At 53.2% G+C, this 60,948-nt stretch overlaps 1 protein-coding gene and 1 pseudogene across 1 annotated transcript; both read right to left on the bottom strand.

Annotated features, from left to right (window-relative positions):
• Positions 1-7,301: 7,301 nt before the first annotated feature.
• On the bottom strand, positions 7,302-11,475 carry LOC144271992 (antigen-presenting glycoprotein CD1d-like). Its single transcript, XM_077829731.1, has 6 exons — positions 11,330-11,475; positions 10,574-10,852; positions 8,892-9,173; positions 8,266-8,562; positions 7,542-7,641; positions 7,302-7,461 (listed from the first exon to the last, which is right to left on the bottom strand). The coding sequence occupies exons 1-6, from the start codon at positions 11,376-11,378 to the stop codon at positions 7,422-7,424; spliced, it is 1,047 nt and encodes a 348-aa protein (XP_077685857.1). The 5' UTR covers positions 11,379-11,475; the 3' UTR covers positions 7,302-7,421.
• A 12,870-nt stretch (positions 11,476-24,345) lies between these two features.
• Positions 24,346-55,912, bottom strand: LOC144271890 (uncharacterized; annotated as a pseudogene).
• Positions 55,913-60,948: the final 5,036 nt, after the last annotated feature.

Genomic DNA, 60,948 nt, shown 5'->3' on the forward strand with positions numbered 1-60,948 from the left:
ACCCTGATATTCTATGATTCTATGACTGCCAGAAGTGGTGTAGGTGATCCAAAATAAGGATGTGTGCACACAAACCTTGTACCGATAGAACTCATGCCAGAGTAATGTCACTTCCAAAGAGGATTCATTAAAGAGGGATAAGACAGCAGATAAATAAATGGAGCTCAGCTGTTCTCAGTGGTGGCAGATGACAGAACAAGAAGCAATGTTCTCAAGTTGCAGTGGGGGAGGTCTAGGCTGGATATTAATGTAACCCTTCTGCCCATCAGAGTTGGCAGCAACAAGGGCTGGATTCAGTATCTAGGGGTTCCTTTTCAACAACACAATGCAAAAACAGCTCGAGCCCCGCCCAGTGATCTGGGACAATTACATACTACCCGCGTGGGTACCTTTAAGGGGCAATACTTCCCTTCTTGCAAGCACAGAGTCTCAGTGTAGCAAAAAACCTTTTAATGAAGGAAGGAAACAATTATGTTAGGGAAACACCACAAACAGAAATCATGAGCAAACAATTCCAGCAACACAAAAGTGCCATTAATGTACCTGTCCTTTCCCTGCACTTCACTCCCAGCTGCTGCCCTTGATGGTGCATACCCAGAGTTCAGAGGTGCATCCGCAGAGTTCACTTCCCAACCCCGGCAGAAGGGGCAAGGGAATAAGTAGACACTCACTGCCTGCACTGGTACCCAATTGCCACACCTCCCTACCAGCCTTGCTACTCCACTAGCGCTCCGCCAAGATGTCTTCAGGACCCCCACATATCACAGCTCTTAATGATTTCAGCTGCTAGTGAGGAATCATATACAGGGGGAAGTGCATCATAGACACTGTCCCAAACCAGTTCTAGTACTTAGACCTAAATATCCAGCAGCCCACTCTACAACATATAGCAAAACTTTCAGTTCTATCTATTAGCTGTGTTATTACACAGGGCTTTGGAACCCACATCCCATGCCTAGTGAGTGCTGTTCCATTGAGGGTGAGTCCCTCAATTGGACAATGCCAAGTACAGTTCTGTTGTCCTTCATTCATACAACCAGAATGATGACCATTTATTACCCCTGCCCCAATAACAAAAAGACTGGGGATCCCACACCAGCCAAAAGTGACCATTTAGGCCAGCACATCCTGTCATGCTGAGCACCTAGGCAGGGTGGGTGTGCCCATGCAAATGAGATCAGCCCCTGAAGTCCTTTTCCACAGCTCACCACTAGATGTCAGGGGAGAGCTCATTCAGACTCTGCTTACATTAGGAAACACTTTTTCACTAGGAGGGTGGTGATGCGCTGGAATGGGATCCCTAGGGAGCTGGTGGAATCTCCTTCCTTAGAGGTTTTTAAGGCCGGGCTTGATGAAGCCCTGGCTGGGATGATTTAGTTGGGGATTGGTCCTGCTTTGAGCAGGCGGTTGGACTAGATGACTTCCTGAGGTCCCTTCCAACCCTCATCTCCTATGATTCTATGATAACATTTCCTAAGCAAGCCTTCTTTATTCTTAAGTTAAAAAGCATTACAAAGAAAACATTGAAAACAACAAAAGAACCTACATGCATGCTAATAACCTTACCAGAGTTAGCCCCACTTCTAACATGGATTCTGGCTGCAACAGTTCTTCAGCCACCCTGGGACATTACCCGGGTACTATCTGGACTGATGGACATCCACATCCCCTCAATTCTCCAACCTGGGATGAGAGCAACCACTCCTGGTCTGTTCTCACAGAGCCTCCAGCATGGAAATCACCCCAGATATACTGTATGTGTGCTCTTCGCCAGCCACTACTGAATTCTATTAGAGAGAGACTCGAGCAAATTCCCAGTCCCAGACTTGGCCCCAGAAATGTGTGTCACACCCTTCTGGACAATACAAGCCCATAGAAAGTCCACTGTTTTATTAATAGAGAATGTGAGGTCAGGGGTCAGCAGCCTTCGGCACATGGCCCATCAGGAGCTGTGAGGAGCAGCGGCCAGCATGTCCCTGCAGCCCGCACCACTTCCAGCAGCTCCCATTGGCTGGGAGCAGTGAACTGCGGCCACTGGGATCTGTGGGGGGGCCGTGCCGCGGACGGTCCACATAAACAAAGTGTCTTGCAGCCCGCCAGCAGGGTTACACTGATGGGCCACGTGACAAAGGTTGCCAACCCCTGTGCTAGGCACAGTCCCTGTTATCTCAAATGGAAGTTCCCAGACACTTCGATCCAAAGACACTGTCTGAGAAAATAAAGCAAGTTTATGAAGTCGTGGTTAGTTCTGGGAGCCAGGATCCCCTACTGAACTTGCCTGTGCCCTCTGGGTAGGCCCCGTCTCCCCACCAGGCCCAGAGCTACATTGAATCCCTGCCCTGGGAGCCCTGTGCCAGGGAGCTGTGTGATCTGGGTCATCGGTTATAACACAAATCATGGGTTCCAGCTCCCCCTGGGGAGGGGAACCTGACCCCCTCAGTCCCCCCCAGGGGGACTCCTACAACCATTTCTTCTATGAGGTCCACTCCCTGTCTCTATTCAAGCCTAAGTTAATTGTATCCAGTTTGATACAGACAGCCCCCCAACCTGAAGCAAATACTCACCAGCAACCACACACCACAGAACAGAACCACTCACCCAGGAACCTATCCTTGCAACAAAGCCTGTTGCCAACTGTGCCCACATATCTATTCAGGGGACACCATCATAGGGCCTAATCACATCAGTCACACTATCAGAGGCTCGTTCACCTGCACATCTACCAATGTGATATATGCCATCATGTGCCAGCAATGCCCCTCTGCCATGTACATTGGCCAAACCGGACAGTCTCTACGTAAAAGAATAAATGGACACAAATCAGATGTCAAGAATTATAACATTCAAAAACCAGTCGGAGAACACTTCAGTCTCTTTGGTCACTCGATTATAGACCTAAAAGTGGCAATTCTTCAACACAAAAACTTCAAAAACAGACTCCAACGAGAGACTGCTGAATTGGAATTAATTTGCAAACTGGATACAATTATCTTAGGCTTGAATAGAGACTGTGAGTGGATGGGTCATTACACAAAGTAAAACTATTCCCCCATGTTTATTCCCCCCCCCCCACGCACTGTTCCTCAGACGTTCCTGTCAACTGCTGGAAATGGCCCACCTTGATCATCACTACAAAAGGTTCTGCCCCCCTCCCCCGCCCCCGCTCTCCTGCTGGTAATAGCTCACCTTAAGTGATCACTCTTGTTACAGTGTGTATGCCCCCTGTATTTTCCACTGCATGCATCCGATGAAGTGAGCTGTAGTTCAAGAAAGCTTATGCTCAAATAAATTTATTAGTCTCTAAGGTGCCACAAGTCCTCCTTTACTTGATGAAGGAATCCATCAGCAATTGCATCCAGGAACATCTGAGCCCTATTATTATTACTAGCACTTGTCCTCCAGTCTATATCTGGGAAGTTAAAGTCTCCCATGATCACGCAGTTCTCATTAGTATTTACTTCATTAGAAACATTAAAGAGGTCTCTATCCATATCCAGATTAGATCCCGGTGGTTTATAGCACACTCCAAGCACTATCCCAGGGGAGGCTCGAGTAGTTTTCTTCCCCAATGTGATTTTTGCCCAGACGGACTCTGTCTTAACCATTCCATCGCTTCTTATTGCTTTACATTCTATCTCATCATTGATAGACAGTGCTACTCCACCACCTTTGCCTTTATTTCTGTCTTTCCTAAACAGCACAGACCCTTCAACATCTGTAGTCCAGTCATGACGACTGTTCCACCCTGTTTCTGTTCTCCCTAGAATATCTGGTTTCACTTCCTGCACCAGTAGCTCTAGTTCCTGCATTTTGTTACCTAGCCTCCTCGCATTAGTGTACAAACATCTTCATTTTTGCTGTTTGGCCTCGCTCGCGTTCTGTACCCAATGAGGCATGGTCGTTCTACAGCCAGTAGAACCTATTAGACTGGTATCCACACTGCCCTTCCTCCTTATAGCCATTCTCCTACCCACGGCTGTATCCTTTCTTACTTTGTTTTCTTCCCTGTCAATGTTAAAATCCGGCGTGGAGATTACCTGGACATCTCCCAACCATCTCCCCCAAATTCCTAGTTTAAAGCTCTCTTAATCAGTTGTGCCAGTCTCCACCCTAGAAGTCTATTTCCTTCCCTACTCAGATGAAGTCCATCCCAAGAGAACTGTCCTCTGTCCAGGAATGCCTCCCAGTGGCCATACATCCCAAAGCCCTCCTTATAGCACCACTGCCTGAGCCATCTGTTGATAGTCATAATCTTGTCACACCTTTGATGCCCTTCTCTAGGAACAGGCAGAATCCCACTACAGATCACCTGAGCCTCGATTTCCTTAAGCATCTTCTCCAGCCTGGCATAGTCTCCCTCGATACGTTCCAGCGAGAATCTAGCCGTATCATTTGTTCCCACATGAGGGATGATCAGTGGATTCTTTTCTGCTCCCCTTAGGATCCTCTTCAGCCTCAGGGCCACATCCCGTATCTTAGCACCAGGCAGACAGCTCACCCTTCTGTTCTCTGGATCAGCTCTGGTGCCAGGCCCATCTGTTCTTCTCAGATGGTGCTCCGCATGATGGGACTGCTGGCCTAAATGGTCACTTTTGGCTGGTGTGGGATCCCCAGTCTTTAAGGTGCCACCGGACTCCTTATCGTGTTTGCGGATACAGACTAACACGGCTACCCCTCTGATACCGGTCTCTTTGTTATTGGGGCAGGGGTAATAAAGAGTTTTTATCCTGGTTGTGTGAATCAAGGACAGCAGAACTGTACTTGGCATTTTTTCCTTGAGCGACTCACCCCCAACTCAATGGCAGTTGCTAGGTAGGGGACACGGGTTCCAAAGAGCGATCAGTTGGAAAGGCGGGTAGGTGGTGTTGGCTGTCTTGTGACTAGTCTGCTCTCACTTCTGTAATAACAAAGCTAATTGATATTCAACTGAGAGTCTTGTTACAAGCTGCAGCCCCTGCTACCTAGGGCTAAGTATTAGGCCAGCTTTTGGACATGGTTTCTGATGCAAGAGGCTGCCTAATCTACCACTGTTTGCTGTACACCAGCAGTGAGGCTCCCCTCCAATCGCTGTAGTCACTGACAGCTGAATCGGTAGGTGGCTGGTAGAGAGGTGTGGTTGGTGAGTGAGTGGGTGGCTGGTGGGGAGGCCTAGCTGGGGGGAGGGGGGCAAAGCAGAACCCCACAGAGAAGGGTGGCAAGTGAGGGCCTGAGCAGCAGAGCGAGTAAACTGCCTCCTTACCACCCCCTTGCCCCCTCCCACCTCCCCCAGCATGGGAGGTGACCTCTGCAGATGCACCTCTGAACTCTGGGTCGGCACTGTCCAAGGATAGCAACAGTGAGTGGGGTGCAGAGGGGAAAAGGACACTGCTTTGGTGGTGGATTTTTGGCTCATGGTTTATGTTTTTTATAAACCCTGTTTGTGGTGTTTCCCCAGATTAATGCCGCATTATTTTCCTCCTTCCATTAAGTTTTTTTTTGCTAAACTCAGACTCTGTGCTTCTCAAGAGGGGAAGTATTGCCTCTTCCAGGCACCCAGGGGGATGGTGTGTAATTCTCCCAGGTAGGATTGCCAGCTGTCCCGGGACCGGACACCATTTTGCAGTGCCGGTGTCCCCATGTGTGTCAAAGGCATTCCTAGTCCCAGGTCACTGGGTGGGGGCTCGAGCCAGTTCTGTGTTGTACTGTTGAAAGGAAACCCCTAGGTACTGAACCTGGCCCTTGATGCTGCTGGATTACCACAGGGTCGAGGAACCCCAGTCGTGCCCAGGACCCCCTAGTGCTCAGTTTCGCACAAATGCAGAACAAAATGGGGGGTGGGGGGAAGAGGGATAGCTCAGTGGTTTGAGCATTGCCCTGCTAAACCCAGTTCAATGAGGGATCTGGGGCAAAAACTGGGGATTGGTCCTGCTTTGAGCAGGGGGTTGGACTAGATGACCGCCTGAGGTCCCTTCCGACCCTGATAGTCTATGATTCTATGAAAAGGACAGAAGCTATCCTCAGAGAGCCCATGGTGCCCCATACCCAGCTCTGGAGATGGGCCCTGCACCCAGGACCTCTCAGCCCAGCCAGCGAGTTGGAGCGGCCGCCCTGGTGCCCCATGGGCCATAGTGTCATCAGGGCTCCTTGCAGGTAGCTGGGCCTATGTCCCAGGGCCAATCCGCTTGCTTCCCGGCCATCCCAGCTCAGCCCGAATGCCCTGCCAGGACCCTCCTGGTTCCCATGTTGTACTTAAAGTTCTGTACAGGATTTTTTCAGGGAGGATAAGGCAAAGTGCCACATTTATTGGTAATCCATATATCAATCAACACTGTATCATAGGCACATGATCTATATTATACTCATGGACTCACACACACACACACACGTATACCCCATCTTGTTGCTGTTACCACCTAGTCGCTCCCCTTAACTTCACCGGCCAGGTGAGTTAGATGGGGGAGGGGGTGGAGCCGAGCTTCTGTCGATCCTGATTGATGCTCCAATGTTCACAAGACGAGACCCGGGGTCCTCTGCAAGACACCTCACATTTATAGCAGCTTCCCTCTCATGCAAATCTACCCCAGATGCAAAATCTGTGTCTGTGCCCATTGGTCACCCGTGGCACTTCCTTCTGGGTGTGGTCTTAATGCTGCCACATTTATTTTCAAAGAAGAGGGTGTTTTCAAAAGAAGGTGTCAATATGTCTGCTCTTCTTTAGTGAGCCCACTTGACAAGTTTTATTGTTCTTGGATCTGGCTTCCATCCCCCCTCCAAAGGTTGCAGCTGTCTGGAGGTGCTTGCCTTCCACGCCTTACTCATTCACACCTCATTCATTCAACAGGGCAATTGATTAAAACGGGGGAGATCTTATGCTACTCCTAGTGAAAAGACATTTTTCTTCTACCTTAACCATCCTTAGGGGCTATAACATTATACCAAGGCTCAATACAAAGTTTTTATACAAGGATTTGATACAAAGTTCCTATATCAAATACAAGGTTATATGAAGAGGCATAATACAAAGTCATACAGAGTTATGCAAAGATGCTTAATGCAGAGATTTATCGACACCCATGACCCCCACCTGTACCCTCTCCCTTTGTGTATGTAGCCGGGTCTGCACCCTGCCCCCAGGCCCTGGCTCCTGCAGTCCCCAGAGGGGCCCGCTGGGCAGAGCCTCCCTGCAGGGTTTACTGAGTGGCACAGGCTTGTGCTGGCTCCATGTGGATCCTGGATCCCACCACACCCTCACATGTCCAACATGCCCCAAATGTCCCAGAGGGAGAAGAATCCCACCTCCCACCCCGTGCCCCGATCTCCCAGTGCCCCGACCCAGACGGGGCCTCAGGGCCCTCTGCTCTGGAGCTGGGGGCAGATTCAGCCCCAAGGTCCATGGCCCCAAGTGGGGGGCTGATCCCCACGTCTAAGCCGGTGCTGCCCCCTCAGGCTCTGGGTTCTCCTGGTCTGATGTCCCGGTGGCCCCTGGATGGAGAGAGCAGAGGGGATGGGTTATGGGGTGTAACGGCCTCCCCACCCCCACCCCAGAGAGGGAGAGGACTCACCTGCGTATTCTCCACCACAGCACCACGGCCATGGCGGCTACGGCCAGAGCCCCCAGTGTGATGCCCACGGCCAGGCCGGGGCCCCAGGGCCTGCTGTGCCCTGTAACACACAGGGGGTGATGTGCTGGGAACAGGCACAGCAATATGGACCCTGTTCCCTCAGCTTCCTCCATAGTCCCCCCTGCTCCCCCCACCCTGACCCACTGCCTTCAGCCCCCCAACCCCAGCCCTGTTCTCTCTGCCTTCCTCACTGTCCCACCCCACTGCCCTCAGACACCGCTACGCTAACCCTGTTCCCTCATTGTCCCCCATCGTCCCACCCCCCACTGCTCCCCCCACATTCCCAGCCCCTCAGCCTTCCCGCATGCCAGTCGTAGTCCCCTCTGTCCGATCGCCTCTGGACTCCTGCCTCTCTCCCCAACCCCACCAGCCCTCCCTATCTCTGCCCCATTGTCTCCCCTTTGCCACACTCCATACAGCTCTCCCCACCCCATCCCATTACTTCTCCTCTCAGCCCCCACCCGGCTCCACCCATCCCAGTCCTGTCCCATTCCCTGCAGCTCCTCCACCCAGCTCCCCCGATCCATCCCCACACACCCCACACACCTCTTCTGTCTCCCTTCACCCCAGTCTCACTGCCAGGACCCTGCCCTGCTTGAGATGTGCAGGAAAAGCCCCCAGAGACCATGACTGCAGCCCCCACCCCCCGGGGACATGCACCTACCCCAGGGGATCAGCAGGCTCTGGCCCCCCAGGCTGCTGTGCTCCACCCGGCAGGCGTAGCTGTGCCCGTCGCCCGGCCCCACGGCCAGGGAGCTGCGCAGCTGGTAGGTCAGGTCCGCGTTGGGCAGGATCCCGCTGGAGTTCAGCCGCCAGCCCGGCCCCACCTCCTCCCCGTCCTGCAGCCAGGCCACGCGGATGGGCCGGGGGTAGAAACCGGTGACCCGGCAAACCAGCAGTAACGGCTCAGGGGTCCCGGCTGGGGGAGGCGCTCGAGCAAACACCACGGCGACGGGCCGCTCTGAGACAGGGGGAGAGAGACGGGGTGGGGGAGAGGGGACGATTCAGCCTGAGCCTCAGGGACTCACTAGCCAAGCCCAGCTCCATCCCCCGGGGTCCGGCGTTGGCCCCGCTGTCCTGGCCAGACCCCAGTTCTGCAGTTAGCATTGTTGACGGAATCCCCCTTCACGTCCTGTCTTAAAGTGCTGTGCAGTGTGGCTATGAAATCGCGACTGCGCTCCACCCCAGCTATAGCTGCACTGGTACATGACACCTGTTTAAACAGCCCCCCCGCACCCCACCCCAGAAGTGGCTGCATCTCAGTGAGCAGGGAGTGGTGTCCAGCCTCACCTTGTCTCGCCAGAGACTCTTTCCCGTACTGGCCAAAGCTCTGGAGTTCACTGACACACGTTGTTCTCAGGAGGAACTGAGCTGTGGCAGACGTGCTCTTATCCTTGTTAAGAAAGTCCAGTGGCTTGAGGACCAACTTATCCCTGCGCTGAGTGACCCAGGTGCCCGAGTCCATGTTGAAGCTGATGAAATCCTCGCCGTTCACCGCAGAGTCACAGAATTGCCGTGAGGTGCCGTTGAGGTGGAGCTCGCAACCGGCGGAGGCCTGAATAACAAAGGGGTCTGGCACAGAAAGGGCAGGGGCAATGAGGACGGGTCATTAGGAGGTCACCGGGGGGCAGGGGCAGGGGGCAGAAATAGAAAGATGGGGGAATAAAGACATCATGTCAGGAGCAATGAGGATGTTAAGCCACAAGATGGGGCCAGGGTTGTGGGGCAGCCCTGGATGGAGTTAAGGGCACATTGCTGTTTCTGTTTAAAGCTGATGTTTTCAAAGTGCTCTGAGGTCCACACACATAGTCAGATTGGCTTGAAAATCGCTGCTCTCCATCAGGGCCTTAGAGTTTGTGGTGCAAATTTGGAGGTCCCTTGCTTATGGTTTTGTGAGATACAGATCCCCTATCCAAATCACCAGACTTTTAAATGTTAATTTTTTAAAAAGTGATTTGTGATGCTCTAGAGAAAATTATGACCCTGAGCCTCAATAAACTTACAACCCTGGGCTCCCCTGAGCTCAGCTCTGCACTGGTAGCAAGGACAAGTCTGGCTTCCCAGCATTACAAAAGTCTCTGGGCCTTGGTTCTGTCTCTGGTGCGTACGCCGGGCGGTGACAGGCACCTGTGCCCACAGACAGTTCACACCTCTGCCAGCAATTGTCTCCTCAGCAGCGCCTCAGGGCATGACACACCGAGAGTCTCACACTCCATCAGCCAGAGAGGCAGAAACCTCTGAGCCCCAGGAGCATCTGTCTGAGCCCCGTCACCGAGAGGTTCCTGCGGCTGTGAGCTGTGATCACAGGGCCGGCTGTTGCTCTGTCATGAAATGCACATGCCCAGGCAGGTTGCCATGAAACTAGCTCTGCCCCAGCAAGGTGCAAGGGAGACTTTGTGGTGCAAATTTGGGGGCAGGGTGGTTAAGGGGTTCCTGACAGAAAGTCTCTCCTGAGGACCTTCTTTGAGTGCTCCAGCACCAGACACCCAGTGCAGACACTGGGCTGAGCAGCTGAGAAGAGGCGTGCTGGATCTGTCCCATGCCCTGGGGCCGCGCTGGTTGTGGGGCGGGATTTGCTTAGCTCTGCATTTCCTGCCCTTCCAAGTCGTGTGTTGAAGGTGTCAGTTCTCAGTGTTCAGGCTGGCCAGGTCCCGGTAGCATGAACAAGGGCCTTTGGTTGGGCACCTGGCTGTGAAAAACCATTTGCCACTGCTCAGGGGACAGGACACGGGGCTTTTCCCCTCCAGGGTGCACAGGCTGCAATCTGGCCGCAGAGCTCGGGGACTGGCTCAGCGGGGTGGAGAATGGAAAATGGGGCTATTTCCTTCTAGGGCACCCTGGCTGCATTCAGTCTAAGGGCCGGGAACTGGCTGTCTTGACCCCCATCCACCCTGTCAGGACACACGCAGTTACTACAGTGAGTGTGTCAGTTCTCAGCTCCCTGCTGGTTGTGGGGACCGCTCCATACTCACAGTGCTCTCCTTCATCCTTAACCCCTTTGTTAATAAGAAGGATAAATTTGGACAGGTAGCGATGGAGCATTGTCTCCAGGTCCTGCCACTGCCTCGGGGTCAAGCCCTGGTGGGCCCAAGGTTGCAGGAAGCGGATCCTGCAGGTGCTGCAATCTATGGAGTGGGTCTCCAGGTCTCCGAGCAGGGCCATCCCCTCCACGTTGCTAGAACTGGCGTTGTGGAAGACGGTGGTTTTGAGCAGCCGGAGGGTGAGAGACCCTGGGGGGACAGGAGGGGAGGCTGAAGGAGGGAGGGGAGAGGAAACAAGTGGAGGACAAAGTGGGTGAGGAGAGAGATTAAGGCATCTCAGTCTCGCTAATGCTCCCCAGCTCCAGGGTTTTCCTGCTGAACCCTAACCTGCCTCCCCCCTCCTCTTGCACCCCAGCAAGGGTCACTAGTGCTGGATAAGTTCCTGGAGGACAGGTCCATCAATAGCTATTAGCCAGGATGGGCAGGGATGGTGTCCCTAGCCCCTGTTTGCCAGAAGCTGGGAATGGGCGACAGGAAATGGATCACTGCATGATTCCTGTCTGTTCATTCCCTCTGGGGCCCCTGGCCCGGGCCCCTGGCAGAAGACAGGATACTGGGCTAGATGGACCTTTGGTCTGACCCAGTCCGGCCGTTCTTATGTGGTACTGCCCCACCCTGGCCCTGGCATTATATCATGCGCAACCTCCCCCAGCAGCAAAAAGGGCAGGGAGGGGGGCCCCCACTTACCGGCCAGGGCCCCCCAAGCCCAGGGGAGGAGCAGCAGAGGGAGCAGCATCCTGGCAGGGGAAGGGGATCCGGGCTCTGGCCGGTGTCAGTGTGGTGGGACGAGGGGCCCAGGTCGCCCACAGGCTGTCGGTTCCTCCCCAGGCCACAAGCCTCGTCACCAACTTCTCCCTTTGTGTGTCTCTGCTCGGCTCTGTGCCCGCAGCTGCCAGCCCCGAGCCAATCAGGGCAGAGGGAGTCGGGGAGCGGAGGCCGCGCGGGAGGGGGATCCCTGGCGGCAAGGTCAGAACTAGGGCCAGGTCCGCGCCTAGGCAAACTAGGCCGGTATGCAGGGCTCGCCTTGGTGGCCAGCGTCCTGCTCCTCACCCTGCCCAGGGGCAGCCCACAGCTGCACCCTCTGCCCTGGCACTGCAGCCAAACCTGGCCTAGCGTGGAGGGGAGGTTTGGGGGCCTGGAGAGGGAGTCCGCCCCACTCATGCTGCAGTGACAGGCCTGCCCTGTGGGGCTGGGCGTGACTGCCCCAAGTGATGGGGGAGATCAGGGTGAAGAGTCAGAGTGGAAGGGAGGGCAGAGCCCCCCACCATCTGCCCTCCCTCCCAGTGGCCCCTCCCTCTCAATAGCCCCTCCCTCTCCCCGCCGACCCCTCCCTCTCCCCATATTCATCCTCAGCAGCCAGGCTCATCTCTAAACCCCTTTGATGGGGTGAGGGCAGGTCTGGGGGTTGAGCCTGTCGCCCACCGAGTCCTATTTCCGCCAGCGCAGAATGAGCACACAATTGCTGCCCCCCAGCAGGGGGCGCCGGCCCCCAGGGTGAGCCCCCCGCCCCCCGAACTGCGTGACGGCGGGCAGGAGGCCAGGGCAGTCGTAGCCCCAGACAGACCCCCACGTCCTGCCGAAGGCAGCCAGGCGCCCTCACGGTACCCGCCCTGGGGCAGGGGCAGCGGGGCCCTGCGCTGCGAGACAGCAGGAGCTACGAGGGAGCAGCCGCCCGGCCCCTGGACGCGCAGCGCGGGGCGTGCCGGGCTGGTTGTGCCGTGGGTGCTCTGCAGTGCCGAGGCCGGGGCTTGTCGGCGTTTGCAGCCGGGAGCTTTGTTGATTTGTGCCTTTTAGGGTCGACATTTGAGCCCCGAGGCAGCACACGAGTGACCGTCCTTGACACACCCGCGCGTCCAGTCCCTGGGCTGGTACGAGTGGAAGTACCAGGGCCCAGGCCGGTTTATCGCTGCCAGGCCACGTGTTCGCACCAGGGCGGTGCAGACCGTGGTTTCTCTCCATTTCCTTCTGTGGTTTCAGGTTTGCTCTGACAGTTAACACACCAGCCAAACAAGGAAATACCATTAACCCCTGTTCCAGAGAGAAGCAAATGGGGAGATGACGTGACCTGCCCGAGGTAACACAGTGAACTGCAGCAGAGCTGGAAACAGAACCCAGGTGTCCTGACTCCGGTGTGGTGTGGTAGCTGCCCGACTGTCCTGGCCTCGCCCTGCTGTGGAGACTCTGACGGCCTTTCACTGCATGCCCCTGCCGTACAAATGCCACCCTTCTGCCGGGGGCAGTCGGCAGCAACCAGGGCCGGGTTCAGCATCGAGGGGTTCCTCATAACAATTCAGCACAGAACCCGCTTGAGTCCCCACCCGTAATTTGGGAAAATTAACCACCACCCCCGGCGCCTCTGAGAGCCAATGCTTCCCCCTCACTGAGTCGTGTATAGCAAAGAAAACCTTTAATAGAAAGAGGAAAGGAGCCCGGCACTATCGTGGTAAAACACCATCACCACTAGTCATCAGCATATGACCGTGAGCCAAACGCCCACCCCCCGAGTACGTTGGGCAGTGTCCTTTGCCTCAGCTCCTCACCTTGCGTTGGGAAAGTCCAACAAACAAAGGCTCCTTTACCCCCCATGCCCCCCACCGCCCCTCTCACGGTTGCTGTCCTTGGCCAGCAAAGACCCGGCGTTCAGAGCTGCATTCACGGGGCGGGAGTTCACGTCCCACCCCGGTTACAATGAGGGACACCTCAGCTGCTATTGGGGCCATGACTGCAAGTGGCTCCCAGGTGCCACCGTTCACCCTGTGCGCCGCTGTGCGGCTGTGTCTCCACCCCGTTGGCCACGGGCCTTCTCCGGCTCTGCTGCCACCTGTTTTTATTGCCACCTGGGCGATGCCACATCCTGAGCTCCCCCGGCTCAGCCCAGCTCTGGGGGGCTCCAGCAGCTAGCGGCTGGGCCTCACCTCGGGCAGGCGGAGCAGCTGCTTTCAGCTGTCTCAGAGCCGGTCTCAGGCTTAGCACTCAGGCCTGGTGATCCGGGATTTGAGCTCTGGCAGGCAGTTAACAGAAGTCTCATCCGCGCTGTCTTTCAGTGCTAGACAGCAGAAGGGTGAAATGGTGTGTGGCCCTTACACAGAAACACCCCCCGCCCCCGGGAGAGACACCTCTCCCGCCCGTTCCCCCTCCACTGGGATCTGGCACCCCTGCCGCCTGCAGAGCAATGCTGTGCCAGGGACTGACATGCCAACGCGCCCCAATTCATCGCCAGAGATGCGATTTCTAAGTCAAATGAAGCCTTACTTCTGTTCCGGGGCTAGAACTCTCAGATGTCACCGATATATTTTTGTAGCTGAGTTCTCTCCCCAGGACATTGCTGTGGGAGAGAGGCTCCCGCTGTCAGCCCCCGGCAGGCTGATCTCCTGCCAGCCTGGGAAGTGGGAGAGAGGGGACCCCAGGGCAGGCCCCAGGCCTGGGGAGGGTGAAGAACCCAGAGGAGCAGAATTGAGGGTGGGAGGGCTAAACTATGGCCTGGGGACCGCAGGGGGGCTGTGTTACCAGCACACAATTCTCTGTTAGTCGCACACTCCTTTAGGGGCACCCACCTTTACCCTGGCCCTAGGGCTCAAGGCGTAACCCTCTTAATGTAGGCACCCGCCCTTTCCCCATGCCAAGGGCTCAGGCGGAGCCTGACACTGCGGGTTTGGGGGTGTCTTACCAGTGACAGAGCCTTTCACAGTAATATCCTACTTACCCTCTCGTCAGCAACAGTTATTACCCAAAAATGCATACATTAATCCTAAAATGCTCACTACTCCCAGTCCCAAAAAGGCAGATAATTTTTCCCTGCTGGACAGTCAGGATCAGGTCATCTGGGGAGGCTGGTTGTTGAGGTCTGGCAGCTCTGACCTTGGAGCTGTGTCCTGGAGTTGGTTCCCAAGAACTTCCTTTTGGACCCCACTTTAGATAGTGAAACTTGAGCCTTGCTTAGCTGTACTGTAACCAATCATTGTACTAAAATGTTACAAACCAATCCTAACATAGTGTAACAAAATTCTCTAACCAATCCTACCACCTTAATTAATTCACCACCTTAATTAATTCACACCTCGCAAAATGAGCCATGTCACAGACAAAAACAATCAAAGAACCAGACAGAGACCAGAGAGAAAACAATAGAGAAGTGGGGACCATAAAGACAAAACCATAAAGAAATGGGGATTTTACACCCACAACTATTTATAAGTGATTGCCTGCCAGACAGAATGCGTCAAACTAAGTTTTCTTTAACTGCCTTAAGATCTGTTCCTTTATCTGGTCCTTTATCTGGTGATGGTGGGTGCCATTAGGACAGGAGTCTTCCTAACAGCCCGATATTACCCTGTTTTAATGTAGTTTAGATGGGATGCGAGGATGTAATAGTTCATGGCTGCTGCTCTCCTAATCTGGCTGCAGACAAAGTCCTCAGGCTTCATAGAATCATAGCACATCAGAGTTGGAAGAGACCTCAGGAGGTCATCTAGTCCAACCCCCTGCTCAAAGCAGGACCAAGCCCCAACTAAATCATCCCAGCCAGGGCTTTGTCAAGCAGGGCTTTAAAAACCTCCAAGGATGGAGATTCCACCACCTCCCTAGGTAACCCATTCCAGTGTTTCACCACCCTCCAAGTGAAAAAGTTTTTCCTAATATCCAACCTAAACCTCCCCCACTGCAACTTGAGACCATTACTCCTTGTTCTGTCATCAGCTACCACTGAGAACAGTCTAGATCCATCCTCTTTGGCACCCCCTTTCAGGTAGTTGAAAGCAGCTGTCAAATCCCCCCTCATTCTTCTCTTCCGCAGACTAAACAATCCCAGTTCCCTCAGCCTCTCCTCATAAGTCACGTGGCTAGAGGAAAAGCCCTAATCCTTACAGCCGAAGTGAGGAAGGTGAGGGCTGATGGGGTGGCAGGGGCTGTATTGAGGGTGTGAGTAGATGGTGTGAGTGCTGGGAGGGTGAACTGAGGGTGGTGCTGTGTGCGGGGGGGTAGGGGCTGAGGGACTGAACTGAGGGAGAGTTAAATTGAGGGCGGTTGGGGGTCAGAACTGATGGGGGGACAGAATTAATTGCTGGGCAGGAGAGGGGCAGATTTGGGGGTGAGAGCTCCTGAAGCAGGGGCCAAACTCCCCTTCCCCAGTACACGTGGGAGTGGGCAACACTAATCATCACATGTGCACACCCTGGGGGCGGGGGGCAGGGGGAGTTCAGAAATCAAGAGGCTGACCTAAAAACCCAGTATAATCTTTTTTCATAAAATCTCACGATTTGGGGGCCAATCTCCTGATTTTGGGGAGGGGGTCTGATGCACGCTTTTTGATCTCTCGAAGTTGGCAATACTGGTCAGCAGTGTCACTCCTGGGCTCCCAGCCCACCAGGTTCTGCACTCGCCAGGGTGGGATCGAATTCAGGAGCTGGCAGGGAGCCAGGGGAGAGGCATCAGCTCCTGTTAGTGGGGCGAGCGGAGAACAAGGTGGAGACAAAGTTCAGCTCCAGCCCCTCCCGTTCTCTTCGTTTCATTTAAGGGAGATTCTGGTGCTTTTCGGAAGAGCGCTGTACGGCTGGACAGCGGGTGAACGAGATCTTATGGCTCATTGGGAAAATAAGCAGCGTGCGTGCGTGTGCACCGCCCACGTACGTAACAGAAACGCAGGCGTCATGCACTCGGCCTTTTGACCTGCAAGTTATTACATGCTTTTTATGCATTGAGGCAAAAAGGGAGACACTGTAGAGGGTACAATAAATAAGCCTCAGAATTCAGGGGTGGGATTGCTGTTGCGTTTCTCATTGAGTTTGGTCTCCATATTTTTAATGGGGGAAGTGTATTTGTTTCATAACTAGAGAGAAATTGGCTGATTTACAGACACCACCAACTGTGCCTGCAACTCCGTGCCGTTCCAGGAGCGTGGGGGGCTAGAGAGGAGACCGGGAGGGGAGGCCAGGAGGGCCACAACTGTAGCTCTGAATCGGAATGGTCTGACTCAGATTTATGGGAAGCCAGGAGCTGGGATTAGCCCCACACTTCCTGGCCGTGGGCAGAGAGATGGGCAGGAAGCTCCTTGGTCACTAGAGAACTTGATTCATGCTGGAAGGGGAAGCTAAAGTAAATTGTGGTGAATCAAAATTCTAGTGAAACCCTCCAGTGCGATTTCATCATGGCCCCACTGGGGAGTCATTTCCTGGTGCCGCAGTGCTGTCCCGGAGCCGTTCACCTTTCTTATTCCTCAGGCGGACGAGCAATCCCAGGACCATGAAGACCAACCACAGCACAGAGCCTCGACCCCAGCCAGCATCTTGTCCCTGGCAGAGTCGGCCTGCGCCTCTGTGAATAGAAGAGCACGGGTGGTTTGGGCTAAGCCCAGCCTCTCCTTCCCTTTGTAACGTCCCTGCTCTCTGCCCCTAGGGATGGGGACAGGTCTGAGACATGCCCATGTCTCTCGAGGGCTCCACAGAGCTAGGGGTGCCCCAAGGGCTCAGGGAATGTGCCAGGTTCAGAGTCTCTTACCTAGTAAGAGGGGGCGCTGCAGGCTGATGTGCTCCACCTGCCAGGTGTAGACACTTCTGGGCTGGGAGCTCATCTCCATCATTACCAGGATCTGGAAGGGCCAGGCTCCGGCTGTGCCTTCCCATTCTTGCACTGCTTGATTTTGGTCCCTGAGGAGTAAAACCCCGTCAGGACAAGTGGCACCATGAGTAGCCTTCCCCCTTCTTCAAAAAGGGCCTTTGATAGGGCACATGGCTGGGGTTGGAGCACGTATGGGGCATTTCCCCTCCAGGACACAGAGCCTACAATCTGACCGCAGAGCTGGGGACTGGCTCAGTGGGGTGGAGAATGAGAAATGGCTGTCCCAATCCACCCTGTCAGGACACCCTCAGTTACTGCAGTGAGCATGTCAGTTCTCAGCTCCCTGCTGGGTGGGGGATTCATGGCCTCCGAGAATAAACAAATAAATGACTACATGGGGGAACCACCCCCATCACAGACACACAGAGCTCCTTACTGTGCTCAAAAACTACCTCCGCCCCTGCAGCTCCTTGTCTGACGTGAGCTGCTGGGGGCTTCGCTGGCGTTCGGCGAGACATGCTGCTAACTGTGGCTTGATGCCGCTTTTTGCGGAGGCATGATCAGGATGGGGTAGCTGGAGGGAAGGGGCTGGAGAGAATTGATGGCAAAAAGTCAAGTTGGGGGCGGTGGTGGAGGGGACAAGGCAAAGTGAGTGAACCAGGGGGATTAGCCAGGCGGGGGCGGTGCTGTGGGGCGTGTGCTGGAAGCTGGGGTGGCTGCACGGATCATGCGTATGGGCATGGAGCTCTGTGATTATGGGTGTGAGTAACGCGCAGCGATTAATGGTGCTGGGGATTGGGGATGAGCGCGGATTGCCCCAAGACCCCCGACGTGGCTGGGCAGAGGGACCCATATTTAGCTGGGCCCGTATGCTAAGTGGGTTGGCTGTGGCCCACCCAGGGCTACCCCACATTGGCCGGAGTGGCCCACATGCTCCCAGTTCCTCCCCCAGCCACACGCCTCTCTGCCCAATTATCTCTAGTCCTTGTCTCTGCTCAGAGACCCGTCCCTAGAGCCACCAGTCAGGGGGATCCCCAGCTGCAAGATCGGAACCAGACTCTGTCCCAGGGTCAGCGTGTGGGAGAGACCCCCTCGATCTCCTCCAGCCTGGGGTACCGCTGCTCCCCGCACAGTCCCTAGCATCGCACATGGGCAGGGGGCCAGCTCTGACTGCCAGGAGAGAGCGGCTGCTGCTGAGCCCAATGCATGCACCACGGGCCCCTTAGCGGGTGACTTCTCCATCACAACACCCCACTGGGCTATGTGACGGAGGGAAGGGGGCTCAGAGGTCACAGCCACGGACATATCCCACGTGTCCTGCTGGAGGATGTCATGCACCATCACTGTATCTGCCATGGAGCGCGGGCAGCAGGTCCCTGCAGAGTGAGACACACCGGGGAGCAGCCTCTGAGGACCCTGGGAGCACAACAAGGTGAGTGCCGTGGCGTTCACACCGTTTTGGCAGTGGTTGTTCTACCGTGTGTGCTCTGCAGTGCTGATGCTGGGTGTTGCTTCTGCAGCAGGGGGCTGTGTTGTTTTCTACATTTTAGGGTTTGAGCCCTGAGGCAGCAGACAAATGACTCTCCTGTGGCACACCAGCGTGTCCAATCTCTGGGCTGTTAGTGACAATACGACAACACATGCTGGTTTACTTCGGCAAAGCCACTTGTTCGCACCAGGGCTGTGCAGATTGTAGTTTCTCTCCATTTCCTTATGTGGTTTCAGGTTTGCTCTGACAGTTAACACGCCAGCCAAGCAGGGAAATACCATTAACCCCTGTTCCAGAGAGAAGGAAATGGAGCAATGATGTGACCTGCCCAAGGTCACACAGTGAAACAACAAGATAATGATGGCCTGATAATGATATACATATTTAGAGGGAACGGTGACGTTCAGCAGACCGTAACCTAGCCATGGATCCCCCACACGGTCTGCTTTATATGCCATATCACAATTATATATGTAACCCTTCTGCCCGTCAGAGTTGGCAGCAACAAGGGCCGGGTTCAATATCTAGGGGATCCATTCCAATAACACAATGCAAACCGGCTCGAGCCCCCACCCAGTGACCTGGGACAAATATATACCACCCCCGCTGGGCACCTCCAAGAGGCAATACTTCCCCTCTCACAAGCACAGAGTCTGAGTGTAGCAAAAAGCCTTTTAATAACAGAGAGACACAATGCGGCATTATGTTGGGGAAACACCACCAACAGGATTCATAACACAAGCCATGAGCAAAAAACCCACCCCAAGCAAATTGGGGCATGTCCTTTCCCTTTGGTTCTTGAGTCCAGCAACCCAAAATCACCCAAAGTCCCAAAAGTCCAATGACCCAAAAGTCTCTGTCCCTGGTCAGGGCAGGCCCAGAGTTCAAAAGTTTATCTGTGGAGCTTTACCTCCCAACCTGGGTGGAGACAGGACAGGGGTAAGAGGCACCTTACATGATCTGAAGCTGACCACCCCACAGCTCCATAGGCCTTCGCTTCGCTCCGCCAGCCGCCCCACGAACTGCTTCACTCAGCTCCACTCCGCAGCCCACAAGCAGCTCCTGCTGTCCTATGAACTGCTCCACCAGCCTGTCCACAAGGTACTCCAGCCATCGCGCAAACTGCTCCACAATATATCTTCAGGCTCCCCCACTACTTAACACAATTCTCAGTGATTTCAGCTCTTAGTAGGGGAGCCTCAATGCTGATACACCATTAGCCCAAAGTGAGCTTAGCAGCCTGTAACTAGACTCCTAATAGAATCAAAATTAGCTCTGATATTCTACAGTGGAGAAAGTACAATTAGTATGTAAGGCTCTCACCAAGGGGCCCATGCCACTAAGTATTAATACTTATCCACAGCCTCTCTCAATTCACAGAGTTTTAAAACCCATGACCCTTGCCTAGCGAGTGCTACTTAGTTGATGGTGAGTCCCTCCATCATAACAAAAGGCCAAGTACAGTTCTAAGCACAGTTCCCATAATCAGGGTAATAACAATTTATTCTTCCTGCCCCAATAACAGAGACACTGGGGATCCCACAGCAGCCAAAGTGACCATTTGGGCAGCTATGGCCTCATTCTAGGCGGGGTGGGTGTGCCTATGCAAATGAGATCAGCCCCTGAAGTTCTTTTCCACAACTTGCCACACCTCACCACCAGATGTCAGGGCGGAGCTCATCCTGACACTGCTTACATATAGAAATGAGGAATATGGGGATTACAGGGTGCTCTCCCTAGGTATAGAATGTCAACATTAGCATCCTAATTTGGTCCGGAGTCTCTTTGGAAAGAAAACAATTCCCTAAAGTCATTACAAAAAGTCCACGTTCAGGGACAAGGTTCTATTGAATGGAGCATAGCGGTCCCCTCGCCCGCCCCCCACCCCCTGAAGCCAACCCCCGATCCTGCACCAGCCCCTATTCTGCCCTCGGTCTGGCCCATCCCGCTTCCTCTCCGTGGGTAAGTCTGTCTGGGGCACCAGCCTCTTCCTCGCCAGTGGACACAGAGGCTTTGGTGCATCCCCAACGACTGCTCGGGGACACACCAAAGGTCCAGCAGGTTTGATGAGCCAGAGGGGTTTTTTTGAGATCCAATCCTAATTCCTGGTCCATGGGTCACCGGATTGGGACACGCCTGCCCCTCAGGCAACTCTGGGAGGTGTGACGGGGCAAGGGGCAGCAGCCACTTTCGTAAGTTGGGGAGCAGCAAGGGCGCTGGAACAATTTGTATAGTGGGGGTGCTGAGAGCCATTCGACCGCACTGCAAAACCTGTATATCAGGGTGGCCAACCTGTGTCTCCGGAGCCGCATGCGGCTCTTCAAAGATAATATGTGGCTCCTGCTAGGAGCCAACTCTGGGGAAAAAACAGTGGGTGCTCAGCACCCCCTGGCAGCCCTATCAGCACCCCCCTCTCCCCCGTGCCTCCTGCCCGCTGCAATCAGCTGTTTTGCGATGCGCGAGAGGCTTGGGTGGGCGAAGAGGCGGGGCAGAGGTGTGGGTGGGGACTTGGGGAAAGGGTTTGAGTGGGGGTCGGGGCCTGGGACAGAGCCGGGGTCCAGCACCCCCTGGCCGGCACCAGTGTCGAGCGTGCTTGAATAAAGCACATGGTGCCTGTAAAAACGTGCCTCACTGATGTGATTCCAACCTTGTCACCAGAGAACGAGAATCTACAGAAGAAAATTTCTGGCCTGCAGCTTTCATGCCACACAATAGAATGCAGAATCTCCGACCTGAACAGTGACATTGAATCGCAACTGCACTCGCAACTTCAGCAGTGTGAGTATCTGAGCATCATTTTGGTTGCACAGGATAAACCTTATTATCAGTATTTGTCCACACTGTGTCTGACAACTGTGTTGTAAGGGAAGAACTCCTCGATATCATGTCACTAGAGGACAGAACTCGTGGACAAGATCTAAAGGAGGCATTGATGTTGGTAGCTGCGAAAGCCACTTGTCTTTACACAAGCTCACTACCATTGCATTACCATTCGTCCATGTGGGGATCTGCAAATGGATTAGTAGGGTTTTGTAAGTCTGACGAGAGCTTTCCCAAATTTTGGACATTTTGCTGTATTATTCATCGGGAGAAACTGGTATCTAAAAATCTCAAATTTGATCATGTCTTGACATTGTGAAATTCATTCTCTCAAATGCACTCAGTCACAGACAATGTCAAAATCTAATTGAAGAACTCGATGAAGATGACTCCCCTGACGATTTGCCATTTCACTGTGTAATTCGATGGCTCCCGAGAGGTAAAGTTATTTCTCATTTTTTCGAGCTCCTGGAACAGGTAAAATTGTTTATGGAGGAGAAGCACAGGATACACCCCAAGCTTACAGATCCTGGATGGGTTCTAGACTTGGCATTTCTTGCAGACATGCTGCTACATTTGGATAAACTAAATGTGGACTTACAAGGAAAATTCCAGTTGCTGTCTGATCTAGTGTAAGGCGTATTTGTGTTCACGAACCATCTGCAGTTGTTTCACAGATAAATGCTTGAGGGAGAGCTGACACACTTTCCCTCAATGTCACAACTTCAAGCCAGAACAAAAGAAGACGCAGCAGAACCCCTAAAACAGAGCACAACTAGGTATGCAAGTGTGATTAAAGATCTTAAGGACAGTTTTGAGGAAAGACTCCAAGATTTGCAGCAGAAAAGACCTCAAATCAGATTTCTGATTGACCCTTTTAGTGCTGAAACTGATTATCTGAAACCCCCTTTAGTCACTGACGAAGCAACATCCCAGATGGAAATAATAGAATTTTTGGAAGATCACAGATTGGAATCTGTTCAGAAGACAGAGGGGACCCTTACTTTCTGAAAATCTGTACCAAAGGATAAATACCCCAACATCAGAGGTGCAGCTAATATTAATCTCGATATTTGCCTCGATCTATCTTTGTGAGTCTGTTTTCTCGACACTCAAACATGTGAAATCCAAGCACTAATCCATTTTGACAGCCAGCCAGCTAAGAGAACTGCTCCATGAGCACAACTGAACACAAACCAAACTTCAAGGGAATTGTTGAAAGCAAAGATTGCCAGACATTCCATTAAGTAAAAGATTAAGTTGTTACTATCATTAACTATACATTATAAATGTCACTGTCAACTTATATAATGATCGTGTGCGTGTAGATGTAAGCAGTGTCAGGATAAGCTCCACCCTGACACCTGGTGGTGAGGTGTGGCAAGTTGTGGAAAAGAACTTCAGGGGCCGATCTCATTTGTACAGGCACACCCACCCCGCCTAGAATGAGGCCATAGCTGCCCAAATGGTCACTTTGGCTGCTGTGGGATCCCCAGTGTCTCTGTTATTGGGGCAGGAAGAATAAATTGTTATTACCCTGATTATGGGAACTGTGCTTGGAACTGTACTTGGCCTTTTGTTATGATGGAGGGACTCACTATCAACTAAGTAGCACTCGCTAGGCAAGGGTCATGGGTTCCAAAACTCTGTGAATAGAGAGAGGCTGGGGACAAGTAATGATACTTGGTGGTGTGTGCCTCTGGTGAGGGCCTTACATGCTAACTGCACTTTCTTCTATCTCCACTGTGGAATATCAGAGATAATTTTGATTTTATTAGAAGTCTGGTTACAGGCTACTGAGCTCACTTTGGGCTAATAGTGCACCAGCACTGAGGTTCCCCTACTACAAGCTGACTAAGAGCTGAAATCACTGAGTGTTGTGTTAAGTAGTGGAGGAGCCTGAAGATATATTGTGGAGCAGTTTGTGGGATGGCTGGAGTACCTTGTGGACAGGCTGGTGGAGCAGTTCGTGGGACGGCGGGAGCTGCGTGTGGGCCGCGGAGCTGAGCGAAGCAGTTCGTGGGGCGGCGAGCGGAGCGGAGGCCTATGGAGCTGGGGGGCGGTCGGCTTCAGATCATGTAAGGTGCCTCTTACCTCCACCCCCCATATCCACCCAGGTTAGGAAGTAAAGCTCTGTAGATAAACTTTTGAACTCTGGGGCTGCCCTGACTAGGGACAGAGACTTTTGGGTCATTGGACTTTTGGGACTTTGGGTGATTTTGGGTTGCTGGACTTAAGAACCAAAGGGAAAGGGGCATGCCCCAATTTGCTTGGGGTGGGTTTTTTGCTCATGGGTTGTGTTATGAATCCTGTTGGCGGTGTTTCCCCAACATAATGCCACATTGTTTCTCTCTGTTATTAAAAGGCTTTTTGCTACACTCAGACTCTGTGCTTGCGAGAGGGGAAGTACTGCCTCTTGGAGGCGCCCAGCGGGGGTGGTATATATTTGTCCCAGGTCACTGGGTGGGGGCTTGAGCTGGTTTGCATTGTGTTATTGGAATGAATCCCCTAGATATTGAACCCGGCCCTTGTTGCTGCCAACTCTGATGGGCAGAAGGGTTACATATATATATATAATCATCACATATTACTGTGGCTTTTTGGCAATGTACATTGGTAAGTTCTGGCTCCTTCTCAGGTTCAGGTTGGCCACCCCTGGCATAGCGGGTGCACGGGGAAGTGTGTGTGGGGTTGTATGTCTGCTGAGTGGTGTGGGGTGTTGGTATGTAAAAAATGAATCTCATCATAAGGTGGGAATCTTATCATAGCCTCTTAGTCTACACAGCTCTGTTCCAGTAGAATGATTTCATGCTCAGCTTTAATAATACTTGCAGGTCCCTGTTACATGGCTACTCCAGCCTGGCCTGGCCCTCTGAGATTTGTGGGACTCAACAAAGGTGTTATTCCCTTGGCCCATTCCTAGCCAGGACATTCCTGTGTGGAGTCTGCGATGTGTAATGAGGATTGAGCTTGCACTGAAGCCTCTCCCACATTCAGCTCACTTATAGCATCTCTTTTTGTGTGAGTTCGCTGGTGCTTAATAAGGGTTGATTTCCGACTGAAGCTTTTCCCGCAGTCGGGGCCATTATAGGGTCTCTCTTCTGTGTGGATTCTTTGATGGTGAATAAGGTTGGAGCTTTGATTGAAACTTTTCCTGCACTCATTGCATTTGTAGGATCTCTTCTCAAGGTGGGTTCTCTGGTGATTGCAAAGGGCTGAGCTGCTACAGAAACTTTTCCCACAGTCAAGACACTTACAAGGTTGCTCTCCACTGTGCATCCTCTGATGTTTCTTAAGGGATGTGATGAAATGGAAGCTTTTCCCACATTCAGGGCATTTAAACCATTTCCCAGCCATCTGGATTCTCTTGTGAGTAACAAGGGTTGACTTCAGTCTGAAACTTTCCCTGGACTCAGGGCAGTTATAGAGTCTCTCTCCCGTGTGAATTCTCTGATGCATATAAAGGTTTGAACTCTGATTAAAGCTTTTCCCACACTCACTGCATTTGTAGGGTTTCTCCCCCGTGTGCATTCTCTGGTGACTAGTGAGATATGCAGTGTGATCGAAGCTTTTCCCGCACTCAGGGCAGATATAGGGTTTCTCTCGTGTGTCCATTCTCTGATGTGACAGAAGGGTTGATCTCTGACTGAAGCTTTTCCCACACTTGGGGCACTTATAGGGTTTCTCTCCCGTGTGAATGCTCTGCTGTTGAATAAGTTGGAGCTCACACTGAAACATTTCCCACACATGGGGCACTCATGGGGTCTCTCTCTCCTGTGTGGGTTCTTTGATGTAATAGAAACTTTGGGCTCACACTGAAGCTTTTCCCACACTTGTTGCATTTGTAGGGTTTCTCTCTCATGTTGTTTCTCTGATGGTGAATAAGAGTTGAAGTCTGACTGAAGCCTTTCCCACAGTCACCGCACAAGTAGGGTCCCTTTCCAGTGGGGATTCTCTGTTCAATAGTTTATTTTATTTTATTGGCTCCTCTACTCCTGTGGGTGGATTTACCCTGTCTCTCCTCTGAGTGGTTTCCATGCTGCCTCTTTGGCCTGCTCTGGCTCTCATGGGCTTCTCCCTCCTCAGGACTCTGGGAAACGTCCCCTTCACCTCTTCCCAATACCATCCCCTGTGGTTCCACTTGCTCAGGATCTTCCTGCTGAAGATTCTCCTCCTCGTTTCCACTCACCATTCCATCACTTGCTGGGACAGAGAGAGGATCCGGACAGGAGTCAGTCCCTGTGCTGGGGGACGGGGAACCTCAGAAAGGGAACAGGAAAGAGGGGAACAAACCCAAATAACTGCTGAGAAGATTGAAGTATCAGGAGCTGAATCCTATCCTCCCCCACAGGCCCCATCCCAGAGGAGAGAGGACTGGACCCATCCTTCCTTCACATCCTCTGAATACAGATGTAGGCAGGGGCTGAAGAGTCAGACAGACTGGGTGTAAAATGAATAAATGACATCTGCCAGGAGGATAGAACAACTGGTTTTGGAATCACTTTAGCTGATCCCTTACTCATGAGGGCATCTCTTGGGTTCTTCCTTTCTTCGTAGCCCTGGAGATCAGGGACCCCAGCTCCTCCCCTCGTTCCAGCCTGGAGATCACATCAGGTTTGGAAATTGGGAGTCCTGCTTGGGGGACAAGGAAACAAGTGTTGATCCTGTTCATTAAGGTCAGGGCTCTTACTCCTTGCAGACCTAGTGTCTGAGTAGGCTATGCAAAGAGACTCCTTGCTCTCCCCACCCACAATGCTATGGCGACTAGGCTATAAATCATACAAAATCCCATGACGCACTGGTCTGGAGCAAGGGTTTATCCACCTGGCCTAGGGAATGGCCCCAACTTATTCCCCTGGGGAGCTGAGCAGAGCTGTGACACGCTGGAGGTATCTGGAGTTGTAATCACTGCCAGTCCCACCTCCCCCTTTCACATACCCATATCCCTTCCCAAACAAAGCCAGGACAGGAAGCGGTTACCCAGACTGTGAACAGTTTGGCGTGGGGAATCTCCTAGTACTTGTCCATGCAACACCTGGCTTAACAGGGCCGTGATCCCTGAGTCAGCAACCTAGGTGCTTCCCCAGTTCAAATAGGAAATAGCACCCTGGGCTGGGAAATAAAGATCCTGACACCTGCCCCTGTCCAATGCAGAGAGCAAAGAGCCTCCTCTCCCGAGTCATGATAGACTAGGCAGTAGGGCCCCCATATGAGGCCATTCAGCCCTTCCCCACCATGCATGAGGCACGCTGGCCCCCCACCAGTGTCTGGTGCCCACACCTCAGGTCTGGTGCTGGCTCTCCTCACGCCCTCTGCCTGCTTCATACACCTCAGGACAGCTCTGCAGGTGGAGTCGACTTTCTCCTCCTATGACAGCTCGTATCTCGGAATCATAGAAACGGATTGCTGGAAAGAGGTCACCTGTCCCAGACACCAGCACTGAGTCGGAACCAAATACCCTAGCGACCCTAACTGGTGATTGTCTATCCCGTCCTTAAAAACTTCTAGTGAATGGGATTTCACACCATACCTTGGTGACCTATTCCACTACTGAACTGTCCTTACAGGTAGAAAGTTTTTCTTAACCTACATCTCCCTTGCTGCAGGTTAAGCCCATCACTTCATGTCCTACCTTCTGTGGATGTAAAGAACAATTGATCACCATCCTCTTTATAATACTTTAACATCTGTAAAGACTGGTATCAGGTCTCCCACGCAGTCTTCTTTTCTCAAGATTAAACGTGGGCACTTCTTTTTGCCCTTTCTCATAGGATCGTGTTTCTATAACTTTCATCATTTTCATTGCTCTCCTCTGGACACTCTTCAATTGTGCACATCTTTCCTAAAGCATGGCACCCAGAAACAGCCACAATTTCCCAACTGAGGTCTCAGCAGTGCCAAGTAGAAATGACCAATTAGTTCCTGTGTCTTACACACAACTCTCCTGTTAATACACCCTCGAACGGTATTAGCCAGTTTTGCAACTACATCACATCGTTGGCTCACATTCATTTTGTGATCCACTATAACCCCCAGATCCTTTCCCATAGTACTACTGGTTAGCCAGTCATTCCCCATTGTGGATTTGCGTATTTAATTTGTCCTTTCTCAGTATAGCAGTTTGGACTTGACTTTATTTATTTTTGACAAATCCATGTTGGCTATTACTTATCCTCTAGGTGCTTACAAATTGATTATTTAATAATTTGCTTCAGTGTCTACGTCGGTATCAAATGATTGGCTTATAATTCCCAAGTCATCTTTGCTCCCCCTTTTAACAATAAGTACTAGGTTTGCCCTTCTCCAGTCTCTGGGACCTCAAGTACCCTAGTTCCTTCAGTACCCTAGGGTGAATTTTATCAGTCCCTGATGACTTAAAGAATATTTAAATAAGTTTGATGTATTCAATCTGTTCTTTCTCTAGTCTGTTTTGTTCCTTCCCCCTTGTTTTTGACATTAGTTGTGTTAAGCATCTGTATAACATTAACTTTTTAAATAAAGACTGAGAGAAAAAAGGCCTTTACACCCCAACCTTCTTGATGTTGTCATATGTTAGCTCTCCTACCCCTCCAAGTAGTGGGCCTACATTGTCCTCTGTCTTTCTCTTGCTCCTTATCTATTTACAGAATCTCTTCTCATTGCCTTTTATGTCCTTTGCTATTTGTAACTCATTTTGCGCCTCAGACTTTTTGGTTTTCTCCCCACATGCTTCTGCTGTTCTTTCATCCTCACCCTTCGCAATCTGTCCATGTTCCCATATTTTGTAGGGTTCCTTTTCAATGTTCATGTCATTCAAGACCTCCTGATGCAGCCATATTGGCCCCTTGCTATTCTTCCTGTCTTTTCCTGTCATTGCTGTCGTGTCATAAATACTTTCTGAGAAACCACCAGCTCTCCTGAATGCCTTTTTCCCTTAGATTTTCTTGCCATGGGACCACATGTACTAGTTCTCGGAGTCTGTGAAAGTAAGTGCATTGTCCTCTCCCTCTTTCCTTTCCTTAGATGCAGGAGATACTCCGTACAAACAGATCCCACCGAACACCCCCCGATAATCTCCCAGGCTGCCTCGTGGAGCACACCACTGAAACTTAGTGCTTGAGACCCATTGACTTTAATGGAGGAAATCATGTGTTTATGTGCTTGATAAATAGGGACATTTGCTGAATTGTGGCTTGAATCAACAGACAAGGCTAGCCAGATTTTTGACTAATCTGCATAACTGCAAATATACATTCACAGATGATAAAGTCAGAAGGGAATATTATGGTCCTCTATACTACAGAGGCAAGAGAACCTCACCCTTGAGATTCCTTGCATCAAGCCCATATCTTGTGGTTGAGCTAGACTATATTTATTAGAAAGAGATATCCAGGTTTCATTAAAAGACTCCTAATGATGAAGAAGCCACCACATCCCTGGGTAAGTTAATCCAGTGGTTCACTCACCTCACTCTTAAACATTTTCACTTTATGACTAGTCAATTTATCCAACTTCAGCTTCCAGTCACTGGATCTCCTTCTGAATTTGTCTAGTAGATTAAGGAGCTCTCAGCTGTCAGAAATATACTCCCCATGTTAGGTACCTAGGACCTCTGTTCAAAACATGGCTTAACCATCTCCTGGATAAATTAACTAGACAAAGCTCCTCTAGTCACTCACTCTAAGGCAGATTTTCCAGACCTTGAATCACTCTTGTGGCACTTGTATAGCCCCGATCCAAAGTGTTAACTTTCCTCTTCAAGTGTGGACACCAGACCGGGACACAGTACCCAGTAATAGTCTCCTAATGCCTCAAACACAAGCAAAGCCAGGCTGGCTGGCTCATGGGGGGGAGGGGGCAGAGGCTAATCCCAGGTGATGCTTTCACTCAGGCCGGTAACCAGTTCACGTTGCAGTGAGGATGCAGGTTATATTACTCGAGTGCTAATAATCGCTCAAATCCTTCCCCCAATTCTCACCCTGTGCCTACCATGACACACAAGTTCTCCCATAATTCATAGAGCGGCTCAGCTGCCTGCAGTGCTAAGACCCCTGGGACGGGCCCCCAGAAGTTACAGGGACACACACAAGGTGAGTGCAGCACCAGGGAGGACAGTCACTCGGGCAGGGCTTTGCAGCGGGGCTGCTCACAGCCTGGCTAGACTAACCCCAGTGCTCACCCCCTGGTGTCGGTTAAATCTGCAGTGAAGATACATCCAGCGTTTCTCACAGACAATGTCACACACACACACAGCCAGCCACCCCCTGGGCTGGACACAGGTGCCAAACACCAGACCTGCCCCCATCCCCAGCCATGTCGGGCTGCTCCCGACTTCAGACACAAACCAGAACTCTTCCGTTAGCAAGGGTTGCTGAGCTCATCCACTCCAGCTCCCCTGCGCACCACAGGCCCAGAGGGGCAGAGGAGCCGCTCTAGTCCCACCTGGGCTCAGCCGCAGGCACAGAGTCCCGCTAATCCGTGAAGCAGCGGCAGTGACCATCATGCCCCATCCCCAGGAACTCATGAAGACGCTACAGAGGCCCAGGAGCACAGAGACCTGTTAGCGAAGCACCACAGGGGTTTCCTTAAGTCTCTGCTGCTATTGTCAGAGCTCTCGTGTGTGATGCTTCCTGGGGGTTCCCGGCATCGTCAGGCACCTCGCTACACCTGCCCTTGGCATGGGGGAGCTTTGTCTGTGCCCACTGGGCCTCAGCTCCCCACCTCCACCAGCCACTGTCACCACGAGCTCTCCCCAGAGCCTGCTGTCACTCTGCAGGGATGTTCCAACCTCCAGCCCTCCCAGTGTGTCCCTGGAGTGCCCCGCCCCTGGGCTGCTGGACTCTCACGGGATGCTTCTAGAGCTGGGACTGAATGAAACAAGAATCTCTCCTGTCTAATACAGTGGGGCCCACCCTAAGTTCTTGCAGTATTTTACAGCCAGGAGGCTGGGACCCTTTTTCATGAGAGAAGCGGGCTGTCAGTTTGCCACCTAGGTGACTCCCAGACATACCAGATCGCTCCATTGTCTTTAGTCATCCAAAGAACACGCCACGGCTGCTTCTGTCTTCCTGTCGCTTTCCTCTCCTGTAGACTTCTCACCCTCTCCAGGTGACACCCGGCTCAATCTGCAAACAGCCACACAGCGTGAGGCATTCGGAACAGCGACGGCCAGGCAGGGAGATGGCTGACACTTACCTGCTGCCTGAGTTTTTCAATACAGTGTGACAAAGTTCCTGCTCTACCTTGGTGGGTCTTGCGCTTATTGGCGGATTTGCTCACCTTGGAGCTTCACAGCAGCCCTCAGCTTGGCCGTTTTTCTGAATCCACAGTCCAGGTCGACTCCTCCTGTGTCTGACCAAGAGTTGGGAGGTTTGGGGGGAACCCGGGCCCACCCTCTACTCCGGGTTCCAGCCCAGGGCCCTGTGGAACGCAGCTGTCTAGAGTGCCTCCTGGAACAGCTGTGCGACAGCTACAACTCCCTGGGCTACTTCCCCATGGCCTCCTCTCAACACCTTCTTTATCCTCACCACAGGACCTTCCTCCTGGTGTCTGATAATGCTTGTACCCCTCAGTCCTCCAACAGTCCGCATTCTCACTCTCAGCTCCTAGCGCCTCTTCCTCCCAGCTCCTCACACACACACCACAAACTGAAGTGAGCTCCTTTTTAAAACCCAGGTGCCCTGATTAGCCTGTCTTAATTGATTCTAGCAGCTTCTTGATTGGCTGCAGGTGTTCTAATCAGCCTGTCTGTCTTAATTGTTTCCAGAAGGTTCCTGATTGTTCTGGAACCTTCCCTGTTATCTTATCCAGGGGAAAGGGACCTGCTTAACCTGGGGCTAATATATCTGCCTTCTATTACACTCCTATAGCCATCTGGCCTGACCCTGTCACAATAGATACATAATTCCTCAAATATTATCCACCCACACATTTCACAGTGGTGACAACCAGTGGGCTACTGGCCCTTGGATGAGCCCTCCTATGCCACCCTTCAGTGAACTATTATGCAGGTCTCTGACCCAGGGGATTCCTGAAACATGTTATGCCCCCATGGGTGTCCTCTGCCAGTTGGCACCAGGGGATGCCTGGGTCACACCCTCCCTATTCTCCATGGTCCTGGGCTAAATTCCCTCTAAGCTGTGCAGCAGGCTATCAATGCAGCACAGGCGGGGAGAGGTGCCTCTCCCCCAGCCCCATCTCTGGAGCTGCTGCAGCCAGGAGAGGCTCCTCAGCCCCAGCCAGGGAGCTGCTGCGGACGGGGACAGTTGCCTCTCCCATGGCCCCAACCCCAGTGGGAAGAGGTGCTCTACCCTGGCCCTGGGCTGCTGCAGTGAGAGAGGGCTGAGGGGAGTCCTCTCTCCCCACAACAGCCCTGGGGCAGCCTGCACCCCAAACCCCTCATCCCCGGCCCCACCCCAGAGCCCTAACCCTCCCATCCTCTGCCCCATACGTGAGCTCCCTCCCGTCCCCAGCCCCATCCCAGAGCCCACACCCCCAGCCAGAGCCCTCACCACCCCGCGTCCCAACCCTCTGCCCCAGCCCTGAGCCCCCTCCCGCACCTCAAATCCATCATCCCCAGCCCCACCCCAGAGCCCGCACCCCCAGTCAGAGCCCTCACCTCGCCCCCCATATCACCACCCTCTGCCCCAGCCCTGAGCCCCCTCCCACACTTCGAACCCCTCAGCCCCACCCTGCCACACATCACCTCCATATCATTGCACAGAACAAAATTGACTCCACACTTGCATGGGGAAAATTAGAGGGAACATTGGCTGGGGCAGCTGCAGGAGCTAAAGCGGGAACAGGGAGGCTGGTGATGGCTTACACACAAGCAGAGAAAGAGACTTCAGGACAAGGGATTCTTGTAACTCTTACACCACAGCTGCTGCTGCGGGAAGCCAAATTATTAATTACAGCAGAACCTGGAATCCCCAGTGGAAATCAGGACCCCATTGGGCTACAGTGGTATTTATAGGCCCCTCTCCCCCGTTACCCCGTAACTGGGCTCCTCGCAGTACTAAACATAATGATCCTTCCACTCCTGTGAAACAAGAAAGCAATGACCGCTGCTGGGCAGGTTGGGGACCGAAGCACATACAATCTATGTGACTTGCAAAAGGCCACAGGGCAGGGAACTGAGCCAGGTTTCTGAAGACTGAGTCCAGCTGAAGCAGAATACAGGCAAGATGGAGGTGAAGCACATTTGAAAATCTGGCCCCTGGGGACTTAGGCAGAGTTGAGACACGAGATGCTGAGTCCATTTCTGAGAACCCAGAGAATGGAACTTGACCTGGGATGGGGAAATAGAGAGATTTCGTCTCACATGAAAAACTTGGTTCAGGACAGAGCAGCACCATCGTGTCCCTGAATCAAAGAATCAATCTTGAAGTACTTGCATGAGAGGAAAGTGATCAGGAACAGTCAGCATGGATTCACCAAGGGAAGGTCATGCCTGACTAATCTAATCGCCTTTTATCATGAGATTACTGGTTCTGTGGATGAAGGGAAAGCAGTGGATGTATTGTTTCTTGACTTTAGCAAAGCTTTTGACACGGTCTCCCACAGTATTCTTGTCAGCAAGTTAAGGAAGTATGGGCTGGATGAATGCACTATAGGGTGGGTAGAAAGCTGGCTAGATTGTCGGGCTCAACGGGTAGTGATCAATGGCTCCATGTCTAGTTGGCAGCCGGTGTCAAGTGGAGTGCCCCAGGGGTCTGTCCTGGGGCCGGTTTTGTTCAATATCTTCATAAATGATCTGGAGGATGGTGTGGATTCCACTCTCAGCAAATTTGCGGACGATACTAAACTGGGAGGAGTGGTAGATACGCTGGAGGGGAGGGATAGGATACAGAAGGACCTAGACAAATTGGAGGATTGGGCCAAAAGAAATCTGATGAGGTTCAATAAGGATAAGTGCAGGGTCCTGCACTTAGGACGGAAGAATCCAATGCACCGCTACAGACTAGGGACCGAATGGCTAGGCAGCAGTTCTGCGGAAAAGGACCTAGGGGTGACAGTGGACGAGAAGCTGGATATGAGTCAGCAGTGTGCCCTTGTTGCCAAGAAGGCCAATGGCATTTTGGGATGTATAAGTAGGGGCATAGCGAGCAGATCGAGGGACGTGATCGTCCCCCTCTATTCGACATTGGTGAGGCCTCATCTGGAGTACTGTGTCCAGTTTTGGGCCCCACACTACAAGAAGGATGTGGATAAATTGGAGAGAGTCCAGCGAAGGGCAACAAAAATGATTAGGGGTCTAGAACACATGACTTATGAGGAGAGGCTGAGGGAGCTGGGATTGTTTAGCCTGCAGAAGAGAAGAATGAGGGGGGATTTGATAGCTGCTTTCAACTACCTGAAAGGGGGTTCCAAAGAGGATGGCTCTAGACTGTTCTCAATGGTAGCAGATGACAGAACGAGGAGTAATGGCCTCAAGTTGCAGTGGGGGAGGTTTAGATTGGATATTAGGAAAAACTTTTTCACTAAGAGGGTGGTGAAACACTGGAATGCGTTGCCTAGGGAGGTGGTGGAATCTCCTTCCTTGGAAGTTTTTAAGGTCAGGCTTGACAAAGCCCTGGCTGGGATGATTTAACTGGGAATTGGTCCTGCTTCGAGCAGGGGGTTGGACTAGATGACCTTCAGGGGTCCCTTCCAACCCTGATATTCTATGATTCTATGATTCTATGAATCACCTGTCCTGTGGGAAGGGATGCAGCGGGAACAGTCTCACGCTATCTGGGGACAATTAGGACAGATCCCCCTGAAATCTGGGGGACCAGTGAAGAATTCTGCACAGACCCCTTCCCCCCACTGTCTAATACCCGAGGGAAGAGGGATTCTTACCCAGCAAGGTCACAGTCTCGTAATTCTCCTGTATGACATCTCTGTAGAGGGCTCTCTGACCCGGGTCCAGCAGATCCCATTCCCCCTGGGTGAAATACACAGCCACCTCCTCGAAAGCCACCCGCTCCACTGCAGCCATTTCCCTTCCTTGTCTCTCCATGGATGGGACAAACTGGAGCAAACGAGGATTTTATTCTGCAGCCTGTCAGGGTGAGAAGGGCATTTGAGGATGTTCTAGGGGGGGTTGAGCGCATTTCACACCCCGATTCTTTCCTTGTTGACATTCTAGACTCTGCCATGCTGGGAAAATGCTTGAGCCATGATATTAAAAATCCACTGCCTAAAGTTCGGTCCCCAAACCATATTCAGTTCTCTCAATAAATGGCTGGAGTAAGGTTCAAAAATGCCGAGCCTGCAACATTGGGATGCAGTTCTGTGTCCAGCTTTGTTGATAATTGGGCCAATTAGTCAGCTGCCTGAACACAGCTGCAGGCATCTACGTTAGGTTCCTGCTTCTAAAAATCCTGGCCTTCATCACTGTATTTATGACACAGATCCATCCCCGCACACAAGGACTAAACCCATGCAGACTTTTTAAAGCCCTATCAGTGACTGAGATGAAATGAAGTCAATGAGACCACGCAGATGCTAAATATTAAACATATATGTGAGTTTTGTGAGATGAAAGTCTAAGATTCATAGAGTCTGAACCCAAAAGGGACCAGTAGCTTATCAACTCTGATTTCCTGTAGGCACAGCCCATTTAGGGTTGCCAACTTTCTGACTGAAAAAACCCAAACACCCTTGCCCTGGCCCTCCTCCAAGGCCCAACCCTGCTCAATCCATCCCCCCTCCCTCCGTTGCTCGCTGTCACCCACCCTCACTCACTCGCTCATTTTCACCCGGCTGGTGCGGGTCCCTGTTCGACCAGCAAGGCATCCAGTGTTGATCTGAAGACATCAAGAGACGGAGAATCCTCCACTGCCTTTGGTCCAGGGATTAATCATCTTCATTACTGAAAACGTATACCTAATTGCTAATCCGCATTTGTTGGCTTCAGCTTCCTGCTATGGGTTCATGTGTGGCCTTTAACCGCGAGACTAAAGAGTGCTTTGGTAACCAGTATTTCCCATCTGTGAAGGTACCTGTACTTAAAATGACGTCACCTCTTAGTTTTCAACTTATTTATTCTTTTAGGATAAATTCAACATATGGGGCTTTTAAGTCTCTCGGTGTAACAATTCTCCCTCCCCACATATGTATGACTCTTTTCTGCCCTCTCCCCCAACCTACCTCACAACAGAGTTTTCCCAGCCACTTTTCACAGGCTCCTTCTCAAAAACAAGCTAAGTGGTTTTCCATCAAACTTGCAAACCAAATTCACAAGGGAGAGAGACTCTCTACTGGAAAGATGAACACAGGAGTTGTCAGACCATAGCAGACTCCAGCTCCGTCCAGTCATTTGGGTATGTTAGAAGCACTTGAAAAGTTCCCTGAGACTGAAATGGGGCAGCTGACACTGTCAGTGTCACTGTGCTCCAGGGCCCCCAGCTGCAGTGAAAGAGCAGAGTCAAAGGACCTGCTTTGGGGGATCCCCCGGACACGCGCCCAGCACCGCGGGCACTAGGCCAGTGGTTTTAACAGGGACTAGGCCAGTGGCTTTTTTCCATTTGTGGACCCCTAAAACATTTTGAATGGAGGCGCAGACTCCTTTGGGAATCCTAGGCACAGTCTGCAGCCCCCCGGGGAGCCATGGGCCATAGGATGAAAACCAGCCATGGCACCAGGCAGAAACAGGACCTGGCTTTTCCTCTCCCTGCCCCTCCCCTTGTCCCCAGGCCAGATACTGCCCCAGGGCAGGGGGCTGCAGGGAATGGGGTGGGGAGCGGCGGGGCTGGGACCCTCCCCCTCACATTGCTCCTGCTGCCCCCGCCCCTCACCTGCAGGCTCTGGGTGGGGCTGGGGCGGGCAGAGCCCGGGGGTCTGTGTCCCAGGAGTCCAGCCCCCCACCCAGCAGCAGGAACCCCCGAGTCTGGAGCTACAGTGTTAACCCCTCCGCTGCTGGACGTCAGCCACAATCCTTCTCCCCTTCCCGAACCGAGAGAAACCCGGCCCAGCGTGCCTAAGCAGAGACAGAGTCCTGCAGAAAGGTGCCCCCCAGGGCCATCCCGGGCCAGGCAGCCCGCTGGGGCCTGGGGCACACCTTGTCTCGCCATGAAAGGGCTTGCCTAGAAAAGTTAGTACGAAGTCACTGGCACACGCGTCCCCGTTCAGCCCCGATGCATTAGCTACACGCACCGCAGCAGGACATCCAGAGGCTGGGGCATGTTGTCCTGTTGCTGGCATGCCTGCCAAGTCAGAGCGGACCGACTATCCCCCGCGTAACGCTGGGGGCCCTCTTTGCTGTGTCAGTCTCCTCATCATTGGGCGGGGGGGGCTCTTCTTGCTTTTACACTGCGATTGTAACGGCTTGGGAACCACACCTCGTGTACAGCCAGGGCCGGATTAACCTTCTGCGGGCCCAGCGTCAAACATGTTTGCGGGCCCCAAGTGGCTGTGATGGGCCCCTTCCAAGTGTGGGCCCGGCCTGACAGCACCGTTGACGCCACATTGCCGGGATGGGGATGAAAACATTTACTCACAAACAAAGTAAGATATTTGAAGCCACACTGAGACCTCCACTCAGCCCCCAGAGAACAAACTGGGCTAACATCCATGTACCCAGAACACCACTGAATTTGGTTTGCCTGGAAGGGCGTTGTTAGTTAGTTTTGTCTTTTTTGTTTAAACACTCAGGACCTGCTTGGGGGCCTTGAACAGAAGTGCTTAATTCTCACACTTATGAGCTATATTAAGCCCGGATGTAGCAGTTAGTGGTGCTGCACCTGCACAGGGTGACCAGATGTCCCGATTTTATAGGGACAGTGCCAATTTTTCTTGGGGGCTTTTTCTTATATAGGCACCTTTCTCTCCCCCCCACGATTGTTTACACTTGCTATCTGGTCACCCTGCACCTGCATCTCCCCACCACCATCTCCGCCACCCAAAGTTATGTTTCCTAAATACATGTTTTGAAATCTTCATTTTCTACTTTGGTACAATAATGTTTCCAAAACACTGGGGTGGAGTGTGGGGAGGAATATTGCGGGTGCCCATCTTTTGCAGGGAGAAAGGGCCGCTGAGAGACAACACACACTTCACCACAAAGGCCACCACAATCCAGCCTCAAGTTCCTACCCCAATCTTCACATCTGGGCTCTCCCCCCGGGTCCTCCTGTCCCCATCCCACGCAACTCACCCCCAACACAGGCTCTCCTCAAACTCCCTGCTACTGCCCCGTCCCCTCTCTTTCTGCTACCCCCCCACACTGAGCCAACCCCCACCTCAGCCCAGACTCCCCCCCCGCTTCTCCTCCGCCCCCCCACGACTCACCCCCCAACACAGGCTCTCCTCAAATTCCCTGCTACTGCCCCGTCCTCCCCCCTCTGCTACCCCCCCCATACTGAGCCAACCCCCACCTCAGCCCAGACTCCCCCCCCGCTTCTCCTCTGCCCCCCCACGACTCACCCCCCAACACAGGCTCTCCTCAAACTCCCTGCTACTGCCCTGCCCCCCGGTCACCCCAGGGCTGTCACATCCCTCTCTTCTGCTACCCCTCCCCACACACACACGAGGCAACCCCCACCTCAGCCCAGACTCCCCCCCCCGCTTCTCCTCCGCCCCTCCAACTCACCCCCCAACACAGGCTCTCCTCAAACTCCCTGCTACTGCCCCGCCCCCCGGTCACCCCAGGGCTGTCACATCCCTCTCTTCTACTACCCCTCCCCACACACACGAGCCAACCCCCACCTCAGCCCAGACTCCCCCCCCCGCTTCTCCTCCGCCCCCCCACGACTCACCCCCCAACACAGGCTCTCCTCAAACTCCCTGCTACTGCCCCGTCCCCTTCTGCTACCCCCCCACACTGAGCCAACCCCCACCTCAGCCCAGACTCCCCCCCCCCGCTTCTCCTCCGCCCCCCCACGACTCACCCCCAACACAGGCTCTCCTCAAACTCCCTGCTACTGCCCCGTCCCCCCCCCCCTGCTACCCTCCCACTGAGCCAACCCCCACCTCAGCCCAGACTCCCCCCCCGCTTCTCCTCCGCCCCTCCAACTCACCCCCCAACACAGGCTCTCCTCAAACTCCCTGCTACTGCCCCGCCCCCCGGTCACCCCAGGGCTGTCACATCCCTCTCTTCTACTACCCCTCCCCACACACACGAGCCAACCCCCACCTCAGCCCAGACTCCCCCCCCCGCTTCTCCTCCGCCCCCCCACGACTCACCCCCCAACACAGGCTCTCCTCAAACTCCCTGCTACTGCCCCGTCCCCTTCTGCTACCCCCCCACACTGAGCCAACCCCCACCTCAGCCCAGACTCCCCCCCCCCGCTTCTCCTCCGCCCCCCCACGACTCACCCCCAACACAGGCTCTCCTCAAACTCCCTGCTACTGCCCCGTCCCCCCCCCTGCTACCCCCCCACTGAGCCAACCCCCACCTCAGCCCAGACTCCCCCCCCCGCTTCTCCTCCGCCCCCCCACGACTCACCCCCAACACAGGTTCTCCTCAAACTCCCTGCTACTGCCCCGTCCCCCCCCCGCTACCCCCCCCACTGAGCCAACCCCCACCTCAGCCCAGACTCCCCCCCCGCTTCTCCTCCGCCCCCCCACGACTCACCCCCCAACACAGGCTCTCCTCAAACTCCCTGCTACTGCCCCGCCCCCCCTTCTGCTACCCCCCCCACTGAGCCAACCCCCACCTCAGCCCAGACTCCCCCCCCCCGCTTCTCCTCCGCCCCCCCCGCCTCACCCCCCAACACAGGCTCTCCTCAAACTCCCTGCTACTGCCCCGCCCCCCCTTCTGCTACCCCCCCCACTGAGCCAACCCCCACCTCAGCCCAGACTCCCCCCCCGCTTCTCCTCCGCCCCCCCACACTGAGTCGCCCCGGCTCCCCCAGCGCACCCCGACTTGCCCCACAACTGCCCCTTTGCGCCGCACTGGGGGGGGCGGGGGCGGGGCCGGGGCATCCCCGGGGCAGGGGCAGGGGCAGGGGCGCGGCAGCCGGCACCGACCGGCCCCCAGACCCCAGGGACCCCCCGGGCAGGAGCGGGGCTGGCGGGGGGGGCAGGAGCTCCGAGGGGGAGGGGCTGCAGCGCGACGACCGCCGGGAGCCGCCCCCAGCACCAGGCCCCCACCTTCCCGCGCGGGGCGGGGCTTTCTGGTGCGCTCCGCCCACTGGCGCTGGGGCGGCGGGCCGCGTGGCGCGGGGCATGCTGGGACGCGTAGTGCCGCTGGCCGCGCGGGTCCCGGGGCCCCTGCGGAACACAGCGGCGTGAAAACTACAACTCCCAGCAGCCACTGCAGCCCCCCGCCCCTGCGGCGCCTGCGCACTGCGCTCCCCGGGCGGGGGGCCGCGTTAACCCTTTGTGGGCCCCTTCCCCGCGTGGGCCTGAGCCGCCCCTCCTGGTTTAGTAATTGGAAATCTATTAATCCGTATTTCTGTAGATAATCCACCCGCTCGCAAACGCTGAGGTGTACACTGATAGATACCTTGCATGCGCAGATACAGATCTCCTACTAAGTTACCTATATTTCTTATTTTAAATTGTAATTTCACAGCTTTGTATTTAGGGCACATATTTTTTTATGACACATTTCAGTGAGGTTCCTCATTCTGACAAGCTTACTGCCAAAAGCAAAGGCTGGGTCTACGCTACAGCGTTAGGTTGATGCAAGGCGGCTTAAGTCAACCGGATTACGTCAGAGCCTACGCTGCCATGCCGAGTCGCCCGCTGGCCCGGCGTAACTCCACCGGAAGGAGAGGCAGGGTGGCCTCGTGGCGCCCTAGCACTGTGAGGCGGATGCCGTGTCAGTGTAGACCCTGTGTTACTTACCTCGATTTTAGCAGCCTCTGGGAGGCGCCCTACACTGACCCACCAGGACCACTCTGGTCACCCTTCTGAACTCTGCTTCTTGGTGGCCAGGTACATAAGAACATGCCTCTCCCCTGTTAAAGGCCTGCGTATTTTTGAAATTCCATTTCCTGTTTGCTTGGCTCACCTAGCAACTGCCCAGCTGAGCCTGCTGGCTCCACGCTCCGACTGTGCTCCCAGCTGGAGTACGCTGAAGGTGGTGGGTCTCCCAGCTCCGTCGGGAGAAGAGTCTGTGCAGGCAGAGCTCCCATCTAGCCCGAGCAAAGCGGATAGCGATGAGCAGATCGCTCCTGGCGTGGCCAGGGACTCGCAGCAGTGCCGTGTAAAAGTGAGGAACTGCAGCAGACGCCAGAAGACAAGGGAGGCAAACAGTTGCTCTGGTCTGGCGCCACGGACATGCCCCTTTTACAAGGAGCTGCGTGCTCTGCTCTGCCCCCACCTCCACCACCAAGGGCCCCGTGGACACATCACAGTCACGGGCCATGGTCAACTGTGTGGAAGAGGAGGAGGAGAATGGGGGCAGGCGACCAGGGAATCCAGTCACGGTGAGCCCGGAGCTGTTTTTAACCCCGGAGCAGTCCAGGCAGCCCCAACACTCCAGCACGGGCGAGCCAGCCTGATGCCGGGGAAGGCACCTCTGGTAAATGTGCAGTTTGCATTGCTATTGCAGGGACACATCTTCTCATTTACTATTCTTTATTTGTGTTACAAGTGATAGTGAAATAACCCCTCTACCTCTACTGGTTGTCCACTTCTCATTCCCTGGCACAGGCACAAAACAGTTTGTTTATGCCAATGGGGATGTCCCGTGAATCCTCCAGAGAGCTTGAGGAAACTTTCCTGGAGGTAATCTGTAATCCTCTGCCAAAGGTTTTTGGGGCGGGCTGCCTTATTTCTTCTTCCACAGAAAGACATTTTCCCGCCACTCAGCAATTATTTCGGCAGGCATCATTGCAGGCAGGGGCAGCAAGCTGGAAACCATGGCATCTCCAAGCTCAGCTCAGACTGGGAAGAGCACATGGGAGTGGCATTCCAAATTTAAGAAAAAAGCAACATTTGATCCTTGTTGGCATGGAGTCGAACGTTGAGATGATGCTGTTTCCCCATCGCACCTGCAAGAGCAGGGTCCTTATCTGTCATTAACACCTGGCAAATCTCCTGTGAAAGTGAGAGAGAAGGGAGAACATGCACGCTGGTCTTTTAACTGCATCCCACCAGAGGGCCAAGGCATCAAGCATGGAGGGCGGTTTCCTTTCGGCAAGCTCGCAAGGGAGCTCACGGACAAAGGACAGGACATGCAGGAAATGATACTGGAGGCAAAGAGCTCCACTCCTCCTCTGGCTGTATCACCAGCCGGCTGCCATTACATAAGGAGCACCTCATTTGAATGAATGGCAGGACGGCGCAGCTCAGTGGTGCTTTCTCCCTGCTGCCTGAGAGCAGTTTGAAAATTGTGCTGATCTGCAAAAACAAGAACAAGTTAAAAACAAAAAACCCAACAACAACAGATGAGTTACGGGATGTCGGGCGAAGAATTGTGGGCATTTGCTAGTTTGACCCCATGCCCCAGAATTCCAAGAGGGAACCCATGATGCACTAGGAGCATAATCCAGCCAGGCAGAGACACCTCCCTGCAGGTGATCCAACCAGATTTTCGTGTGGTTATTTTCATAGAATCATAGAATACCAGGGTTGGAAGGGACCTCAGGAGGTCATCTAGTCCAACCCCCTGCTCAAAGCAGGACCAATCCCCAATTAAATCATCCCAGCCAGGGCTTTGTCAAGCCTGACCTTAAAAACTTCTAAGGAAGGAGATTCCACCACCTCCCTAGGTAACACATTCCAGTGTTTCACCACCCTCCTAATGAAAAAGTTTTTCCTAACATCCAACCTAAATCTCCCCCACTGCAACTTGAGACCATTACTCCTCGTTCTGTCATCTGCTACCACTGAGAACAGTCTAGAGCCATCCTCTTTGGAACCCCCTTTCAGGTAGCTGAAAGCAGCTATCAAATCCCCCCTCATTCTTCTCTTCCGTAGACTAAACATCCCCAGTTCCCTCAGCCTCTCCTCATAACTCATGTGTTCCAGTCCCCTAATCATTTTTGTTGCCCTCTGCTGGACTCTTTCCAATTTTTCCACATCCTTCTTGTAGTGTGGGACCCAAAACTGGACACAGTACTCCAGATGAGGCCTCACCAGTGTTGAATAGAGGGGAACGATCACGTCCCTCAATCTGCTGGCAATGCCCCTACTTATACATCCCAAAATGCCATTGGCCTTCTTGGCAACAAGGGCACACTGCTGACTCATATCCAGCTTCTCATCCACTGTCACCCCTAGGTCCTTTTCTGCAGAACTGCTGCCGAGCCATTTGGTCCCTAGTCTGTAGCGGTGCATTGGATTCTTCCGTCCTAAGTGCAGGATTCTGCACTTGTCCTTGTTGAACCTCATCAGATTTCTTTTGGCCCAATCCTCCAATTTGTCTAGGTCCCTCTGAATCCTATCCCTACCCTCCAGCGTATCTGCCCCTCCTCCCAGTTTAGTGTCATCTGCAAACTTGCTGAGGGTGCAATCCACACCATCCTCCAGATCATTTATGAAGATATTGAACAAAACCAGCCCGAGGACCGACCCTTGGGGCACTCCACTTGATACCGGCTGCCAGCTAGACATGGAGCCATTGATCACTACCCGTTGAGCCCGACAATCTAGCCAGCTTTCTATTTACCTTATAGTCCATTCATCCAGCCCATACTTCTTTAACTTGCTGGCAAGAATACTGTGGGAGACAGTGTCAAAAGCTTTGCTAAAGTCAAGGAACAACACGTCCACTGCTTTCCCTTCATCCACAGAACCAGTTATCTCGTCATAGAAGGCAATTAGATTAGTCAGGCATGACTTGCCCTTGGTGAATCCATGCTGACTGTTCCTGATCGCTTTCCTCTCCTCTAAGTGCTTCAAAATTGATTCCTTGAGGACCTGCTCCATGATTTTTCCAGGGGCTGAGGTGAGGCTGACTGGCCTGTAGTTCCCAGGATCCTCCTTCTTCCCTTTTTTGAAAAAGGGCGGAGCTGTGTGTACTCTTTCACTGTGGTTATCCTGATCTAGTTACAGTGGGAAACACACACCCGACAAACTTAGCTGTGTAGACACCTGACTTCAGGGATTCTATCAGACTTCAATTTGAGTTACACAAACTGGATTCTATCTTTAGTCCAGTAACTGTGAGCTTATCTGTCCATGTCACCAGTATATAAAGCAGCAGATTAACTTTTAAATATAATCTCTTATTATTGTTGCTTTTGTTCAGTTGATCAGGTATATTGACATTCCTGGAAATTAGCTTCAATGTATTTACATAGCTAGCTAATTACAACCTTCTGTATCTCGTCAACACAATATAATATTGCAGCACTCAAAGAAACTTTTGGTAGCATTAAGAAGTAGGGTTGCCTGTGATTATATCTTTATGGTCCTTAAGAGAAAGAAATTCAGCGACCACTTTGTTAATTGAATTAAACTGTTCTACACTAATCCCTCCTGCCGTGTGATCACCACGAGCTATATTTCAGAACCGTTCTCATTACTGAGAGGAACAAGCCCAGGCTGCCTACAATCCCTACTGCAACAAATTCAAATTACTCACTTCCTCGCCTTCAAATTCAGCCCAGATGCACTTGTTCTGTCCAAATCTCCCAAACATCTTACATTTTGTAGAGAGTTGTACCATTTCACCAGATTGGCAGCGTTGACGTTTGAGTTCCTAATGACCCACCAAAAGTTAACATGCAATAAGGCAAAAATGGAACGAAGAATTGCCAAAAAAAAATCTCACTCCCATCATGGAATTGAGCAATACAAAATATGAAAGAAGTGATCCTAGATCTCCAATTCCATGCCATTCAATAAACAAACAAACAAAAAAATCATCTTTACGTGGAATCGGCCACCCCAAAGAATTTACAAAATTAAAGCTATCCCCGATGATCTGTGTTGGAGGTGTGGGGTGCAGGAGCAATGTCTGCACATAATTTTGTCACATCCTGTTGTTTCAAGCTTCTGCGATGATATTAAAACCAGAATTAGCAAGATTCTAGAGGCTTCACTCAGCCTTAAAGCAGACACCTGCAGAAGGGATCATATATCCAGCAAATGGAGGCTATACCAAAGGGAATGGCTTTTGAGACATCACATTTTGCTACACTGGAAAAGTAAATCCCCCCTCAGGGCACAGAGGCCAGTATAGCTGCTTGGTGGATCTGATTGCAAAGGAAAGGATGACATACAATACATAGCGAACCCCAGGAAAATTTGATTCTCTTTGAGACAGATTACTAGAAGTTGTGGACTAATGATCCCTGCAGGAGACCTGGATGAAAGATAGGAAATAAATCACCCTCTTCCTTCCCATCCCTTCTTCTCTTCCTCTCCACAACCACCACAGCCTTTTTCCTCTTTGATTTTGATTTCTTTAATTTTTATTTATTTATTTTTATATGCGCCATAAAAACTAGCGTGCTGGGAATACTGTGATTAATACATGGGAGTCCAAACAACGCGTAAACGTCTTGGTCGTTTTTCTTTTCTGACGTATGGTACTTTTAAACTTGTTCTGAATTTTGGCACCTGGAATTCCTTCTGTTTGTTATAGGAAAAAAAGATTGAAAATATTTAATAAATTAAAAAAATGCAGTGACTTATTTAATATAAGTGATGCTATGTATTTGTGTTAGAGAAGGCAGGGTCACAAAAATGTGGCTTGTGTTGGGAGCAGAAGGTGGGGAGGTTTGTGATGGTCCTTAGTTCCTGGGGAATAGTCCATTCCACAGTCTCGGACTGTCTCCCAAGAAAGTTCTGTTTCATGCACACACAAGCTTTACCCTTATCGTAGAAAGTTTCATTATGCAAAAGGAGGAAAGAAGTTGACCGTGGTTTTTATCCCAGAGCTGTAGATGGTGTTTTATTTATCCAGGGCCCTGGACACGGAGATAAGGACTGAGATCTTGAACTTGATTTGATGTTCTATGGCCTGATGTGTCCGTGGTAGAAGATGTGCTGCAGTGTTCTGTACTAGCTGGAATTTCTTAAGCGCTGATGAGTTCATGCCCAGGTATATCACCTTGTTGTAGTCCAGCCATGCAGTGACAAAGGTGTGACTGAAGAAGGCCAGGTCTTCATCCACTAAGACATCTCCTAGCCAACCGGAGATGATAGAAACTGTTACTTGTGGATGTTGGGGATCTTAGTGTCAGCAAGGAATCCAAGAACACCCCTAAATTAGAGAATGAATCGACCAGTTGTTGGTAATTAACTTAAATGTAGGAACTGAACAGAGGATATCCAGAGCTTCTTGAGAAGTAATCATCAAATCCAGTCACAAGGTGGATATCTTATCTCAGCCTCTTGCTCTGCACAGCTCTAGTCCAGGAAGGCAATTTCATTCTCTGGTTTAATAACTATGGCACGTCCTAATTACATCACCACTCCAGCCTGGCCTGACCTCTGCGATTCCTGGGAATTGGCACAGGTGTTATTCACGTGGTCCATACGGAGACACGGGCATTTCTAGCGTTCTTCTTCCAAGTGGATTCTCTGATGCCTAATAAAGGCCGAGTTGATCCCTGAAGTTTTTCCCACACCCAGGGCATTCATAGGGCTTCTTGTCTGTGTGGATCCTCTGGTGCATAGGGAGGGCTGAACTGTGACTGAAGCTTTTCCCACAGTCCAGGCAATTGTAGGGTTTCTCCCCTGTGTGGATTCTCTGGTGCATAATAAGATTTGAGTGCCAATCAAAGCTTTTCTCGCACTCAAGGCATTTGTAGGGCTTTTCTTCTGTGTGTTTTTTCCAATGCTTAGTGAGGTCTGATCTGTCACTGAAGCTTTTTCGACACTCAGGGCATACATAAGGTCTCTCCCCTGTGTGGATTCTCTGGTGTATAATAAGGACAGATCTCCGACCAAAGCTTTTCCCACATTTGGGGCAATTGAAGGGTTTCTCTCCTGTGTGGATTCTCTGATGTTTAGTGAGGTCTGATTGGAAACAGTAGCTTTTCCCACAATCGGGGCACTTGAAGGGCTTTTCTCCGGTGTGTTTTCTCTGGTGCCTAGTGAGATCTGATCTGTCACTGAAGTTTTTCCCACAATCATTGCATTTATAGGGCTTCTCTCCTGTGTGGATTCTCTGGTGTATAACCAGTTGTGATTGCCGAACAAAGCTTTTCCCACACTCGGGACACTTATGGGGTCGCTCTCCAGTGTGGATTCTCTGATGGTGAATGAGGGTTGAGCTGACAAAGAAGCGTTTCCCACAGTCGGGACAACTATAGGGTCTCTCTCCTGTGTGCATTCTCTGATGTTCAGTAAGGCGGGAGCTCTGAGTGAAGCTTTTACCACAATCGGGGCATTTATAGGGCCTCTTTCCTGAATGGATTCTCTGATAGTTAATGAGGGTTGAGCTGTTACAGAAGCATTTCCCACAGTTGGGGCATCCGCAGGATTTCTCTCCTGTGTGCATTCTCTGGTGTTCAGTAAGGCAGGAGCTCTGAGTGAAGCTTTTCCCACAGTTGGGGCATTTACAGGGCTTCTCTCCTGTGTGGATTCTGTAATGTTTAAGAAGGTTTGCATGCTGTCTGAAGCTTTTCTCACAGTCAGGGCAACTGCAAGGTTTTTCTCCCGTGTGGTTCTCTGGTGAGTGATATGGGATGATCTCCAGCGGAAGCTTTTCCCACAGTCATCACACGTGTAGGGTCTCTCTCCTGTGTGGATTCTCTGGTGAGTAACAAAGGCTGAGTGGTGACTGAAGCTTATCCCACACTCATTGCATTTGTAGGGTCTCTCCCCGGTGTGGGTTCTCTGGGGTTTAGTGAGGGCTGAGCTGTCCCTGAATTTTTTCCCACAGTCACTGCATTTATAGGGCTTCTCGCCAGCGTGGATTCTCTGGTGAGTAATAAGGACTGATCTCCAGTGGAAGCTTTTCCCACAGGCACTTGTAGGGTCTGTCTCCAGCGGGGATCCGCGCCTGGACAGTTTCTTTGATTTTCCTAACCCCTTTGCTCCTGTGAGTGGATTTACCCCATCTCTCTGCTGACTGGATTCCCTGCTGCCTCTCTGGCCCACGCGGCCTCTCACGGTTTTCTCCCTCCTCAGGGCTTGGGGAGATGCCCCCTTCAGATGTTCCCCGTACTGTCCTGTGTGGTTCCTCTGGATCAGGATCTTCCAGCTGAGGATTCTCCTCCTCGTTCTCACTCACCATCCCATCACCTGCTGGGACAGAGAGAGAACCCAGACAGGAGTCAGTCCCCGTGCCGGGGGAAAGGGTAAGCAAGGTACAAACTCTAGTAATGGTTCCCCCTCAAAACCCCTTCCCCACTGGACAGAAAGGATGGGATTGATTCTGCCTTCACATCCCATCGAGAGAGTCAGAGAAAAAGCGAGCGACTGCCAGGTGACTGGGAAACCATGACTGATGTCTCCCGTGAGGATGTGTCACTTGCTGGGGCAAACCTGGCCTGGGTGTGACAAGGCAGAAGAAACCAGAATAACCGCTGGGCAGATAAATAAATTCATAGATCAATCAGGGATAAATCCCCTCCAAACCTTCCCCAGAGGAGGGAGAGGAAGAGAGCGATTCTGCCTCCCCATCTCCTCCGTATGTGGATGAGAGGAGGGGTTTTTGCAGTCAGATATCTTTGGTGAAAACCCATTAAGGATGCATGCCATGAGGATATAAAAGCGGAGCCAGTTTCACTGATTCCTCACCCCTGTGGATGTCTCCTGGGATCCTCCTTTCCTCATAACCCTGGAGACCATGGACCCACGACTCCTCCTCTCGTTCCAGCCGGGAGATCACATCTGGTTTGGAAATTAGAAATCCTGCTGGGGGGCAAGAAATCAAGTGTTGATCTTGTTCATTACGGTCAGGGCCGTTAGTATTCCAGATCCAAGGTCTGAGCAGCCCACCCAGAGAGGTGTTTCCTCTCCCCAGCCCCACCCTGCAGGGACTGGGCTATAAATGGTACAAGATCCCATGACGTGCTGGTCTGGAGCAAGGCTTCCTCCACTCTGCCTAGGGAGTTGCCCTGACTTACTCCCCTGGGGACCTGAGCTGAGCAGGGCTGCTACCCTCTCCGGGTATCTTGTTTGCATCTAAGCCTCCGTCACTGCCAGTTAACTCCTCTCTCCATCCCCCTCCCCCATATCCCTCCAAAACACAAGCCAGAACTGGAAGCTATTACTTGTGAGTGTGAGCAATTTGGGGTGGAGACTATCCCTATTTCTCCATGCAGCACCTGCCTCAACGGGGCTGTGAACCTGTACTGGGGCCTCAAAGTGCTTTCTCCGTACAAGTGGTGAAGAAACAAACAGAAGAAATGCCAACCAGGGCCTGAAAAGAAGATCATTAAACACCTGTTCCCTGTCCAGCACGGAGAGGGAAGAGCCTAGTTCCGTGGGGTCACAATGGACTAGAGGTAGGGGCTGAAGGGTAAATCGGCCCTTCCCCATCACCCAGGAGACCCACTCTGCTCCCACAGAGGGGCAGACACTGTAGGCCTGGTTCTGGGTCTCCTCACTCCCCCAGTCTGCTCCACAAACCACAGACCCAGAAAGGGAAACTCTACGGGAGGAGCAATTATTCTCCAACCTCTACTCTCCCGGGCTCCAACGTGGGAGACGCCCCCCGCCCGACAAATCTCACCAATCCCATCTGAATTATCTCCAAGGGGCCCCCCCTGCGCAAAGCACTCTAGCTCAGGGCTTGAGCCCCATTGACATTACTGGAAGTTAAGCCCACACTTCAGTTCTTCACTGAAGAGGGATGCTTGTTGTAACTGGGACCCAAGCCCAAGGAAAAGACTAATTGGGTATCTGGGTAATTACAAAGCTGAAGACTTAGAATCAGACATGCGATGGCCCAAAGGACCATTACGGTCGTTTAGCCTGACCTCCTGCATCACACAGGCCAGAGAAAATCAACCAGCTATTCCTACATTAAGCACACCCAAAACTCCCCTCCCCTACCAGGCATGGATGGGTCTTGAAGGATGGACTGATCACTCCAGCCAAATACCTCATGCTCCTGAATCAATCCTACAGCTAATGGAATGCTCGCGTGCAAAGACCAGATGCTCTCCGTCCTGCAGATGTTTGGCCAGCAGCCTGCCTTGCACAAAGACGTACGAGTGCAGTGCAGACAGGGATCAGTGTGACCACGTGTCTAGAAGTGGCAGCCTAGATGGAAATGACAATGGTGATGACATTGATGAACAAGGGTTTTCAGTCCCATATGTCAAGGCTAACTTCCCTAGGATTACCAACGATCAGGGTTTTTTCTATGTAAGTAATGTGTCCCTGTGTTAAAATATAAATTAAAAAAGTTGATTTTTAAACATTTTCTCTATTAGGTATCTACACGATTGTTCTAGGTTTGTCATGTTTGGTACCGTTATGTTCATGGAAGAAAAGGCTTTTGAATGATACCCAACTCAACCCTTTCCCTATGACACTGTATTATCAAGATTTCCACTAACTGGAGGAACCTGGAAGTGGGAGCCTGGAGGGATAGTCAGTTTCCCCTCCCAAGCTGCAGAGAGTGACACCATGGAAATTACGGTTCTGTAGATTTTTATGAACCAAATGACACTTCCCTTACCTTTCTATCACAAACATGCCCACGGAATACGATTGTACTACATTAAGCTCCCAAACTATGTTGTTTCCTAGATTGAAAAGCCCTCTTCTCTTCCCCTTGTAGGTATTTTTAGGCTATCAAGTCACCACTCTACTGTCTCTTTGTTTAGGTAAACATAGTGAGCTTCTTAAGTCTCGCACTATAAACCGTCCTCGGAATTTCTAAAGGTTGGAGAGTAAAACATCCTATATCAAAGTGTGTGGCATCCAACATGGGGGAATTCGAAACCTCATCTTGACAAATAAAGAAGAGCTGATTAGAAAACGTTAGTAAAAGTTAGAACAAATTAGTAATAGCTTAGGTGTAAGCCACAGAATCATAAAAATGCAAGATTGGAAGGGACTTCAAGGGTATGTCTACACTGCTGCATTGTAAACACAGGTCTGTGGGACCCATGCTTGAACATCCTCACTGAACTGTAAACCTGCCTTACAAGTACCGGACGTGGGTCTTGTTGCCATGCTAACATGTCTGTACTTCACTCTGTAGCCTTCCCACTTGGGTCTCCATCTCGAGCTGCATATATGCTGCAAAATGACAGGGCTTTGCCCTACCTTCGTAGCAGGGTCCTAGGCTGTGGGTCCTGGGAGCTTGCTGAACCATGTCAGAGTGAGGTGTGTGTGCAGGGAAGGGGGGCTTAAGCTTAACCATGAGTCAGAGGCCTGTCTTAGTGTAGTCGTACCCAGAGAGATCAACAAACCCTTCCCCCTGGGCTGAGGCAAGATTAAGTAAACCTAAACCATCCCTGCCAAGAGTTTTTTCAGCCTCTTCTTACAGCCCTCCAATGACGGGGATTCCACAACTTCCCTGCTTGGCTTTCCCAGTGCTGAACTATTCTTAGAGTCTAGATAGTTTTTTCCTGATATCTCACTGAAATCTCCCTTGCAGCAGACTAAGTTGATTCCTTCCTGTCCTGCCCTTGGTGGACATGAAAAACAATGGATTACCATCCTCTTTACAACAGCCTTCTAAATAGTTGAAGACTGGTATCATGTGTCCCCGGAGCCTTCTCTTCTCTAGACTAAACATGCCCGATTCTTTCAATGTTGCAAAGATTAGCATAATGGGAGGATATAACCCATCACACAGAGAAAAGAAAAGGCAAAAATAGGCCCCATATTTCTGGATCACGGTTTCATTAATGTCTCTGTTTTGGAGTTATTATGAGGCAAATTGTCCACAAGGTGCTACACAGACATTACATAAGAGAACAAGTGAAAGTCAAAGGCCACAAGGGACCATTGTAATCACCTAGTCTGATCACCTGTGTAACACAAGCCATTAAAAGAACTTCCCCCAAATAATTCCTAGAAGAGATCCTTAAGAAAACATTGAATCTTGATTTTAAAATGGTCAGAGATGGAGAACCCACCCTGACCCTTGGTAAATTGTTCCAAAGATTAATTACACACTGTTAAAAATGTATTCCTTATTTCCAGTCTAAATCTTTCTAGCTTCAACTTCCAGGCATTGAAATAATAGAATCATGGGACTGGAAGGGACCTCGAGAGCTCATCTAGCCCAGTCCCCTGCACTCATGGCAGAACTAAGTATTTTCTTCAGTCTAGATTCTAGATCATCCCTTGTGTGACCTGCTCTTAAAAACCTCCAATGACGGAGACTCCACAAACTCCCTGTGCAACTTGTTCCAGGGCTTCACCACCCTGACAGTCAGGAAGTTTTTCCTAGTGTTCAACCTAAACCTCCCTTGCTGCAATTTAAGCCCACTGCTTCTTGTTATTCCTTTCTCTGGTAGATAAAGAGCCCATTGCTAAATATTTGTTTATATATATATATTTATACCCACGTAGGTATTTATTAGACTGTGATCAAGTTACCCCTTAACCTTCTCTTTGTTATGCTAAATAGATTGTGCTTCTGGAGTCATTTACTATAAGGCAGGTTTTCTAATCCTTTAATAATTCTTGTGGCTTTTCTCTGAACCCTCTCCTGCTTATCAGCTTCCTTCTTCAATTATGGGCATCAGAACAGGACACAGTATTCCACCAGCACCAAAACCAGAGGTAAAATAACTCTCTGCTCCTACTTGAGAGTCCCGTTTATGCATCCAAGGATTGCATTAGCAATTGGACACAAAAATCACACTGGAGCTCATGTTCAGCTGATTATCCACAACAACTCCCCATTTTTTTTCCAGAGTCACCACTTCCCAGGACAGAGTCCCCCCCCACCCCCGTCCCCCCCTTGTGAAAGTATGGTCAACATTCTTTGTTCCTAGATGTTTTCATTTATATTTAGCCATAATAAAACACGTATTGTTTGCTTGCCCCCAGCTTAGAAAAATAAAAACTGGCTAACTGATAAATCTCAAAACATAGCTGTAAATGGAATCATTGTCAAGCATGTTTGTTTTTAGTGGGGTCCAGTCTTGGCCCTAAGCTATTTAACATTTTTATCAGTGCTGTGGAAGAAAGCATAAAATCATCAATGATAAGATTACAGATGACACAAAGACTGGGGTAATGGTAATTAAAGAAGTGGACAGGTCACTGATACAGAACCCTTTGGATTGCCTGGTGAGATGGGTGCAAGAAAACACTGTGGGCTTCAATATGGCCAAATGTAAAATGATACATCTAGGAACAAGGAATGCAGGCCACCCTCATAGGCTGGGAGACTCTCTTTGGAAGCAATATCTCTGAAAAAAGATGTCAGGGTTATGGTGGATAACCAGCCAAACAGGAGCTTCCAGTGTGTGACACTGAGGCCGGAGTAGCTGCTGCACACCTTGGAGGCATAAACAGGGGACTCTCGAGTACCAGTAGAGAGGTCATATTACCTCTGTGCTTTAGAATCATACAACCACTGCTGGAATACAATGTCCATTTCTGGTGCCAGCAATTCAATAAGGCTGTTGAAAAATTCGAGGGGGGGGGAGGGGAGTTCAGAGAAGAAACATGAGTGTGATAAAAGGATTGAAAACAGGCCTTATAATGAAAGCCTCTAGGAGCTCAGTCTCTCCCGTTGATCAAAGAAAAGGTGAAGGGGAGACTTGACCGCAATCTATGAATGGCTACATGGGGAACAGAAATGTAACAATAATGGGCTCTCCGGTCTCGCAGAAAAAGGTATAACAAGATCCAATGGCTGGAAGTTGAAGCTAGACAAATTTAGACTTGACATAAGTTGCAAAGTTTGAACAGTGAGGACAACTGACCATTGGGAAAGACTTAGCAAGGGTTATGGCGGATTCTCCATCACAGGGAATTCTTAAAATCAAGATTTGGGTTGTGTTTTTGTTGTTTTTTTTTCGCTAAAAGATGTGCTCTATTTTAAACAGGGTAATTCAGGGGAGCTCCTATGGCCTGTGTTACACAGAAGGTCAGACTAGATGATCCCAACAGTCCATTCAGCCCTTATAAAATATGAATCTCTAAAGCAGATTTTCCAGTTGACAAATCATTCTTATAGCTCTTTTCTAAACCTGCGCTAATTTGACAACATCCTTTTTTCAGTGTGAACACCAGAGCTAGACACAGCACCCATCAATGGTCTAACCAATCCCATTTAAAGAGGTAATATTGCCTCGTTATTCCTATTTCCTATTCCCCTGCTAATCTATCCTAGAATCATTACTAGCCGTCTTTGCTACAGCATTGCACTGGAAGCTATGTTTCCACTATGACCTTTTGGTTCTCTTCAGAGTCACTGCTTCCCCAAAGGGTCCCAGAGCCATGGACAGAGATGCTGTCTGACATGGTGATGAACCAGGCTCATGGTGTTGGGGGACTTGGACATCCACACAAATAATTCCTCAGACACAGCAGCAAAAAACCCTTCCATTAGATTTTCCAGCTCCTATTCTCACAGGACGCCTCCAGTCCCACACGTGCAGCCAGCCACACCCTGGACTGGACATGGATCTCAGAAACACCACAACTGCCCCTCTGCATCCATTTGAGCTACACTATGCAACACAGAACACCAGCACTCGCTGAACGAAAACTCTACCCCGCCAAGAGGCCAAGGAGCAGAAAGATTAGCCAAGCACGACACTCGCTTGCCATCCTCCACACAGACCTCCACAGTCCTGGGCACCTGCAACAGCTCCGGCAGGGATGGGGCAAACTGGAGCATTGACGATGGGGATCCCCAGCAGAGAGGGAGACTTTGGCGCAAGGAATTCTTGTAACCCTTTGCCATGGCTGCTGCCGCAGGAGGGAAAGAGACTATTCATTACACCAGCACTTGGTGTCTCCAACTGAAATAAGGGCCCTGTTCTGCGGCCACTGGTTCTGACATGGCCTCCACCATTACCATAGTGTCTGAGCCGCTCACAGTCTTTAATGTATTTATCCTTACCCCTCCCTTGTGAGGTAGGGAGGGGCCATTCTACCCATTTTACAGATGGGGAATGGAGAAACTGAGACCCAGGGCTAGATTCACAAAAGGATTTAGGTGCCCAAGTCCTATAATCGGGCCCCACTGAGCTCAACCAAATCCCTGCTCAGCGGCTGCCGAACCCCGTAGGCCCTGAAACTCAAGCGGCACCTAATTTTTGCAGTAAACGTTCTCTCGGCACCTCTGAGCACACGCAGGGCCTCTCTCGCCAGGTCTCCAGGCGGGCATGGGCACAGGAACTAGGGGCATGGGGGGTGCTGCAGCACCCTCAGGTTTTACGCCAGCCTCGGCCCCCTTACCCCTATCCCCTCCCGGAGCCATGACCCTGCTCCCATGGGGGTGGGTAGTGCAGATGGGGTAAGGGGGGGCACAGAACCCCCACTCTAGACAGAGTTCCAGCACCACTACAGATGTGGAAGACAGGCGTGCCTCTGCCTGACTTGCCTGTGGGACCCAATTTGGCAAGAGTCCCCAGAGCTCGCCTCCCGGACTGCATCGCTATAGACAAACTTCCATACAACGGGGAGGAGGGAGAACTCCCTCCCAACTTTTAGCCCCGTGGTTAGGATATTCCCCTGGGCAGTGGGAAGCCCGCCGCTCTGTCTGTGGGATAATCTGATGCGGGTCTCCTTCAGTCTCTCCTGTTGAAGCGTTTCTGCTCTCAAACTCTCCTGGGAGGATGGGCCAGGATGGGATGAGCTATAGATAGTCGAAGAGGTGCCTGAAACTGTGGCTGTGCTAAACAGATGGCAGGGGCTGCATCTGATCCCCCTTTCCTTGCCTTCCATTTTTGCATTTCCCCCCACGATGGATAGAGTTCTGGCCATGGCTGCCTAGAATGTTGCCTGGAATTTTGGAACTGATTCGAAGCAGCATTCAATAACTATTGTGTTACAGGCAGACAGAGGAAAGCCTTCCAGTTGCAGGTAAGGCCTTCGTTGTCTCAGCAGGCTACTTCATGAACCCTCACTCAGCACCGAGCCCCTCTCCCTGCAAGGAACCCTTTTGCAGAGATCAGTCACGGCCAGGCAAGGACACCAGGAAGACCACCTTCCTTCCAAGAATTCAGCACATGGGCACAAGAGGTGTCCCTGGAGACGCTAATGGTAACTGGATCCTGTCCCGTGACTATGGTCCATGCCCATCTGGGCTGGTGAAAGAGAGCTGAGAACATCTGGGGCTTCACACTAACACAGCTGGCAGAGACAGAAGATGTGCAAATGGAGATGAAGCACATTTGAAAATCTGGCCAGTGAGGACTTAGGCAGAGCTAAGTCACAAGACATTGGTCCAATGGCTGAGACGGCTGAGGGGCCGGAAGACCCACAGAATGGTGGAACCAGCCTCGGTTTTTATGTGCCTGAATTGCCTGTCACATGGGAGGGGATGTGGATGGGACAGTCTCTTGCACACAAGATCTGATCCCTCTGAAATCTGGGGGACCAGTTAAGAAAACTGCACAGAATCTGACCCCTTTGCTTCAAAGACCACCCAACTTCTAATACCTGAGGGGACAGGAATCCTTACCCCGCCAGGTCACAATCTCGTAACTCTCCTGCATGACGTCCTTGTAGAGGGCTGTCTGAGTGGAGTCCAGCAGGGCCTATTCCTCCTTGGAGAAATACTCAGCCACCTCCTCAAACGTCACGGGCTCCAGGGAAGCCATTTCTCTTCCCCGTCCCTTGGAAGGATGGGCAGATCTGTAGCACAATGTGGATGTTATTTTGCAGCCTGGCAGGATGAGAAGGCAATTGAGGATGTTTCAGAAGGGCTTTTAGTCCATTTTATATCCCATTTCTTCCTGGGTTTGTCCCCTACAGACAGACGTTCTAGACTCTGCCATACTGGTGAAAGGCTTGACCCGAGTTTTCAAAAACAGCAACCTAATGTTCGGTTCTTAGAGCCACGCTCAGTTCTCTCAATAAGTGGCCTGAGTTTGAAACGTGCCGAGCCTGAGACATGAGGGTTACCGTCAGGTGCCCAGCACTGCTGCCAGTCAGAGCATTTATTCAGCTACCTGAATACAGATCGAGAACATTAACTATGGGCTTAGGGTGACCGGATAGAAAGTGTGAGAATCGGGACGGGGGTGGGGGGTAATAGGCGCCCATATAAGAAAAAAGCCCCAAATAGTGGGACTGTCCCTAACAAATCGGGACATCTGGTCACCCTATATAGGCTCCGGTATGTAAGGACATGGTCCTGTAACACAGCACAGACACAGCCCCTCCCAGCACCCCAAAATCAACTAAGGCCATTTTAAATCCTCACCGTTATCTACAGGGAGTGAAGGGCAGGGGGCCACTCATGCGTGGTGTGGGCAGTGTGGGATTGGGAGGAGGCGTAGCTGTGTGGGCAGGCCAGGTGTGGGGGCTGCGGAGCGTGGTGTGGGCGGGGTGGGGTTGGGAGGAGGCGTAGCTGTGTGGGCAGGCCAAGGGTGGGGGCTGCGGAGCGTGGTGTGGGCGGGGCGGGGAGGGGAGGTGGCGTAGCTGTGTGGGCAGGCCAGGGGTGGGGGCTGCGGAGCGTGGTGTGGGCGGGGAGGGGAGGAGGCGTAGCTGTGTGGGCAGGCCAGGGGTGGGGGCTGCGGAGCGTGGTGTGGGTGGGGAGGGGAGGAGGCGTAGCTGTGTGGGCAGGCCAGGGGTGGGGGCTGCAGAGCGTGGTGTGGGCGGGGAGGGGAGGAGGCGTAGCTGTGTGGGCAGGCCAGGGGTGGGGGCTGTGGAGCGTGGTGTGGGAGGGGCGGGGAGGGGAGGAGGCGTAGCTGTGTGGGCAGGCCAGGGGTGGGGGCTGCGGAGCGTGGTGTGGGCGGGGAGGGGAGGAGGCGTAGCTGTGTGGGCAGGCCAGGGGTGGGGGCTGTGGAGCGTGGTGTGGGAGGGGTGGGGAGGGGAGGAGGCGTAGCTGTGTGGGCAGGCCAGGGGTGGGGGCTGTGGAGCGTGGGGTGGGCGGGGCGGGGAGGAGGCGTAGCTGTGTTGGCAGGCCAGGCGTGGGGGCTGCGGAGCGTGGGGTGGGCGGGATGGGGAGGAGGCGTAGCTGGCATGGGCAGGCCAGGTGTGGGGGCTGCGGAGCGTGGTGTGGGCGGGGTGGGGTTGGGAGGAGGTGTAGCTGGTGTGGGCAGGCCAGGGGTGGGGGCTGTGGAGCATGGTGTGGGAGGGGTGGGGCGGGGAGGAGGCGTAGCTGGCATGGGCAGGCCAGGCGTGGGGACTGCTGAGCGTGGGGTGGGCAGGGCGGGGAGGGGTGGGGAGGGGAGGAGGCGTAGTGGGCATGGGCAGGCCAGGTGTGGGGGCTGCGGAGCGTGGTGTGGGCGGGGTGGGGTTGGGAGGAGGCGTAGCTGTGTGGGCAGGCCAGGGGTGGGGGCTGCGGAGCGTGGTGTGGGCTGGGTGGGGTTGGGAGGAGGCGTAGCTGTGTGGGCAGGCCAGGGGTGGGGGCTGCGGAGCGTGGTGTGGGCGGGGAGGGGAGGAGGCGTAGCTGTGTGGGCAGGCCAGGGGTGGGGGCTGCGGAGCGTGGTGCAGGCGGGGTGGGGTTGGGAGGAGGCGTAGCGGGCATGGGCAGGCCAGGTGTGGGGACTGCGGAGCGTGGTGTGGGCGGGGAGGGGAGGAGGTGTAGCTGTGTGGGCAGGCCAGGGGTGGGGGCTGCGGAGCGTGGTGTGGGCGGGGCGGGGAGGGGAGGAGGCGTAGCGGGCATGGGCAGGCCAGGTGTGGGGGCTGCGGAGCGTGGTGCGGGCGGGGTGGGGTTGGGAGGAGGTGTAGCTGTGTGGGCAGGCCAGGGGTGGGGGCTGCGGAGCATGGTGTGGGTGGGGCGGGATGGGGAGGAGGCGTAGCTGTGTGTGCAGGCCAAGGGTGGGGGCTGCGGAGCGTGGTGTGGGTGGGGTGGGGTTGGGAGGAGGCGTAGCTGGCATGGGCAGGCCAGGTGTGGGGGCTGCGGAGCGTGGTGTTGGTGGGGTGGGGTTGAGAGGAGGCGTAGCTGTGTGGGCAGGCCAGGGGTGGGGCTGCGGAGCATGGTGCGGGTGGGGTGGGGTTGGGAGGAGGCGTAGCTGTGTGGGCAGGCCAGGGGTGGGGGCTGTGGAGCGTGGTGTGGGCGGGGCAGGATGGGGAGGAGGCGTAGCTGTGTGGGCAGGCCAGGGGTGGGGGCTGTGGAGCGTGGGGTGGGCGGGGCGGGGAGGGGAGGAGGCGTAGCGGGCATGGGCAGGCCAGGTGTGGGGGCTGCGGAGCGTGGTGCGAGCGGGGTGGGGTTGGGAGGAGGTGTAGCTGTGTGGGCAGGCCAGGGGTGGGGGCTGCGGAGCGTGGTGTTGGTGGGGTGGGGTTGAGAGGAGGCGTAGCTGTGTGGGCAGGCCAGGGGTGGGGGCTGCGGAGCGTGGTGTGGGTGGGGTGGGGTTGGGAGGAGGCGTAGCTGTGTGGGCAGGCCAGGGGTGGGGGCTGTGGAGCGTGGGGTGGGCGGGGCGGGGAGGGGAGGAGGCGTAGTGGGCATGGGCAGGCCAGGGGTGGGGGCTGCGGAGCGTGGTGTGGGAGAAGCGGGGAGGGGAGGAGGCGTAGCTGTGTGTGCAGGCCAAGGGTGGGGGCTGCGGAGCGTGGTGTGGGTGGGGTGGGGTTGGGAGGAGGCGTAGCTGGCATGGGCAGGCCAGGTGTGGGGGCTGCGGAGCGTGGTGCGAGCGGGGTGGGGTTGGGAGGAGGTGTAGCTGTGTGGGCAGGCCAGGGGTGGGGGCTGCGGAGCGTGGTGTTGGTGGGGTGGGGTTGAGAGGAGGCGTAGCTGTGTGGGCAGGCCAGGGGTGGGGGCTGCGGAGCGTGGTGTGGGAGAAGCGGGGAGGGGAGGAGGCGTAGCTGTGTGTGCAGGCCAAGGGTGGGGGCTGCGGAGCGTGGTGTGGGTGGGGTGGGGTTGGGAGGAGGCGTAGCTGGCATGGGCAGGCCAGGTGTGGGGGCTGCGGAGCGTGGTGTTGGTGGGGTGGGGTTGAGAGGAGGCATAGCTGTGTGGGCAGGCCAGGGGTGGGGGCTGCGGAGCATGGTGCGGGCGGGGTGGGGTTGGGAGGAGGCGTAGCTGTGTGGGCAGGCCAGGGGTGGGGGCTGTGGAGTGTGGTGTGGGCGGGGCAGGATGGGGAGGAGGCGTAGCTGTGTGGGCAGGCCAGGGGTGGGGGCTGTGGAGCGTGGGGTGGGCGGGGCGGGGAGGGGAGGAGGCGTAGTGGGCATGGGCAGGCCAGGGGTGGGGGCTGCGGAGCGTGGTGCGGGCGGGGTGGGGTTGGGAGGAGGCGTAGCTGTGTGGGCAGGCCAGGTGTGGGGGCTGCGGAGCGTGGTGCGGGCGGGGTGGGGTTGGGAGGAGGCGTAGCTGGCAGGGGCAGGTCAGGTGTGGGGGCTGCAGAGCGTGGTGTGGGCAGGATTGGGTTGGGAGGAGGCGTAGCTGTGTGGGCAGGCCAGGGGTGGGGGCTGCGGAGCGTGGTGTGGGCGGGGCGGGTTGGGAGGAGGTGTAGCTGTGTGGGCAGGCCAGGGGTGGGGGCTGCGGAGCGTGGTGTGGGCGGGGTGGGGTTGGGAGGAGGCGTAGCTGTGTGGGCAGGCCAGGGGTGGGGGCTGCGGAGCGTGGTGCGGGCGGGGTGGGGTTGGGAGGAGGCGTAGCTGGCAGGGGCAGGCCAGGTGTGGGGGCTGCAGAGCGTGGTGCGGGCGGGGTGGGGTTGGGAGGAGGCGTAGCTGGCAGGGGCAGGTCAGGTGTGGGGGCTGCAGAGCGTGGTGTGGGCAGGATTGGGTTGGGAGGAGGCGTAGCTGTGTGGGCAGGCCAGGGGTGGGGGCTGCGGAGCGTGGTGTGGGCGGGGCGGGTTGGGAGGAGGTGTAGCTGTGTGGGCAGGCCAGGGGTGGGGGCTGCGGAGCGTGGTGTGGGCGGGGTGGGGTTGGGAGGAGGCGTAGCTGTGTGGGCAGGCCAGGGGTGGGGGCTGCGGAGCGTGGTGTGGGCGGGGCGGGTTGGGAGGAGGTGTAGCTGTGTGGGCAGGCCAGGGGTGGGTCTGTGGAGCGTGGTGCGGGTGGGGTGGGGCGATGGGGTGGGGAGGCAGGCAGGTGAGAGCTGGCAGGAGGGAGGCGGCGTTGGTTGTGTGACGGAGGCAGGCGCAGGCTGTGGACTCACTTAAAGAGCGGCAAAGCAGCAGCTGGCATTGTCTACAGCCATACCCCCCCTGCACATGCCCGATCTCATCTGCTCTCGGAAGCGAAGCAGGGTCGGGCCTGGTTAGTCCTTGGGTGGGAGACCTCCTGGGTGCTGTAGCTTTTGCCTGCCCTTGCCACGCTCCCTGATGCTGCCTGGCTGCAGAGCTCTCTCCAGCCCATGCTTTTGCCGCCTCCTCCTCCCTTCCTTTGGCAAACGTCTCCCAGGCTGTGGCCATCTCTCCCAGGACAAGGGGTTTGGGCACCATCTTCCAGCCCTGTTTTTCTTTTCCTTTTTTTACCAGCGGGCAGGGCTGGATTAACGCCGGGGCTTTGGGGGCTGCAGACCAGGGCCCTGAGCTAAGAGAGGCTCTGCAAAAAGATCTCTGGGTGGCTGCTAGAAGTCCCAGATCGTTTTGCAGGAGCCCCTTAGCCCGGGACCCTGGGCTGCAGCCTCTAAAGCCCCTGCTGCGATATCTGGCCCTGG

The sequence above is a fragment of the Eretmochelys imbricata genome, chromosome 11 (genome assembly GCF_965152235.1).
Source record: "Eretmochelys imbricata isolate rEreImb1 chromosome 11, rEreImb1.hap1, whole genome shotgun sequence".
In the NCBI taxonomy this organism is placed as follows: Eukaryota; Metazoa; Chordata; order Testudines; family Cheloniidae; genus Eretmochelys; species Eretmochelys imbricata.

Excerpts from the sequence above, each read along its gene's own strand:
- LOC144271992 (XM_077829731.1), bottom strand. The coding sequence starts at position 11,378 with ATGCTGCTCCCTCTGCTGCTCCTCCCCTGGGCTTGGGGGGCCCTGGCC. Across the intron at positions 9,174-10,573 it reads TAAGGATGAAGGAGAGCACT|ACCCCTTTGTTATTCAGGCC; the intron begins GTGAGTATGGAG and ends TTTCTGTGCCAG. Across the intron at positions 7,642-8,265 it reads GAGCCTGCTGATCCCCTGGG|GGCACAGCAGGCCCTGGGGC; the intron begins GTAGGTGCATGT and ends TGTGTGTTACAG.